At 44.0% G+C, this 72,089-nt stretch overlaps 1 protein-coding gene and 1 pseudogene across 1 annotated transcript; both read left to right on the forward strand.

Moving 5' to 3' along the window:
- The first annotated feature begins 15,709 nt into the window (after positions 1 to 15,709).
- LOC136466892 (ADP,ATP carrier protein ER-ANT1-like) lies at positions 15,710 to 18,930 on the forward strand. The gene is made up of 4 exons (XM_066465409.1): positions 15,710 to 15,846; positions 16,144 to 16,520; positions 17,773 to 18,141; positions 18,236 to 18,930. The coding sequence occupies exons 2-4, from the start codon at positions 16,257 to 16,259 to the stop codon at positions 18,548 to 18,550; spliced, it is 948 nt and encodes a 315-aa protein (XP_066321506.1). The 5' UTR covers positions 15,710 to 15,846; positions 16,144 to 16,256; the 3' UTR covers positions 18,551 to 18,930.
- Positions 18,931 to 19,067: 137 nt separating this feature from the next.
- On the forward strand, positions 19,068 to 32,636 carry LOC136466893 (uncharacterized; annotated as a pseudogene).
- The last annotated feature ends 39,453 nt before the right edge of the window (positions 32,637 to 72,089 follow it).

A 72,089-nucleotide genomic window follows, 5' to 3' on the forward strand; every position in this document is an offset into this window, starting at 1 on the left:
GGAAGTGGAGGTCCATTCGATTTCCTCCGACGATACCTCCCGGCCAAAGGAGGTGGTCGATGCTGAGGCAGTCGGCACTATGGAGCAGCCGGCTCTAACCTCTAGCATGGGAAGCTCGGCCCTCATGTGGGTACGACCCGAGCCCCATGGGTGGGATCACCCGCATGTCCTATGGCAGAGCCGGGACAACCCTGAGGTGGAGCCTCTGTTCGCCCTCAAGGACGTGGCCGAGGGGGGTGCTGGGACACCTTCGAGCAATACCGCTAGCTAGCAAAGCGGTCATTGTGGACAGCGTTGTCCATCATGGCCGATGATCTGCTCAGGGTTGCCCAGGTTCGTGCCTTCTTTTCTCATGTGGTGTCGTCTTTTTCCGAGTTTTCTCGTAGTGAATGACCCCTGTTTTGCCTATCTAGGAGCTCGAGACCCGGTCCCTCGGGAAGTCATTGTTCCTTCGATGGGAGAGAGACATCTAGGACTAGCTCCAGCGGCAGAAGGGCTTGCTCACTGATGCCAATGAGCTTCTATCGACGCAGAGCGTGGAGGTGGAGGACCTCCGCCTTCGCTGTGCTGATATGAAGGCCGAGGTGGCCACGGGTCAAGGAGCTAGAGGAGGAGCTGACCTAGGTGGCCGGTGATTAGGACGCCTTTAGGTCTTAGGCTGAAGAAGCAACAGCCTCTGCCAAGGCCCTCGCTAGGCAGCTGGGGATGGAGCAGGGTGTGCACCTGTTGATGAAGGGTGCCCTGGCAGAGGCCCTCAAGGTGGCCGAGGCCTCCTAGACCGAGGCTGTGGTCTATAAGGGAAAGGTCGAGGGTGAGTCCCATTCCCCATGTTTTATTTGTTTTTCTTGTGTTTGACCCATAACTCCCTGGTGTGATGCAGAGCTGGAGAAAGAGGCTTCCAGTGCGGCCGAGGCCTCTCGGGTTGAGGTCTAGGGCTGGAAGGGGAAAACTGAGGCCTCTCGGGTCTAGGCCCAGGGCTGGAAAGAGAAAGCCGAGGCCTCTCAGGTCAAGGCCCAGTGCTAGGAAGAGAAAGCCAAGGGTGAGTCCCATAGGCCTCTGCCCCTATTTGGCTCATTTTCCTTTGCGCTTAACCCCATTCTATTTGTTTTGGTGCAGAGTTGGAGAAGGAGGTCACCCAGGTAGCCGAGGCCTCTGTCGTAGTGCAGGCGGTGCTCGAGGCCGAGATCGGGGAGCACAACGCACTGCAGAGTGCCGCCCATACCATGTGCGAGGCCCTAGAGGTTGAGGGGGCCTAGTCGGGTAGCTCCCTTAAGAGCCGCTTGGTCGCGTTGAGTGGCCAAGTGCACGAGCGACTTCGGGGGGAGCTGCACGCGGGCGTCAAGCGCGCCCTGGCCGTCATCTCCTCGCACTATGCTAGCATCAACCTTGAGGCCATCAGTGATGGCTACATCTAGCCAGAGGACGACGAGGAGGCCGATGAGGAGGTCGTGAAGCTAATGGAGGCAGCTAAGGGCCCCGGCACGATGCTGGCCAAGCTGTTTGAAGAGGAGGTGGTCCCTCCCCCACCATCCATCAATGTTGGAGACCCTAAGCCCTGACCTGGGCCCAAGAGGCCATGCAAATAAATTAGGGATTACGTTACTATATCATAACGCTGGTGGCCGTCGAGGCCTTTTTAAAGTACTTATGCGTCTACGCTTCTTAATCGTTTTTTATTGTATTTCTGAGCCTCTGCCCTCTGTCTTGTTTCTGAGCATATCACTTGCAAACAACTTCCTCAGAGCCTAAGCTGTCCCTAGGGCGAAAAGGTGGTGAGGGAGTGCCATAGCCCAGAGGCGTAGGCCGTCTCGCGACTTGGCCATCCTTTTGGCCCTGAGACAGACTTTCGGTCCTTAGGTCTTTTACAATTGATTTGTCAAAGCATGATAGAGAGTTTGGTGTAGAAATTTTTTCAAAAAATGACTAAAAATGGTGCGTGGGACCTAGGGGGAGTCCCCCCTTCTAGCCCCTAAGGGAGGCTCAGTTCTGTAGAGGCAGAGCCATGTCTCCCTAATGGAGTTATCGTATCGCTGAGGCCCTTGATGGGCCCGAGGGTTTCTCGAAAGATTAGAACAACTAAAGAATATTTCTTAATTGTATTTCGAGAAACAATATATACAATGCTTGGAAATTTAAGGGTAAAAGCGATGTAGTTGTTCTATGTTCCAAGCGTTGGTGAGGATTTTGCCCTTCTCGTTGGCTAGCTTGTAGGTCTCGGGCTTCAGCACTTGGACGACGATGTACGGTCCTTCCCATGGCAGGGTCAGCTTGTGGCGGCCCTTGTTGCTCTGCCTTAGCCTCAGCACCAAGTCACCCACTTTTAGGTCTTGGCTTTGAATGCGCCAGGCTTGATAGCATCATAGGGCTTGCTGGTACTTGGCTGAATGTAGCAGCGCAACATCTCGGGCTTCCTCCAGTTGGTCGAGGGCGTCCTCGCGGGCGGTGCGGTTACTTTGCTTGTTGTAGGCCTGTAGCCTCGGGGAACCGTATTCCAAGTCAGTGGGGAGGATGGCCTCAGCTCCATAGACCAGGAAGAACGGTGTGAACCCCGTGGCTCGGCTAGGGGTGTTCCTCATGCTCCAGATGACCGATGGGAGTTCGGCAAGCCATTTCTTGCGAAATTTCTTCAACCGGTTGTATATTCTTGGCTTAAGGCCTTGTAGGATCTTGCCATTGGCACGCTCTACTTGGCCATTTGTCCTAGGATGTCCTACGGCCGACCAGGCAACACGAATGTAGTGGTCGCCGCAGAATGTCAGGAACTTGTGGCTAGTGAACTGCGTCCCGTTGTCGGTGATGATGGTGTTTGGAACCTCGAACCTATGGATGATATCGGTGAAGAACAGCACCGCTTGCTCAGACTTGATTTGATTGATTGGACGATCCTCGATCCACTTGGAGAACTTATCGATTGCTACTAGCAGATGGGTGAAGCCCCTGGGGGCCTTCTGTAGAGGCCCAACCATGTCGAGCCTCCACACGGCAAACGGCCATGTGATGGGGATGGTTTGGAGAGCTTGGGCCAGGAGATGCGTCTGCCGCGCGTAGTACTGGCATCCCTCGCAGGAGCATACTAGCTTGATGGCGTTAGCAATAGCCGTTGGCCAGTAGAACCCTTAGTGAAAAGCGTTTCCAATGAGCATCCAAGGCGCTACATGGTGCCCGCAGGCTCCCGCGTGCAAGCCCCAAAGTAGGGCTCGACCTGCCTCGGTAGTGATGCATCATTGGAGGACGCCAGATGGGCTTCGCCTGTACAATTCATCGTCATTGAGAACGTAAGTCTTGGCTCACCGAGCAAGCCATTGGGCTTCGGTCCTATCAGTGGGAAGCTCTCCTCAGACGAGGCAGTCAAGGAATGGGACTCACCAGTCCGTGCCCTGGTTGGCCTCGGGAGGCTCCGTGTTGACTTCCATGACCTCGGGCTCGGCCGAAGGAGTCTCAACGATAGAGGGGGCCACGAGCCCTGCGGGGGGCTCGACCGCTGGGCCCTCTTCTGCCACCGAGACACAGTTGACGTAAGGTTTGTGGAGGTCTCTGGCGAAGACGTTCGAGGGGACCAGGGCCCATGCCAACGCCATCTTTGCCAGTTCGTCTGCGGCCTCGTTGAATTTACGCGCGATGTGGTTGAGTTCGAGACCGTCGAACTTGACTTCAAGGCAACGTACCAGCTTGCAGTACGCCTCCATTTTGGGGTCATGGCAGTTCGACTCCTTCATCACTTGATCGACAACGAGCTGTGAATCGCCCTGTACGTCGAGACGCCGTACTCCAAGTTCGATGGCGATCTACAAGCCATTAACGAGGGCTTCGTACTTGACTGCGTTGTTGGAGGCGACAAAGTGGAGCCAAATCATGTAGCGCATGTGTACTCCGAGGGGTGAGATGAAGAGAAGACCCGTGCCCGCCCCGGTCTTCATCAGGGACCCGTCGAAGTACATGGTCTAGCATTCCGCCTGGACTTGAGCAGGTGGCAGTTGGGTGTCAGTCCACTCTGCCACGAAATCGGCCAAGACATGAGATTTAATTGCTTTTCGAGGCGCAAAGGACAGAGCCTCCCCCATGAGTTCGACGGCCCACTTGGCTATCCTACCCGAGGCCTCCCGATTATGGATTATCTCTCCCAGGGGGAAAGACAATACCACGGTCACCTGGTGGGACTCAAAGTAGCGACGTATCTTGCGTCGAGCCAAGACCACGGCGTAGATCAGTTTCTGGATGTGGGGGTAGCGTGTTTTGATCTCGGAAAGCATTTCGCTGATGAAGTAAACAGGTTGTTGGATGGGTAGAGCGTGCCCCTCTTCCTGCCTTTCGACCACCACGGCCACGCTGACCACTTGGGTCGTTGCGGCGACGTAGAGTAAGAGGGCCACGCCCTTGGTTGGCGGTACCAGGATGGGAGGATTGGTGAGCAATGCCTTGAGTTTGGCGAGGGCTTCTTCGGCCTCGAGGGTCCAAGAAAAGCGTTCTGATTTTCTCAAGAGGCGGTATAGAGGCAAGCCTTTTTTGCCAAGGCGCGAGATGAAGTGGCTCAGGGCCACAAGGCATCCCATAACCCTCTATACTCTCTTAAGGTCTCAGATCAGCCCCATGTTGGTCACGGCCAAGACCTTCTCCGGGTTGGCTTTGATGCCACGTTCTGAGACTATAAATCCTAAAAGCATGCCTCGGGGGACCTCGAAGACACACTTTTTGGGGTTGAGCTTGATGCCCTTTTCCCTGAGGCATTTGAAGGCTATTTCTAAGTCGCTGATGAGATCACTGGCCTTCCTAGACTTGACCATGATGTCGTCCACATAGGCCTCGACGGTCCACCCAATGTGCTCGCCAAAGACATGGGTCATGCACCGCTGGTATGTGGCCCCTGCATTTCTAAGGCCGAATGGCATAGTCACATAGCAGTACATGCCAAATGGTGTGATGAAAGAAGTCATGAGCCAGTCGGACTCTTTCATCTTGATCTGATGGTAACCAGAATACGCATCAAGGAAGGATAGGGTTTCACATCTCGCAGTGGACTCGATGATTTGGTCGATTCAGGGTAATGGGAAAGGGACTTTTGGACATGCTTTGTTTAGACCAGTGTAGTCTACACACATTCTCCACTTCCCATTTTTCTTCTTAACTAATACAGGATTAGCTAACCACTCCGGATGGGACACTTCTTTGATGAATCCAGCCACCAAAAGCTTCTGTATCTTCTCACCGATGGCTCTACGCTTTTCCTCGTCGAACCGGCGCAGGCACTGCTTCACCGGCCTAGAGCTGGCCCAAATGTCCAAGGCATGCTCGGTGACCTCCCTCGGTATGACCGGCATGTTTGAGGGACTCCATGCGAACATATCAGCATTCACGCGAAGAAAGTCGATGAGCACGGTTTCTTATTTGATGTCGAGGGTGGCACTAATCCTCAGCGCCTGGTCATCGAGGTAGGTGGGGTCGACCAGGATGAGCTTGACGGCCTCTGCGGGCTCGAAAGTCCCGACGTGATGCTTGGAGTCGGGCACCTCGCTACCGAGTCGGTTGAGGTTGACGATGAGGGTCTCGACCTCTATGATAGCCTTGGCATACTCGATGCACTCGATGTCATAGTCGTATGCATGCTCGTACGTGGACTCGATAGTGATGATGCCGTTGGGGCCTGGCATCTTGAGCTTGAGGTACATGTAGTTGGGGACCGCCATGAACTTGACGTAGCATGGCCGCCCCAGGATGGCATGGTAGGTTCCCTTGAACCCAACCACCTCGAAGGTGAGGACCTTCTTGCGGTAGTTGGAGGGAGTACCGAAGCAGATGGGTAGGTCGATGTGCCCGAGGGGGCGCGTGCGTTTCCCCGGCACAATGTCGTGGAAAGGCGCGGCGTCACCCCGGAGCTGCGACTGGTCAAGCTCTAGGAGCTCTAGGGTGTTGGCATAGAGGATGTTGAGGCCACTGTCTCCGTCCATCAATACCTTAGTGAGCCAGATGTTGCTGATGATGGGGTTGACGACAAGTGGGTACCGCCCGGGGTTCGGGACATAATTAGGATGGTCATCCCGATCGAAGGTGATTGCCTCCTGAGACCAGTTAAGGTACCAGGGAGCGGCCACCTTCACCGAGAAGACCTCCTGGCACTCCCTCTTCTGTTGGCGTGCTGTGAGGCACGCTAAAGGCCCGCCGAAGATCATGAAGGTGTTGTGCACCTCGGGGAACCCATCGTCCTTATCGTCGTCCCTATCGCCGGCACCCCTCCTCTTGGCATCATCATTGGGGAGCCTAAGCTTGGCGTAGTAACACCGGAGCATGGTGCACTCCTCGAGGGCATGCTTCACCAGGCCCTAGAGGTAAGGGCAGGGTTTCTTAAGCATGTTGTCGAAGAGCCCAGGGCCTCTAGGGCCTTGGGGATTCTTGCGTTCTATGGACGTGACTAGGCCGACCTCGAGGACCTCTTGCTTTCCCTGGCGACCCTTCTTCTTTTTCTTGGGGAGGTAGGGAGCTGAGGCCCTGAGGGCCTCGTCCCTCTGCTTCCCCTTGGCGTCGTTGTCGGGGAAGATGACCCCAACGGCCTCTTTGCCCAAGGCGAAGTTGGTGGCGATGTCGAGGAGTGCGGCCACTGAGGTTGGCATGTTTCGACCCAACTCTTGGACCAGGTCTCAGTAGGTAGTGCCAGAGAGGAAAGCCTGGACGATTTCTGAGTCGCCAACGCTTGGCAACTCAGTGCATTTCTTGGAGAAGCGCCGGATGAAGTCTCGGAGAGACTCGTTCGGGCCTTGGCGACAACTTTTGAGGTCCTAGCAGTTCCTAGGGCGCACGTATGTGCCCTAAAAGTTTCCGATGAAGATCCTTACCAAGTCGCGCCAGTCGTGGATCTATGAGGGAGGGAGATGTTCAAGCCAGGCTCGCGCCGAGTCTGACAGGAACAACGGGAGGTTGCGAATGATGAGCAGGTCATCGTCCACGCCACCTAGCTGACAAGCCAGGCGATAATCGGCCAGCCAAAGTTTAGGATTGGTTTCACCGTTGTACTTTGTGAGGTTGGCCGATTGCCGAAACCGGGCCAGAAAATGAGCAGTGCGGATGGCTCTGCTAAAGACTCAAGGACCAGGCGGCTCAGGGGAAGGACTACAGTCTTCCCCACTATCGTAGCAGCCACCTCGGTGCGAATGGTAGCCCCGGGTGGGCCCCTCATTGTCGTGGCGCCATCGCCTGCTGACCACCTCGTGCTCGCCCTACGCCTCGCGTCGGTTGCCAAGGCGGTCATGCAGCAAGGGGACCCTATTGATTGTCGGTGCCCGAGTGGGCTTGGGACGAACCGAGGCCTCCCTATCCTACCAAGGCAGTGCCATGGGAAGGTCCGAGGCACCTTCGCGCTGTCGAGAGGTGGAACTCTCAGCCTGCTGCACCACGGTAGTCTCGAGGAGATCTCGGAGCTCGCCGTGGACCCGTCGCCCCTCTATGGTAGATGGCTCGGGCATCATTTGGACTAGCATCGCCATAGCCGTGATGTTCTGGCTAGCACGATTGAAGATTGGGGGTTGCTCACCCCCTTCGTCGTCATTGATGTGGTGGTGGATGTCGCAGGCCCTCCGTTGGGCTCCTCCGCCATCACCGCGACCTTGCTGCTCTTGCTCGAGAGTGTCTCGAAGCTATTGTAGGAGAAGTCGGTCTTGTTCAACCTTGGCCTGAAGCTCTCAGAGCTATTCTAGGTCTAGGCGTCAAAGTTGTCCAGGGGTAGGGTTCCCATTCCACGCTGCCGGTGGGACAACGCGTGGAGGTGTGGCGTCACCTGCCCCCTGGCAAAGCGGGGAATGGTTGCCTACCCCCTCATCCTCATCGCCTGTGCTTGGCATCCTGAGTCCGACGTGGAAGCACTCACGAGTGGGATCATAAGTGCCTTCGTCCTCAGAGTCAGAGTAGCCAAAGCAGTAGTCGCTCACGGCTAGGAAGCGGCGCATGGCTTCAGGGTCGCGAAGTCCAGAGAAGTCCGCTCCGGCCCATGCCTCATCCTCCTCTAAGGAGTCAGCGTGGGTGTGGGTCGAAGTCATGGTGTTGAAGTCAAGGGCGAAGCGTTGGTGGCGTCCTGAGGGCTCCGTGTGAGTGGAAGCATAGGTGGAAGCATAGGTGGCGGCGGTATTTCTCAACCCGAAGGGGTATGGGGATGGTGCCATCGTCAGGCTTTGCTCCACCGAAGTCGACTCCTCAGGAGGTGGCGGGGCAGAGCTTGATGACGGGGCGTCGCCGTGCGCCACCGGCGTTTTTCCCTTGTCTAGGCTCAGGCTAGACAGGTCCCCTACCAGGGACCTTATGCCAACAGCTGGGCATGGGATACCGGTGGAGCGCGGTGTGTCGCCCTGAGCTTGCGCGATGTCGGGGTGGTCTTGCCCATGCCATGCTTGGCGAGCGTGATGAGAGCGGCGGCCTAGGCGCCGCCTACGCCCAGGCTGCTGGGGCACGACGTCGTCGACGGTCAGTGGGATTCTGGGTGAGAGGAGTACCATATCGTACTCATGTCCTAGAGATATGAACTCTAGGCTCCCGAACCAGATTATCGTGCCTAGACGTAGTGGTCGCACGGGGGTCTACCATCCGGAACTTGTTGGGATGACGAAGATGACACGCAGTAGTGCCCCTACTTGGCACGCCAACTGTCGATGTTTTGGACCGGCGGGCCCTCAACCAACTAGTAAAAATGTGTTGTGTGCCCCTAATCCTGGATGGTGATGCAAAGAGGCACAAGGTTTATACTGGTTCGGGCAATAGGTGCCCTATGTCCAGTCTGAGAGATCGATCTTGTATTCCTTGCACCGAAATGCTCATAGCAGGGGGTTACAAGCAGGGCGAGAGAGGGAGCTAGTCCTAGGTCTCTGCATGGAGCGGCGTGGATTGCTTGAGATGTTGATCTCAGGCGGCGGGGAAGCGTGCACATTACAGAGTGTCAAGCATGTGTTCGTCTACCTCGTGAACCCATCTATGCCTGGGTGTGTGCGAGCGTGAGAGTAAGTCTATCCTCCTATACGTGTTCGTCTATCTCGTGCGCTTGGGTCTCTCTCAGAAATGGCCCCGGTCCCTCCCTTTTATAGTTTAAGGGGGGGACAGAGGTGATACATGTGTTAGCTACGTGGTGTCGTGCGAACAGAGGCAGCATGCCCGAGCCTTGTAGCCTATTACTATGGCGGCATGGTTGATGGAGTGGTCCTGCCCTTGAAGTGCTGGAGCAACGTGTCGGTCACATCCGATCCTGTGCGACGTGGGAGCTCTAGTGATAGCTTGACGCAGGGCCTGGCAGACGACGTGTTGGTCGCTGTGTGTTGACCACGTGAAGAACCAAGGCTTAGTTGGTGCCGAGGCCGAGCCATCGTGGGGGGGGCTCGGCGGGCGTGAATCCCGAGGTTGCCGAGACCCTGAAGTAGATTACCGAGGCATGGAGGGAGCAGTTGGTCCTGTACATTGATTCCAAGGCTATAGTAACCTGGACTTGACTCCACACGCCGCGTTATTCCTAGAGCAGGGGTTAGGTAGCATAGTGCAGTACGGGCGCCAGTCGTAGGCACAGTACCAAGCACAGCGGCCGGTAACCCCTGCCCTGTCCTGTCCTGTCTCGGACGGTATGGTGCTGATGCGACTTCCTATCTCATTGGCTGCTCTGCTATGTTGAGCCGTCGTCCGTCTGATGTTGCGAGAGTGGTTGGTCGCATTAATTAGACACGACGCTCTGTTGTGGAGATTGGTCGAGGCAGAGGCGATGGGGTTATTGCCGAGCCAGCTTCGAACGAGACGGAGAATCGACATCTCGTCCGAGGCTGTACGCGTGGGGCCTCGGGCGAGACGGAGAATCGGTTCCCTGTCTAAGGCCTTTCGTGCGAGGCCTCGAGCGAGGCGAAAAATCGGTAGACCGTCCAAGGCCCCTCGTGCGAGGCCTCAAGCGAGGCGGAGATTCGGTAGGCCGTTCGAGGCCTTTCGTGCGAGGCCTCGAGCAAGGCGGAGAGTTGGTGGCCTCGGACAAGGCCGGGGGTTAGCCAATAGTTGTCTCTCGGCTTTGATTCTGACGAGGTCTAAGCGATTTTTTAGGTTTTTGCTTAGGGGACACCTTTCTGTGGTACCCGACAAAGACCCAGCGACCTGAACTCGTACTCATGGGCTCGGCAAACGCAATAAAACCCCTCGCATGACGTAAGAAAAGCCCCTGGAGGAATAAATCCACTCCTCCAGGGCCTCGGGGGCTACACCCGGCGGATGCGCTCACACGCACCCACCGAGGCCTCGAGTACGAAACACCATCCCGCTAGAAGCTGCCACGAGCCGAGTCTTGTCAAAACCTCAGGGAGAGCACTCACACTCTCCCTGAGGCTCGGGGGCTACTGTCGGGTACCATAAAAAGGGGTCCCCTAAGCAAAAACCGAAAAAATCGCTTAGACCCTGTCAAAATCAAAGCCAAGAGACAACTATTGGCTAACCCCCGGCCTTGTCCGAGGCTACCGAATCTCCGCCTTATTCGAGGCCACGCACGAAAGGCCTCAGATGGCCTACCGAATCTTCGCCTTGCTCGAGACCTCGCATGAAAGGCCTCGGACGGCGTACCGAATCTCCGCCTCACTCGAGACCCCGCACGAAAGGCCTCGAACGGCCTACCGAATCTCCGCCTCGCTCAAGGCCCCGCACGAAAGGCCTCGGACGGCCTACTGAATCTCCGCCTCGCTCGAGGCCCCGTACAAAAGGCCTCGGATGGCCTACCGAATCTCCAACTCGCTCGAGGCCGGCTCGGCAACAACCCCGTCGCCTCCGCCTCGACCGATCTCCCTGACAGAACGTCATGTCCAATTAATGCGACCAACCACTCCCGCGACATCAGCCGAACGATGGCTCGACATAGCAGAGTGGCCGATGAGACGAGAAGTCGCATCAACACCATGTCGTCCAGGACAGGACGGGGCAGGGGTTACCGGCCGCTGTGCACGGTACTGTGCCCATGACTGACGCCCGCACCGCACTATGCTACCTAACCCCTGCTCCAGGAACTACGCGGCGTGGGGAGTCAAGTCCGGGTCACTATAGCCTCGGAATCAGTGTACAGGACCAACTGTTCCCTCCAAGCCTCGGCAATCCACTTTAGGGTCTCGGCAGCCTCGGGATTCGCGCCCGCTGAGCCCCCCACGATGGCTCAGCCTCGGCACCAACTGAGCCTCGACTTTTTACACTACTAGCACACAGCGACCGGCACATCGTCCGCCATGCCCTGCGTCAAGCTATCACTGGAGCTCCCACGTCGCATAGGATCAGATGTGACCGGCGCGTTGCTCCAGCACATCAAGGACAGGGCCGCTCCATCGACCATACCACCATAGTAGCAAGCTACAGGGCTCGGACACGCCACCTCCGCTTACAGGACGCTGCGTAGCGAACACATGTATCACCCCGGTCCCCCCTTCGACTATAAAAGGGAGTGACCGGGGCCATTTCTAGACACGGGCACACGCACAGACGGATAGACAAACTCACTCACTCACGCGCAAGCAACACTCAGTAACATGCACGCTTCCCCGCCGCCTGAGATCAACATCTCAAGCAATCCACACCGCTCCACGCAGAGACCTGGGACAAGCTCCCTCTCTCGTCCTGCTTGTAACTCCCTACTACAAGCACTTCGGTGCAAGGAATACAAGATCAATCTCCCAGACTAGACGTAGGGCATCTATCGCCTGAACTAGTATAAATCTTGTGTCTCTTTACATCACCATCGGGATTAGGGGCACGCAGTACATTTTCACTAGTGGGTTGAGGACTCGCCGGTCCAAAACACCGACAGGGGCCTTAATCAGTTTTTTAGTTATCAAATGTACCATGATTAAATTAGCCGTTTGCTCGAAACTGTAATTAGGAGAATTTCAAGCTAAGCACTTGGAAAATACTAGTCACAACCAGACAAAGTGAAAAATAGCTAATAATCCAAAATCTTTGAATGTTGTCAACCATGCTTCACTTATATATTACTACTGCATGCTCCCTCCATTAAAAAAATGCAATTCTCATTTTTCGAGGAATTAAACAGTTTAAACTTGACTAAATTTATATAAAAAAGTATTAGCATTCATGATACAAACAACATGTTCGCTTATTGGTTTCAGCCAGGACTTATCAGCCAGCCAACGGTGTTTTTCTCTCACAACAAACCAGCATAAGCCGGGCTTATCAGCCTAGAAACCAACCAGCGAACGGGCTGAAAATAAGTACCATTGGAATAGTTTTAGAATATATTTTTATAATAAATTTATTTGAACACATAAATGCTAAGTCTATTGCTATAAACTTGATCAAACTTGAGTCAGTTTGACTGACACGGATCCTATAATTGTATTTTTTTTTACGGACGGAGGAAGTACTATTTATAACTAGTGGTCCAAATTGCGTTTTACCATATATAGGTAACTCGTTCAAAACCACGAACCCGCCTGTTTAGTTGGCTGGTTCGTATCGCTGTTGGTTCGTTTACGTAAGAGAGAAGTACTGCTGGTTGGTTCGCGTGAATAGTATCCATGTGAGCCAGCCCCAGCCGATCACGCTGATATACAATCCAAGAGTTTATTCCTTTTTTAAGATAAAGACGACAGAGTTTATTCCTAAAGTGATGAAATGGTTCTTCATCAAATTAAACAACATTCGATCATTGTATAGCTGGTGGCTAGCAATTAGCAACCACGTTGACACTTAGTTTTGCAGCTTTAACCCAGCTAGCTGCTGCTTGCTCCATATCCATATGTGCTTCATAGCTTCATACTCCGTACAAGCTAGCAGCCGCATCAGCTTGCTATTGCTGTCTTCATGCACGTACGTTGAAGGCCCATCGTCTCCTCTCCACAGCAATGGTTGCAGTTTGCATACGATCCGCTCACCCTTTGCCTTTTGGCCTTTTCCCACCGAAGCGGCGCTGCGAGCTAGGCTCACACCACATTTCGCACTTACAGCTAGCATGCAGTCCTTGTCGTCAGACATGCCTTTTCCACTGCGGCTCCGAGCAACGCCCTCTTCAGTTTTGCTGCAACGCACACTGCAGCGTTCACTGTTGCGAAATGATTTTCACGACGGTCAAAAACGGTTTATATGGATGATGATTTTCAAAACTGACGCTACACCATCAATTATAAAGACGTGGGCCATGTTCGCTTGAACTTATCAGCCGTACTTTTTCAGCGGAGTAACAGTGTTTTCTCTCATAACAAATTAGCATCAACATCAGCATCAGCCAAATTTCAACGAGCCAAGGCCGTGGCCTTTTAATTTATAGAGGCGGGCTTCCAACCGTTCTTTTGAAATTGATTTTCAGATATGGTTATCTTAAACCAACCACCCATGTATATGCATTTTTAGAGACCCTGCAAATGTCAATGGTCATCTTTGTTTAAAATAAACCGTTTCTTAAAATACATTTGAAATTATAAAAATTTCAACCATATTTTATTTTATATTATCCCACCAGTTTTATGTAAACACACTATCAAATTTTACATAACATGGTCCAATATTTCACCATTTTGAAGTCATCAAATGGTTAGTAATAATGTTATATGCATTAAAACTAAAGTATTAAACACGCACATTACATGTTGTTTACATTATATTTATAATGATTAGAGTGTCGATAGCACCAATTACAAAATGGTGTGCATAAGCATCGAGTTACAAGAGGTATGCAAACATCACTAAACACTAAGCCTGAGCCTTGAGTAGAGCGTCAACTGGGTGGTCTAACTAGCCTAAGCACTTCATAAAAGCGCTACGCTAATCATCTAATATTTTTCTTAAGCAATTTTGGTAGCTAGAGCACTAGAGATGATCCTCGACTCACTAGAAATGTCCCTCAGTTCCAACAACAACCAAATGACCTGTTGGTGTATATATAGCCTCCATCTTTAATAATTATGCAGATAGCATCTACAAGTGGAGCACATGATGAAGTCAAGTAAGAGTAGTCTTCGTTGGATTTCATCCAAAACCTTAAGAAATCTTTCATGCTCTGCTCCTTATACTCATGAAATCTTTATTCCTTTTCAATAAGGCTAAATATGGTTTTGATTCAGACTTCACATAATTCATGTGATGAATGTGTCAATTACAAAAATATAATGAAAGGAATTTATTGTTTCTGCCCCTACTCCAGAGTCTAATTGTGATTTTACCTCTACTTTTTAAATTTTGTGATTCTATCCTCATAGTTTTGTAGTCTGTTCACTTGGTCGTATTTGGCTTATAAGTCATGGCTTATCAGTCAACGAACAGTATTTTTCTCTCACACCAAACCAGCCAACAATACTTTCAGTCATGGCTTATAAGTCAAACCAGCTCAAACGAGCCGGGCGTTGGACTGAAGAGTCTCTAGAATGAAATGCACCATGGGTCTTTAATTTTTTTCCCTATACACTCATCTACCGAGTATTTCACTCATTATAATATCGGCAGTGCTAGCGCCCGGACACCCGCGCTGCACTCCGTTTTCCACGCTCGGGCCAGCACATCCCCGCCCAAGCCTACATTTCGCGCCCCACGCGGGGCCCGCACCGCCAGACCGCATGCAGGGACCACCCGCGCCCTCTTCCCTTCTCACACGCATTGCAACATGTGCAACACCCGATCTACTTTTGCAACATCCAGATGAAACACTTGAAACATACGTTCAAAACAGCTAAAGCACTTGTAACATATGTCTGAAGAACTTGCAAAACACCAAAAAAAAACTTGAAAACACGTGTATAGCCATTGCAAACATATGTAAACATCAAGATGAAACACTTGCAACATATGTATAGAAACACCTGAAACACTTGCATATATATGCAACATCCCAATCTAGTTTTGCAACATCCGAATAAAACACATACAATATACGTCTGAAATAAATAAAACATTTAGAACATACACTTGAAACATATGTGTATAGCCCATTGCAATATGTGCAACATCCTTATGAAACACTTGCAACATACCTCTAAAACATCTGAAAATATTTGAAATGTACGCTTGCAACATGCATCGTATATCAGTGTGGCCTCCTCCGCCGTCTGCATCAGGGCGCCACAGCCGTAGCAGGAGACGAGGCCAGAGGGCTTCCACGGCAGGGCCTGATGCCTCTCCTTGCGCAGCGGCCTTAGTGGCTAGCTGGCGGCCGAGGGAGCGGTCGCCATCGGGCAAAGCGGGCCGCAGAGCGGAAGAAGTGGTAGGAAGTAGTGGGACGGCGTGATGGAGCAGGAGAAGGAGCATCGCGGGGTGACCGTGGACTGCAGAGCGAGCCGTAGAGTAGGAGCAGCGGGGCGACCAACGGAGCAGGAACAGGCGGCACGGTGACTGTCGACTCGCGGAGCGGGTCTCTCATGGGACGGGTTTCTCCCCATCTCTCCCAAGCCGCGACGAACGCGACCTCCGACCCCGACTCTTTCCGGTTCCAGTGCGACTGCGGGGGTCTGCGCAAGGTGGGAACGACCGCCGCCCCCGGTTAGGCCTTGAGGCCCAAACACCAGCGGCAGCGGTTCCCGCGCTGGCCGTCGCCTCGTCGAGCGGCACCCCCGCGGCCCCGCCGCGATACCGGCCCGCGTGGCCACGCGCAGCACTCAACCAGTCGGTCGGCACCGGGTGTGCCAAGCAGCTGGCCGGCCGCCCAGCTCGCCACTGAAAATATTTTTCGAAGATATATTTTTGGAATATATAATGAAGAAAAGCACTCCATCCTCTGTCCCCCAGTGTTGCAGCGCCACTAGCTGTGCGCCTCGGCCCACCTCTCCACTGGAGTCCCCGCCAAGCCGCCACACGCTGCCTGCCGCCCGCCGCCGCTCTCTTTATGCGGTCTTTGGCAAGCTCCTCCCGTGTATTGGTTCATTCATTATGGCAATTTCTTAGCGTAAGATTAGCACCTTTAGTATTTTATCCCCATAAGGCCTTGATTGATGTGCATGTATTCGTCTCAATTATGTGTTGAAGTGAATTAGAGTGAAATTAAACTCAGTTTCATTCCAATTCACTCTAATCCATATGGATTAAAGTACATGCATCAAGGCTTAATTCGTAATTTATGCCCGTGACACTTCATGTCGTGCTTCTCGAGATGCATTACGGAAGTTCGTTTTTTTAGAGGTGCGTCTGATTGATTTGTTGCGTCCGACAATCCGTCTCTTTCCACGTCAGATTGATCTTGATCGAGGCGGAAAACAAATCCGTCTCTTCCCACCAAGGCACCAAAGCCACCAACCGCCGCCATCGAGTCCGCCGCGCCCGACGAGCGAAAGCAGGACAGGCCGATGAGGCCCGCGACGTCACCGGCGAGCGTGGCGGCGGACTTCGCCATGGGCGGCGCGGCCGCCGTGGTGGCCAAGACGGGGGCCGCGCCGGTCGAGCGCGTCAAGCTGCTGCTCCAGAACCAGGCCGAGATGCTGCGCCGGGGCACCCTCACGCGCCCCTACAAGGGCATCGCCGACGCCTTCGCCCGCGTCCTCCGCGAGGAGGGCCCCGCCGCGCTCTGGCGCGGCAACCAGGCCAACGTCATCCGCTACTTCCCCACCCAGGTCCGTCTCCGTTTTTTTCTCCTTTTCCCTTTTATACAATTGCTTGATGCGCCTCCATTGCATATGTGCATTGCTTTCTCTTACTGCCAAGCTGCTTATGAATTTGACACCGACTCCTAATCGAATGCCCTACTCACAAAATTAATTAGCAATCAATGCTATGCGTGGATTATCCGTTCCTGAGTGCAGAAATTACAGAGCCAGAAATCCAAAATTCTTTTTTTTCTTCGGGGACTCAGAGTTCCTGAACCCACATGTTTGTTACGGCCTCCATTGTTCACAATTCCTTTCCACCACAGAGAAGAGAAAAACAAACAATTCTAAAGGTGTTGTCTCGCCTCCATTGTTCACATTTCCTTTCCATCACAGAAAAAAGAAAAACAAACAATTCTAAATGTGTTGTCTCGCCGATATCCTCCATCCTTTCGTCGCAAAGAAAGCTGTGTGCATTTTGCTAAAACAGTTTTGGAAAGAGAAATGGCTTGGTAATATGACCACTTATGTGAACAAGGAGTGCTTTCTCTATAAATACAATTCAGTGATTCACATTTGCACTGAACTTTTATATAGTGAATCTTCATAAATGAAAATACACTAGGCCTGTGTAAGGAGAGTGTGGGGGGTGTGTTTGTAAGGGCTCTTTCCCTTTATTTTCTTTCTCAATTCTTAATATAATGATACACAGCTCTTGTGCATGTTCAGAAAAAGAAAGTAGGCCAAATTTTAAGTCATACTTAGTTTTAGTGATGACAGAGAAAACATCCAGACTCAGCATTTGCATCTGTATGTTTTTATGTATTTTACTACAACGGCTTTAATTTCTGTGCAAAGAGCAATCCTCCAACCTTATGCAGGTCATGCGGTTCAACTATATGGCAGCTATCTTTACAGTCAATTATTCTAGCTGTGTTGTCAGACAGTTAAATGAGCATGTGCTGCTGTTTCCTGTAGTCTGTCTAACTGTGCTTAATGTTGCATTATCTATGTGTGTCGCACCGCACCCTGGAGGCGGTGGTGTTATGGTTCTTTGTGTCCTATGGGTGGCCATTCATATTTATGCTTTGTCAATAAATTTGAACTTGTGTCACTTATATGTGTTTTGCACGTAGAGTTGAGTGTGAGGTAGCGCAAGCTAAACTCTTTATTAAGTGTGAACTGAGGCCTCTTCTTTAAAGATGATGAGGCCGAAAAATGAATCTGTTTTTCCCTTCATGACAAAAAATCAAACCTAAATGAAACTTCCATTGTGCAGGCTTTTAACTTTGCATTCAGGGGCTACTTCAAAAGCTTCTTTGGCTATGACAGGGATAAAGACGGAAAGTGGAAGTGGTTAGCTGGAAATGTAGCCTCTGGCAGTGCTGCAGGAGCTACAACATCATTGCTGCTATACCATCTAGATTATGCAAGAACAAGGCTAGCTACTGATGCAATTGAATCACGGGGAACCAAACGCCAGTTCAGGGGGTTGCTGGATGTTTACAAGAAGACACTTACAACCGATGGCATGTCTGGACTATATCGAGGTTTCAGTGTGTCTATTATGGGAATCACCTTGTACCGGGGTCTATATTTTGGTATCTATGATAGCATGAAGCCTCTAGTTCTAGTAGGCCCATTGGAGGTACTGACAGTCTCGTGAAGTAGTATGACTAACACAGGAGTTTCCTGCTAAGTTCTATATGGCACCCTTAACTTCTGTTTTTGTTGCTATTCAGGGGAATTTCTTCGCCAGTTTTGCCTTGGGCTGGGCAATAACTACATTCTCTGGGGCCTGTGCCTATCCATTCGACACGGTCCGTCGTAGAATGATGTTGACTTCAGGACAACCATTTAAATACAAGAACGGTTTCCATGCAGTAAAACTGATAGTTTCAACCGAAGGGTTCTTCACATTATTTAGAGGTATTGGTGCAAATATTCTCTCAGGGATGGCAGGAGCTGGAGTTCTTTCTGGGTACGATCAACTCCAACGGTTGGCGAGCAGGCATGGCCACAATTTTGAGCGCAAGATGAAAGGGGCATTGAAATGATGTGCATATGGATATGAATATATTCATCCTTGGTTGAAGTCCAGATCATTCAAATGGGATGCACAAGCAAGAACCCCTGAGCCTGAAGAAGTTCACAAAAATTATTGGGGAAAGACAAAGGAAAAAATTTCCTGGAGATTAATCTCACAAGGAAGGAGATGGATTCATTGCAACAAAAGATAACTCTTTTAAACAGAGAGTGCTGAATACTATATTTAATGTGTAGATCTAATCCTTCAAGTATGAATACATGTACATGTTGGTGTTTCGATCATTTGGGGGCAACAGTGCCCTATCAATGTGAAATGTAAATCCAAATACTTCAGTTGGTCATGACCAAACTATTTTTCTAAGGAAAAAGAGATGGATCTCTTGACTCTTGAGGAAGGTTCTTCAGTTCCAGATTTGGATTTCTGCTAACACCATATGAGCATGTCATGCACATGGCATTTTTGCAGGGGCGACAGACCTTTTTCGAAGAGACAGGATTCAAGTGGATTTCGCATCCAATAATCTGTCCATCACTCAAAAGAGGAGTAAAGGAGCCTCTGATCCCCATCTGTCTCCGATTCTGATCATCGCTGGGGAGCTGAGTAATTGCCACCGTGCTGGCAGCACTGAACAACTGAAAGGAGGGGAGGCTGATGAGCCGTGTGAGCTCACTGTCAAGTCTGGTGATGGACTTCTCCATGTGAGGTGCCAGCAGAATGTGTGAAGCTGCTGCTCCTGAAGACCAGAACTAGGATGAGATATTGTGGCTGGTCTCCCTCATGTATTCATACAATGGCATCACGACACATTCGCCCACATCCTCCGCAAGGAGGGTGCACCTTCAACCAGGCCAGCATCATCCGCTACTTCCCACCCAGGTACAGTCTCCTTTTCTTTTCCCCGTGTAGAGTCATTGCTTGGTTCGCCTTTGATGCATTGTCTTCTCTTCCTGCCAACCTCCTTATGAATTTGATGCCAAGTGTTAATCGAATGCTCTGCTCATAAAATTGCATAGATATTGCAGCACCGGAATGTTTCCTTCGAGAACTTCTACTTCCTGCACCCACATGCTTGTTATGGCCCGGTTTCATTCCATTACATCACAGAAAAGAAAAACAATGTCACAACTCTTGAGGTATTGTCTGGCTGGTTCCTCCATCCTCTCATTTCCATGAATGTTATGTGCATCTTGAAAGCAAATTTCTTAGAACTAATACTTGAAATTTGGAAATTGCAATAGCTTGGGATGGTAATCTGACTGGTCATATACTCACGTGTTCATGGAGTGGTCCTCTTTATATAGTTATAGTTATATATACACTTCACATCCAGTGGCGGACCTAGGATTTCAGAGTAGGGTATGCCCATGGCCAAGAAATCAAATCGAGGTCGCAGCAAAGGACTCGAGAAGTCGGTGCCACGGGCGCCGCGTGGGCCGCACCATCGTCGAGCCGGAGCCCTCGAGCAGGCGGCGACCGAGCGCGCTGCGCCACCTGCGTGCGGGGTCGTGTGGTCACGCCGAACCCCAGGATGAGCAGCGAGTGGGAGGCAAGTCGGGCGGTGGGTTGGAGGCCAGCGGCCAGCGACGTTCCGGTGCGGGGTGGGGCGGCGGGCTGTGGCACCGCGACGGCCGCAAGGGCGGGGGCACGGGCGGATGGGGATTGGGGAGTGGGAAGGCTCGATGGGCCATTGGGCCGTCCGGTCGAGTGTGGCCTTTGGGCTTTTTTGTGTTTGATGCGAATCAGAGCCTAAAGATAGCAAAGAATAGCCATTTGAGACCTTAACTATATAATACATGTATATACCTCTACAAACAACTAAATTTTTTCCCAAAAATATACCCAGGCACAACTATGGGTCCGCCCATGTTCACATCTGCATTGCACTACCGTGCTGTTTGGTTCGTTTCTCAGTAACGTAAATGGAAACAAAATCAATTCAAATGGTATGTGTAGCGGTAACATCGGCATCTTTAATTTATTTACATTTGCGTTACAGTGCTGCAACCAAACAGCACGTACAATATAGTGAATCTTCATAGATGAAACTAAACTATGCCCAAGTTTTTAAGGCATACTTATTTTTATTGATGACATAAGAAAGACCAGACTTTGTATCCATATGTTTGTATGCACCTTACTTGAAAGGCACAAAATTTCTGTGAAAAGAGCAATCCTCCAGCTTATTCAGGTTATGCAGTTGAACTATATGGCAGCTATCTTTACAGACAATTGTTCTAGTTGTGTTATCGGACACAATTAAATAAATACGTGCTTCTGTTTCCTGCAGTTGGGGTGCCTATGGTGTTCTAGCATAGCAGGTCCCAAGCCCTAATAAAGGAGGAGGGTTGTGTTAGGCTTGGCGAGCCAATGTAAAAACTTAGCCACTAGTATGGAGATGAAATCCAAAAGAATCCCGTTGGGACGTAACCCTCTTAGCGACGCGCCATGTCGGAACCTGGGTATGGTGTTAAATGAGCAAGGGTCGGGTCATCACCCCCGTGACGCGCCGTGTCATGATCTGGGCACGGTGTCAAGTGAGCAAGGATCGGGTCGTCGCACCCTCAGTGGCATGCCACATCGGCGTCCAAGTGTGGTGGAAAATGAGCTAGGATCTTCACACCTAACTCGGCGGGTGTGAAGGGTAAGGAAGCTAGTCGAGCCAATTAGGATTCGTTTAGGTAGTTAGAATGTAGGGTCCCTTACGGGTAAGTTAAGAGAGTTAATTGACACAGCGGTTAGGAGGCGTGTAAATATCTTGTGCATCCAAGAGACTAAATGGAAGGGACAGAAGACAAAGGAGGTGGACAATACCGGTTTCAAGCTTCGGTACACAAGGACAATTTCAAATAGAAATGGAGTAGGAGTTTTGATTGATAAGAGCCTCAAGGATGGTGTGGTGGAGGTGAGAAGGTAAGGGGATAGGATCATCTTAGTTAAACTTGTCATTAGTGATATGGTCTTACACGTAATTAGTGCGTATGCCCCACAAGTAGGCCATGATGAGAATGCTAGGGAATACTTAGATGGCTTGGTTAGAGCTGTTCCTAATAGCGAGAAACTCTTTGTAGGAGGTGATCTTAATGGCCATGTAGGTACTTTAAATGCAGGTTTCGAGGTGGCTCATGGGGGTTTTGGTTATGGTAGTAGGAACCAGGAGGGAGAGGAAGTCTTAGACTTTGCTATACCTTTTGATCTAATGATAGCTAACACTTTCTTTAGTAAGAGACAGTCCCATTTAGTGACCTTTAGTAGCAGCCAATACTCTAGTCAAATCGACTTTGTCCTTACAATGAGGGATAAACGACCATGCGTGGACTGTAAGGTGATACCTGGATAATGTATGGTCTCTCAACACAAGCCGCTGGTGGCTGACTTCCGCTTTCTGGTGCAAGCTTGTAGGAACAAACAAGCTAGTGTTGCTAGAACGAAGTGGTGAAAATTATAAGGGGAGGCATCAAAGGTCTTTAAGGAAAGGGTTATTGATGAGGGCCCTTGGAAGGGTGAAGGCGATGCAAATAACATGTGGGAGAAGATGGCAACATGCGTTTGGAAGGTTGCTTCAGAGGTGCTTGGAGTGACCAAAGAGAGCGGATACGACTCGAAAGACGCTTGGTGGTAGAATGAAGATGTGCAAAAGGCTATTAGGGAAAAGGAGTGCTATAAGCGCTTGTACCAAGACAGGTGTGTAGACAACATAGAGAAGTACAAGGTGGCAAAGAAGACTGCAAAGCGAGTGACGAGTGAGGCAAATGAGCGTGCATATGAGGACCTTTACCAACGTTTGAGTATGAAGGAAGGGAAGAAGGACATTTATAGGATGGCTAGGGCTCGCAATAGGAAGACAAGGGACTTCAACCAAGTTAAGTGCATAACGGATGAGAGGGAGCATCTCTTAAGGAAGGAGGATGAGATTAGGCATAGATAGCAAGAGTATTTTGATAAATTGTTCAATGGTGAGAACGAGAACACCAACGTTCAGCTGGATGACTCGTTTGATGACACTACTAGGCGCTTTGTGCGGAGGATTCAAGAATCGAAGGTCAGAGAAGCCCTGAAAATGATGAAAGGGGGTAAAGCGATGGGCCCTGATGGTATCCCAATCAAGGTGTGGAGATGTCTCGGGATATAGCTATAGTATGGCTAACCAAGATGTTCAATAATGTCTTTTGATCGAACAAGATGCCTGAGGAGTAGAGAAGAAGCATATTGGTACCAATCTACAAGAACAAGTGAGACATCCAAAGTTGTACTAATTATCGGGAAATTAAGTTGATGAGCCACACTATGAAGCTACGGGAGAGAGTCATCGAGCAGCACCTGCGAGGAATGACGCAGATATCTACGAACCAATTTGGTTTCATACCCGAAAGGTCAACCACAGAAGCAATCTTCCTAATAAGACAAGTTATGGATGCACATGGTTTTCATTGACTTGGAGAAGACTTATGACAAGATACCAAGAAATGTTATATGGTGGGCATTGGACAAACACAAAGTCCCATCAAAGTACGTGACCCTCATCAAGGACATGTACAACAATGCTGTGACTAGTGTTCGAACAAATGATGGTAACACATCTTACTTCCCGATTAAAATAGTACTTTATCAAGGGTCAGACTTGAGCCCGTACCTCTTTGCTTTGATAATGGATGAGGTTAACAGGAACATTTAAGGGGATATCCCTTGGTGTATGTTGTTCGCTGATGATGTAGTGTTAGTGGACGAAAGTCAGGCGGGAGTAAATAGAAAACTAGAGTTGTGGCGGCAGACCCTTGAGTCTAAAGGTTTTAGATTAAGCAGAACTAAAACCAAATACATGAGATGTGACTTTAGCGGAGTTGCATATGAGGAGGGAGATGTGAGTTTAGAAGGTCAAGTAGTGTCTAAGAAGAATACCTTTCATTATCTAGGATCGATGCTACAGAGGGATAGAGATATTGATGCGGACGTTAGCCGTAGAATCAAAGCAGGGTGAATCAAGTGGCGACAAGCTTCTGGCATTATTTGTGACAAGAGGGTGCCATAAAAGCTAAAATGCAAGTTTTATAAAACGACGATTAGACCGGCTATGTTGTATGGAGCAGAATGTTGGCCTACAAAGTTTCGACATGTTTAACAACTGAGTGTTGCAGAAATGCGTATGTTGCGATGGATTTGTGGTCACACAAGAATAGACCGAGTTAAGAACGATGATATACGTGACCGCCTACGGGTAGCACCAATTGAAGAAAAGCTTGTCCAACATCGGTTGAGGTGGTTTGGCCATGTCCAAAGGAGACCTTCAGAGGCACCAGTGCATTGTGTAGTCCTAAGCCAAGCTGATAATGTGAGGAGAGGTAGAGGTGGACCGAAATTGACATGGAGAAGGCAATAAAAAGATATTTGAAAGCTTGGGATATACCTAGAGATCTATGTTTCAATAGGAGTGCTTGGAAAGCAGCTATTGAAGTGTTTGAACCGTGACTAGGGGCTCTCGGTGGGTTTCAACTCTAGCTTACCCCAAATTGCTTGGGACGACAAGCTTTGTTGTTGTTGTTGTTGTTCTGTTTCCTGCAGTTGTGTAACTCTATTCAATGTCAGCATTATCAAACATGGACCTCGAAACATGTATACACAGTCAATTCTTTGAGTGATGGATGAATATTTTTTTGTGAGAAAGATTCAAGATCTGATTCATGAGGCGTGACTACATGTTGATGCTAATGTTGGTGTCTCTTTGGTCATTGGGGCAAACCCTATCAATGTGAAATTTAATTATAGTTAAGAGAAAAAGGTGGGGATGTGAATAGTACACTTGGAATTTCTTTGTTGAATCGTATTCTTCTCTGCAGTGAACTAGATATAATAAGTACTTGTATATTATCATGACATTTGGTGGGAAGGCAGTTGGCCGCTCATGACATAAGAGGTGTGTGTGCAATTGAAGATTGTTAGCTGATTCCTTCATGAGTCACGACGATCAGCATAAGAGAGCCTTAAAATTTATATTCAACATTGTTAATTATTGCATCCCTCTTTCTACATCCATCTTTCATAGTCCTCAGTCAGCAGCATTGCTCCTCACCAGCTACCCCTAGGATTTGACTGCTTGACCCGAGTACACGGTTGCCACAACATCATGCATATGTACAAACGAATTTGTGTTGATTGTTGTCCCACAGCGGTTTTATTATACAGTCTGAAAAGTCTTCTTTGCAGAACAATCCTTTTCACTCAACACACCTCTTAGTGTTTGTTTCCTATGCATTTTGATAGTAATGGATCTTTTAATAGCATGTATCATATGTTCCTGCTTCGTGTCATGTTCTTTGAAGAACAATCCCTGTCACTGTTATACCTCTTAAATGTTTCTTTCCTTATGCTTTTTATCAATAATGGATATTACAGTAACATTTAAGGTTTCCCCTGCAGTGAGGAGTTAAATACATCTAAGTTTCCTTCCTACTTCTGGCCTGGATCACGACTAATATACCTGAATGTTGCTTCTAGGTGGTGCACAGGCACCTTGTAAATCAAACTTTCTATGGTCAATTGGTGATAGTCTTGCTTTGACAATATATTTTCCCTTTAGACAAAAAATATTTACTATAGTGCGCCACCATTGTTTTTTGGCTAGCTCCACCCCCGCTGGTGTCCTTAGTTGTGAGCTTTCATGTAATTTTAGAGATGATACAGATAACCTTGAGTGTTGCTTTTAGGTTGTAATCGTATCAATGGTAAGGAACTCCTGTCATTATTTCATTCTGCAATCATTACTTGTATGCCTGTTACTTCATACTGTTGTTACTGTTGCTGTCCTGATGGTTCAGTACCAGTACTGTTAATTGTTTCATGGCAGATGACAGTGAAACAAAATGAAGATGCATTCAAAGAGTTTAGTGCTTGGGCCTTGGGAGGATATTTATTGTGCTCATCAGCCAGTATGCAAGTGAACCATCACATGCGCATGCATATCTTTTGTGTATTGGTTCATTGTTAGATCAGAAACAGAAAGGAGGGGAATTTTTTTCCTTTTGTTTTTTATTTATGGTGGTGGTGGTGCTGCTGCTGCTTGGATGTAATTGTGGCTGAGCCTTTTGGAACCTAAAATTAAAAGGTCCTCTTCAAGTCTTGAAGTTATGGTTTTTCTTGCATATTAAGAATAATATAATGTAGGCTAGGCTTTTTAAACCCCTGCCAGATTGTCATGCATCAGTATATACCTATCATTTCAGTTAAGAAAATCGGCTTAAAGACTTGACTTAAACCCCAGTTTTGTTGTCAGTCTTATCGTTTGCTACTTTGATCTCCCTGTACTATTATTAATACCATTCTCTTTGCTGGTGGTGGCTCCTGTTGATCCTTTGTTAAATATACTTCCAGCTTAATTTACTAAAAGTCTTAAACCTATGTTCCAGCGCTTTTAATATTTAAATCAAACTATAATTGATTACGGTGCGTGTTCATTAGTGCCAAATGCTGGGCAATTTACTGTTGGATACTCCCACTGTTATGCGGGGGCGTTAATCAATATCAGAAAGGAGAAAGGAAATCTAAAGCATTGTGGAAACCATTAGTACTTGATAGCTAATGTAGAAGAAACCTCCATCCTAAGTTGTTCCCCTGCAGATGTGCATAGAACTAGCATTAAGAACATCCAGGTGCTGATGCCTAATCTGTTGTGTGTGAGTTCCGTGGGGTGACAGATTGCAAACATAATAAGATTTCTGGTGGATAGCTACAACATGCCAGTCCCTGCTATTCTGGAGATCCCATCCATATGATCCAGAGCGCGAATCGGTGCCAGGTATTCTGGAGATCCCATCCATATGATCCAGAGCGTGAATCGGTGCTCTCTCAGCATCTGATAGGCGCATTTGTGCAATCTGCTACTCTGATATACCAATTTTTGTTTTCAGATTTTTGCATTTGTGCTAATCTGAACTTGGCATGTTGCGGGTGTAGGTGTGGCTCGCCTTCACTTTTCTCAGTTTCACAATAGATACATACAATAGTCAATTATTTAAGCCGAGCTAATCTACAATCAATTTCTCTTCAGTTAATCTTTTATTACACTTAACATTTAGTATAGGCCTTATGATTTATTTGAAATAAGGTTGGCTCAAGCCCAATAAATAAATTCAACAAAGATATGAGCTATAAATGACTGTACAACAAACTATATGTTCTGTTGCAAGTTGCAACACGAGGACATGCTTGTTATTAGTAATACTTAATGTATCTTTTAGAATATGTGTTTCTCTTAAAATTATTAGGTGTGTAACTGATGGGCTAGTATTTTTAGTTCTCACATTTGTGCGTATTTCCCATTTATAGATATAGAAATCAGAAAACATGACAATTTTTTTGTCTACTCCCTCCGTCCTACAATACAGTGCATTATGACTTCTAAAATTTTTACGGAAATATTTTTTGGACTGATGCTTCTTTTTCGAAGAAGTCTGAAGTCGGAAAAAATTCCATTATCTAATAAAAATGTTTAAATTTAGAAAAAATTTGTTAAAAAGAAAACCACAATTTAAGGAGAAAAAATTTTAACTGGTTTTAATCCATGATACATACACAATTCAATTATTTACTTAATTTACTTAAATTTTTTTAAATGTATTGTATTGCAAGACGAAGTAAGTACGAGCATATGATTTTTTTTTAAAGAAAAAAGTGATTTATATCTATGTCACTCGCTCCTCCTGCCCCAAAGGCCCAACCCTTTTGGTTGTTCAGAAAAGTTGGGCTTTGTGGACCTTTTTTGGCCCATTGAAGTCTTCTAGATGCCTGAAACGTTCACCTAATCGATAGACTCCTCTAAAAAAAACTAATCGATAGACACAAATATAATGTCCAATAGAAATTATTTCTATTCTGTCATATAAGTTCTTCACCGGATTCTTTTTATCATTATAAATTTACCGTAGAGAATTAAGAAAATATGATTTCTAGTTTTAGAGCATCTTCTCAATGGGGACGAGCTCCGACATCTTTCGAATTTCGCACTGATAATTATTTCAGTATTATTTGCCTTCAGTTCAGCTGGCCCTGTATTGGTGAGATAACTTGCTAAACCACCAAAGAAAAACCCCAGCAAGGCCAAACTAATGATTCTGAAGTTTGCTCGTCCTGCTCTTAGAAATGTCGTACCCGAGTCCAGATCCAGCAGAGGCCCAACTGATTTGGATTTTTGCTCATTGTGGCCTAAGTCGTTGATCATACGTTACCGCAGCTGCTGATATTTGTGCTTTTGTTCTGTCTCTTGCTCACTATTTTGGCAGATGGCCACGTGGGGGTATCGCTGCAATTTGAGAGCGGCTACTTTGTAGAGACACTTGTTGAGGGTGACAAGCTTGGTGTCACGCCGCACACCATCAGAGTGTCTCCTGTTGAGGGCGGGGAGCTCCTTGCAGTCGACTCGGCACATAGCAACATTGTGCGGATAACCCCACCACTTTCTGAGTGTATGTCCTCTTCCTGCCACCTCGGTTATGTGCTTGCTTGGTTCTTTTTTGGCATGACACACAGTTAACATGATTATGGGTTAAGAACAAACTATAGCATTTTGAGCCAGCTTTCTTTCACATACTAGTAGTAATATCCATGCATACAATTTTTTTTTTATTGTGTTCTTCTCAAGTACTAGGGCTACACTCTTACTAGCAAATGTTGAATAACTGATCTTTCCAATGTAATATCACTCTGTCCTTAAAAGATTCCCTGCACTTTCATTCTCCCTGAACTTGGGTCATGGGTACAGCAATGGGTTATAATCGATTCATATAGTAATAGATGAAGCTCTGGTCTCCTTTTTATTAATAGTATGCATATTTAGGGAAGTGCCATGGACAGATAAATGAATGCTGTAAACATCAGTCCAGCAGTGTGGATTGATAATAGGCAGATAGCAGGGGAAGACTCGTCGCTGGTTCTTGTCAGGGGCATTCTGGCCATATAGATGGTAAACCAAGTGATGCCCGATTCAAGCGCCCCACAGGCGTTGCCGTGGATGATATGGGCAATGTTTATGTTGCTGATACAGCAAACTTGGCGATTCGGAAGATTGGAGAATCAGGTGATCGGTAGTTAAATAGATATACACCATGCAATAGTTGTGTTAAGTGTTAACAGTTGGTGAATGAAAATTATGTTCAGGAGTGACCACCATTGCGGGTGGGAAATCAAATATCCCTGGCTACAGGGATGGCCCCAGTGAAGATGCGAAGTTCTCTACAGATTTTGACGTGGTGTATGTGAACAAAATGTGCTCTCTTCTGGTTATTGACCGTGGAAATGCAGCCCTTAGGAAGATTTCTCTTCCACAAGAAGACTGTACTTACCAGGATTCTGCACTCCTATCTTCAGGTTCATTCTCTTTCACTTGTTTCTGTTTCCTGTACAGTACATATAGACGTGTCTGATAAGGAAAGGTAACGATCCAACTCATCAATTGTCACGTTCTTGAGGTGATGAGGTCCTAGAGGAAAGGCTTATGCCGATATGGTTAGTTGTAGAACAGAAGTAAAAATCTATCAAGTGTTGTGCTTAAACCTTTTCATGGTCCTGTACTGGATTATTATCCATGATACTAAACATAGGGGTTGAACAGGTAGAATAGTAATCCTTCGGTACTTTGTATTTACAATTACATCTTTCCCTTTTGGGATCATTTTTTTTCAAGTCCACTGGATTATACTTTCTCAGCCTCAGTAGCTGGTCACAGTGTCGCACACTAAGACCTCCCATATGGAAGTAACAGACATTCAGACTATGAATGTCTTCTAAAACTGAGGTGGCATGATTGGAGTTAAATTAGAAGGTTGAACAAATCAAGAAATGCAAAAGTCAGATTGTGACTTATAAACCATGTCTAGTATGCTATACATAATACTATATGATCCATGGTAGAAATGATACACTTTATTCTTTATATGCCAGAAGTATAACTCTCCATGCTATATGCTCTGCCATAAAGCTAACTATCACTTGTATGCTGTCGCCATAATTTTGTTGCGAGTCTAGGGTTCAAGTAGATGTGAGAAGAACATTTTGCACCATGTAATATTCTTGAAAGGCAAAGTAAAAGAAGAATTCTGGTAGTGTTTATGTGTCGTTTAGTATATGAGGTACAAGAACTGGTAGTACTGCCGTGTTGGTCCCCTTCTCCTTTTCCTTTTGTTTCTGATGCTGTAAAGCTATCTTTCCATGCCCTACTTGATGGCTAAACTAATGGTCCTGATAGATCAGTTTAGGAATACTGGGATGACATCTGTGCTAATGTGTCTCTTGGTTGTGAAATGTCTTATTTGAAGTTCTTTTATACATATAGATATTCACCTTTTAAAATTCTTCTGGCCCTCTTTAATTAGTCATGATGTAGATGCAATATCCCTCTCACACCCTTTTAGAAGAACATAGATGAGAAGACCACTTTCTCCCTTTCAGAATAGCATTGATGGCATCAATGGCATGCTTACTTTCTCATCCTTTTAGAAGAACATGTTAAACCATTCTTTCCATTCACGTCTGTTTTGAATAGTATCAAAGAGGTCATAGGTGCACATGCTATATTTTGATTTTAACCTGAAAGTATTAGTGGACTGTAACATGGGATAATTGGATCTACCATATCCCTGTATCTTACATGGTGAGATTTATCTGCAAAAATCCTGTCTTCTTTGTCTGAGTTCTTAGTTCTGTTTGTCTACCATAAATTTTGTTATCGCTGGATACCATACATGTAGTTATCTGAATATCGATCTTTTTCATTACTCCTTCAAATTGTCCATGTACTTGATTCGTGATTAATTTCATGCTGATTATGTCCGGCAAATGTATCAGTATTGATGGGTAGTAATTCACTTGTCCGTGTGCTTGGGGCATGTTTGGTTTTCTCTCCACCCTGGCCCAGGCAGCGCTCCCATGCGTCTGATTTCGGTCGCCTGGCAGGGCGCAATCCAAACACGCGCTTGATCTACTATTTGCGAAATTCAGTTCCATGCTTTATCATCAGTATTGTTTTGTTCGTTTACACAGATCTCATATTGGTCATTGGTGGTGTTGTGGCTGGATATATCTTTTCTGGTTTCCAACATGGGTTTGGATTCTCAGGCTCCGAGAAGGTAGTTATCTGTGTATGATGTCCCTGTATTGTCCATTTTTACATAGATTTTTCCACTTGATATGCATATTTGTAATCTCCTTGAAGCTTGGCATCACAGTATTCCTAGTCATACTGCTTAAATAGCACCTCGTTCTTTCTCAATTTTATTATGGACTGAAAATGAAAAAATATATATATCTGTTAATCTAGCAGTTTGTATGTGTTGATGCCAATGCAGGTAGAGGCACCTGAAAATGAGCAGCACGAGAGCAGCACAATTGGGAAGCCACCTCTGGTTGTGGAGAGCCTGAAAGAGGAACCAGGAGCTGGATGGCCATCCCTCGGGACGCTTATTGCTGATCTCCTGAAACTTGCTGTTGAGGGAGTGGGGAAACTACTTCTCAGTGTCGTCCCTCAACGCATGCATGCAACATGGGAAGAGGAAAACAGATCTCACTCCGCTCAGGGACAGGCTGGTGATGCCCGAGGACAGAGAGGAGACTCCAGCAGCGCAGAAGCTCAGCAGCACGCCAATGAGGCCCGAGACAGTTCACGCTCCTAATGCTGTAACTGAGACAGCAGCAAAGGCCCAGAAGAGCATCAAGTCATCCAAGTTCAGGGATTCGACCCTGTCAAGCAAGCACAGGTCCTCTAAGAGGCAGGAATACGCAGACTTCTATGGCATCCGTGCCTGCCTGCCTGTGGGTTGCTTGAGCCCGAGACCAGCGGTGCGTGTCGGCACCTGACAGGAGGTGACACCTCGTGTGTGTGACAGGTAAATAACCCTTTGCCGAATCAGTGAACCCCAGGTGCTCTGCTCAGCTGCCTGGACCTGGACGCCAACTTCTAGTCTAGTTGCTGCGTTGTACCCTTGCTGTCCCTGAAAGCGAGGCCTCGTTTCCGTTTCGGTCTGGTCCAGTTCTGCCAAAGCTGTAACCATCCAAGGCCGACCTGGCTTGGCTGTGTGTAGTCTCCGTTGTAGTACGTTCCATGGCGTGCCCAGCTTTGGTGGCATCGATCGGCATGGCAAGTGGACGGGAGAAGAATTCCGAGGTCGCGAGTGGTGGGCAGGCAAAGGGGTCTCTTTGGGACGGGGGCTCCAGGTCCAAAGGTAGGCCGGACCGGTGAGCTGGACCTGGACGCGATGTGTAGGCCGTTACGTAGACCCGTCTGTCTATCGCGACCTTTGTTTGGCATCAATCATGTAGCTGGACGCCCACTCTCTTGGTTGGGAGTCGTGTGATTGGAACCTTCCCACCCAAAACCCAAATTGGCGGTGGTGGTCCTCTCCAGCTCCTCGGATCCTCTCTTCTCTTCAGACAGCCATGCATGAACACAAGATGAATAGATAGGTCTCATCCAAATGTTGGTATGCACGACGTCTAGCCCTGTTTTTTTAGAAGAGACGAAGGAGCTGTCGCTAGCGAGTTGGAAAGGTGTAGCGGGCATTCAAAAAAAAAACAGTTTCCCCTTCGTTGTTGTGGTGAAAAAATTGGCCGGCCACCACTGCGCGACAAGGATAGGAGGAAAACCTGGGTTCCAAAGTGCGCTGGCTGCTGTCAGCCGGGCATGAAACCTGCAACGCAGGATGGCTTGGAGGAATCTGTTAGAGGAAAACACTGTTCTGGATGAAAAAAGAAGCAGATCAAGCCGAGTTTAATGACACGCGAATGAGACCAATAAAACTGAGTTTAAGGACACGCGAACAGGACCAATAAATCCATCAACCTATTGTCGCTTGGGCTAAGCTCCAGTGCTCAAGTCAAGCGGGTTGGTGGCATGGCAGGGCTGCACGACGCGAATTGGCTGCACCTCGGCATGTGCCTCAGGCAACGCTCGGATGCAAGTAAGCAATGATAGATGATGCATGCATCCAACCAAGGGGGATTTGGAAATTTGCTGCCGTGACGCGTGACGGCGGCGCATTTCACACCGCACATGGCTGCTGCGCGCGCTGTCCGTCAGTCAGAACACGACGAGCTTGCGTCTCGCCCGTCTCCCGTGTAAAAATTAGTGTGTGTTTAGTTGGTATGTTAAAATTTTTGGGTGTCACGTCAGATGTGTCGGAAGGATATCGAAAGAGGTTTTTGGATAATAATAAAAAAACAAATTACAGAACCTATCATGAAACTACTAGACGAATATAATGATACTAATTAACCGGCCATTAGCACATGTTGGTTACTGTAGCACTTAAGGCTTTTCATGGACTAATTAGGCTTAAAAGATTCGTCTCGCGATTTTGCCGAGAACTGTGCAATTAGTTTTTTTCGTCTACATTTAGTACTCTATGCATGTGTCAAACATGCTCTTTTACTGTAGATGATAAAATTTTTTGAAAACTAAACGGGACCTTAGCTGACCATTGTGACAAAGGACTGCGTGCTACTTTGGCTTCATCCTTGTTCACAGCTGATCTCATGGCTTCGTACGTCCTCTCGACGAATTTTTGTCGGTTGGTCCTAGGTTCTGCTCGCTCCGGTAATCTGTCCTTGGCAATGACGACCGGTTGTTGCGGTTCGTCCATCCTGGAGAAACCGTGTTCACATCATCGTACTAATCGAGCCGTCCCTGATTCGCTAATGAATGGTCATTCAGACGTAAGTTTATCATCACCGTGTAACTGTTGACGTTGAATGTGATCCAAAGCCAACACACCAGCGAGAGCCGACGGCCAAAAAAGTTTGTAAACAACCTGCAATGCAACAAGAAAGCAGCGTAATCGATCAAACCAATCTAAAAACGTGTAATGCCAATGTAGAGCCTGTTCTTAACCGAAAAAGCTCTCAAACTTCTTTCGGGAAGACCCTTCGGAGAAGAACACGTGGAGAATCTCCTAGAACCAACAAGGCCGCCTAGGATGCCGACAAATCTCGCTAGGAGACGTGCCGTCGTGCCGAACAGCAGGAGGGGGTGAGAGAGAAGTAAAGGGGCAAAAGGAGTTGATAGATTGATTTTTTGACGATCGGATAGATGGGAACTCAATTGCTCATGATCCTCTCATATAGGCCTTGTTTAGTTTCTCCCCCTAAAGTTTAGTTCCTATCACATCGGATGTATGACACATGCATGGAGTATTAAATATAGACTAAAAAATAACTAATTGCACAAATTGCGACTACTTTACGAAACGACGGATAAACATGTGCTAATTAGTCCATGATTTGATAATGTGGTGCTACATTAAAGCTACAGTAAACATGTGCTAACGATGGATTAATTAGACTTAATAAATTTGTCTCGTGGATTCCTGAGGACTTCTATAATTTATTTTATTATTACTATCCGAACACTCACATGTGACACCCGATATGACACCCCTAAACTTTAGCCCCTAAATTTAAACACCACCATAGAGGGGGTGGTCTTATCCTAATAGTAAACCTCTCCAAACCTTATTTTTCAAGTTTTCCACGAGTTTGGAATAGTTCGGATCGGAATCCAAACTTCGAGCAGTGGAGCATCTTTTTGGGGGCATAACTCCTTCATCCAGACTCCGAATTGAACGTTCAATATATGTTTCTTTTACCATCTTGGCGAGAGGAACGTAATGGTGAGGTCTGCTTCTCATTTTGACAACTTCACAAAATGGACAATTTTGGTTGTCAATAGTAACTTTTAGCCCATTTACAATTCTACGTGTGTTTTATTCTCCAGTCTCTTGTTTTGTGCAGTATATGTTGGTGAGTGTTAACCGCACCCAAAACCTTTGGTGCGCGACAGCCTCTACCCAGTGTGAATGTGTCGGTGTTTTGTCAATCGGCAAGTGAATTTATACGTGTGTCGTGCTGCACTAGGAAGACGATTGTAGCATTCAAAGACACAAGGAATTATATTGGTTCAGGCCGGGGCCCTACGTCCAGTCTCAGAGATAGTTCGAGTGCGTGTTCCTCGGTTGAATGCTCTGAAGTTCTTACGATGGGGTATGCAAGAAGAAAGATAGAGAAGAGTAGAGAGATACTCCTCGAATGAAGTCTCGAGAGTCCGTCCCCTTGGAAGGGTGTCCTAGCTGCCCTTATATAGAGTCCGGGGCCAGGTTACATACAGAAAAGATAGGTTCTCCCGACCGAGTGGTCGTGAGCCTGAGGGAGGATAAACTAGTTATCTTGGCTTGCAAGGAAGGCCGTCTTGTCTTGGCGTCAGCGTACGCCCGGACGTGATTGTCGTCATGGTCTTGTGCCCACATCGCAGCATGGTGTGGCGTGATGCGACAGTACCGATGGTGTCGGCGTTGTTGGCATAGTGGAGGTTCGCCAGCTGTCCTGTGCGACGTGGTCTCGCCGTGGCTGTCTTCATTGTCTCCTGTTCTCCCCGGGGCATCATGGCGACAGTGAGGGAGTAGGTAGCTGTCACCGGGTCGTTGGTCACCATTGCAGGTCGTAGAGCCGGTGGCCTCGATCTCAAGCTGTGGGGTCGAGGCCCTCGTTGGCTTGGTTGGCCTTGAAAGTTAAGGCCATAGCTATGAGTCCCATCCCGTAGTGGTTGGGGCCATACACCCGTCCCATCGGTCCCTATTTGGACAATAGGTCACCGTATCAGTCGTCGCCGTCTGGCGGTGCTGTCTTGTCTGCGCAGCGTGGCGCAGGGATGGCGTCTGTCCGGACCGAGGTGATAGGGCGTGCCTGTTCTTGTGAGAGCAGGCGTACCTAGTGGAGCTCGACCTCTCCCCGTTCCTTCCGGGGGTTGGGACGGAGGAGAGGTCGTGCGGCGCTAGGTTGTGTGTAGTGAAAGAAGAAGCGAGAGGTCGTGGTCGACCCCTCGCCTTAGTGCTTGGCCCAGGTCCGTGCGGCTCAGATGGGCCACGGTTGCTAGGCCTGTGCTAGCTTAGTTGTCATGGGTCGTCCGAGCGGCTAACCAATCGGTGTCTTGAGATACCTGGGGTATCATAACCTCGACAGAATGAATATTGAATAGAGCGTAGAATGGCATGGAAACCACTATGTGGGCGATAATCAAATTCACCGTCCATCAACTATTACAGCGTACAGTATTTGTAGTACATACAGGTAATCGTCATTCACAAATTACACAATCCCTGCTCTCCCTGAATCATTTTCGAGTCACATTAAGGACGGTTTGGGCCAAGAAACCGGAGCCACAAAAAGTGACTCCTAAGTGCTCCGGCTTCTTTGGAGAAGCATTTGAGGAGCCGTGCCAAACGGGCCTAAAACAACTCGTATTTTGGAATAGAGGGAGTAGTTACGAGGATTTGAAACAACTATATTATTCTCAACAGTTTGATGCACACGAAGACTAATACGCAGAAATGAGGAATTGCGAAGACTAGACAAGCAGAGTAGTCGTACACCATTGGCACGACAAAACAAACACTTACAACAGGTAGATGCTCGCCAGATGATTTGAAACCCCCCCAAAAGGACAACAGGCGGGAGGCGCGGCCATGCATGATCCATCTCAATAGGCATGCATAAGTAAGGTGGACCATGGTAGTACCCAGGCCGTTGGTCCCTAAAGACTTTGGTTTAGAATGATACTAAATCTGTTTTAAATTATAGTTCGTTTGATTTTTTTCACCACAAGTTTGACCACTCATCTTATTAAAAAAATTGTGCTAAATGTTTTTTTTTTGTCGTGGCTTGCTTTATTAACAAAAGTTATTTAAGAATAACTTAAATTTGACTATGTTTGCACAGATTTTTTAAATAAGACGAGCAATCAAATTTGAGGTAAAAAGAAGCCAAATGAATTATAATTCGGAACGGGAGTACTCCATTGAGCAAAATCCGGTGGCTCGATAGGCGAGGAAACGGCAATGGGCAACGGCTGCCAAGCACTTGATGACAGGAGCAGCCTGAGGAGCACAAAACCCGTGTCGTCCAGCCTCCATCTCTCGAATGATATCATTCATCGCCACTGCTTACGTAATGACACGGCGTTTTCTCCTGAACTATACATACGTTATGTATCCACTGTCCACCACAGGAAACAAAAGCATGCAGAGTTTGTTAGCGTTTCCGCTGGGAATCATCGGCGCAGCGGCCGGGCCAAGGAAACAAGCTTTAGAGCTGATAGAAAAGCTTGCTGGTATGTTCGCTCTCACTCTCTTAGAGTACCTCCATCATATCTCTTATATTGCATCTCCTATAAGTTGTTTTAAGAGGTACACTATAATAAGTTTAGAATACAGGAGAGTACCATGGCAGCAGATTGCCTAAGAGGTCCACATCCTTTATGTAGAAGAGATGATGCTTCTTTTAGGAGATCTTTTAAATATAGATATAAAAGATGAGAAAGGAGATCTGCTGCAGCATGTTCATCTCCTAAGCTACTACTTTTTAAGTACAGGGTTTGTTGTGGTACCTCCAAATAACTATGAGCCGTTTATATAATGAGATTGGATGGTTAGGATGATATATTACTTCCTAGGTAATATGTGAAATATTAATTAATTTATTTATTAATTTGGTAAAATACGATAAACAAAGAAAGTTTAGATATGAGAATCTTTTTTGTATATCTATTTGATATGGTAAATCATTTTATTTTGCAACTTTGATCATTGCATAATTCGGTTAGTATATAATACCATAACAGCTAATGTACGCAACATAATTTGATTATTTGATTAGCATGTAACTTTTTGTTCCCCTGTACGTGATAGTTACTCCCCCGTTCCAAAATAAGTGAGGTTTTTTACTTTCAATTATCTTATTTGACCGCTTGTTTTATTCAAAATTTTTGTATAAATTATAAAATAAATAAATCATTATTAAAGTATATTTAATAATAAAATAAGTCATAACAAAATAGATAATATTTATAAAAAACGAACAGTCAAATAAGATGTCTGAAAGTAAAAAACATCATTTATTTTGGGACGGAGGGAGTACATGTTTTAGCGTGTTTGGTTCCCAATGTTCATTAGTTGACATGCAACATGTTTTAATTTAGAAGATCCTGTTAATTATATAATATAATTTTATTAATCGAGTTAGCATAACGCATACCCTTTGACTACATATATAACATGTTAATGTTTGTCGGTGCGAAAAGTAATCAACAAGTAAATATTTGTCGTTTTGTCGTACGTTGTGATCGGATATGGCCTAACACTCAATGACACAGGGTTTATACTGGTTCAGCCAACGTACCCTACGTCCAGTTTGAGTCGGTCAGTGACTTTATTCCTGAGCCCAGGTGCTCGAAGTTTGCTATAGAGTTATAAACGAGTGGAAATAAGATGGGGGTGTTAGAGGTCCGGTCGGACTATGAACTGAAGGGCTGAGAGTGACGGGAGGTCCTACGTGCGCTAAGTATTGGAACGTATGCTCCGTGTAGCTTTAGAGTTCTAGAGCCGTGGAGCTGTTCGGGTGCTCAGAATGTCTAAAGCTAGCAGAGAGTGGGTCGGAATGAACTGTTTTTCTTTGGGAGAGAGCGCATCTCCTTTTAAAGATGAAGGAGACGGCCTTACAAGTTTTAGAGAGAGAGAGAGCCCTAGTTTTGTTGTCCACGCCGTCGGGTACAAGACAGTTTATCGGCGCCCACAATACTGTTGACGCCCAGATGCATGTGGTAGGCTCCATCATGCTCTTATGGTATGGCAAATGTCGGCGTCTATCATACTGTAGGACAAATATTGACGCATACCATACTGTAGGACAAATGTCGACTGTGGCAGAACCTCCAAAGAAATTGGGCCCACGTGCACCTATCGTTGTCATAACAGACCTCGGATAGAGTACACGAGTTCCCAACAACTTAACAGGTCCGTCGGGTGTCCTCGGGAAACCCGAATCATCCATGAATCTTTTCGAACAGGATCCCAATCACAGACATTGCAGATTACAATAGTTTATTCAAATATATATATCAGAGTAAAAGATAGCAGAAGTCTTAACTTAACATAGTTTACAAACCAGTTGTTTCAAACTTACAATACCATAAGTGTCATACAACCATAGTAGCGGGATAATATTACATTAACATTATTTATATCACACAAACTAGTGCCTTGTCCAAAGGTCATTCATCATTCCTCATCGTCATTGACTTCAAACACAGATATGCAGCAGGGACCAAAACAAGCCTGCGCATGTGACTCACCTGCAACAAGGGTTAACAAACCCTAAGTACGAAAGTACTCAACAAGACTGACCCGACGTAAAAGGGGGTGAAGGACTTTAGAGATGTAGGTGTTAGGTCAAGATAAGGATGTAGCAAGATTCAAAAGTTCTTTGCTAAAAGCTTACTATTCTTGATTCTATTTTCAAGTTTTACCCCTAAGTACTTTAGTTCATGATCTCAAACTAAGTGTTCATATTCTATATTCCAATCCTTCTCATTCCATTCCTTTTTTCTCATGTTTTAGTAATTCACCAGTCCTGCATTGCTTCTGCAATGAATTGAGTCTCCATATCCGTGGAGCACCGGCAATTCAAATTGATTCAAGTCCCGGCTGGGGATTCTTTATCACACGACATATGTAGAACTTAATCTTTCATATATCAACCTCGCTACCGGATCCTCCTATACTAAACCATCTCCACGCCACCCGAGAGCACAGCACACCTCAAATCCGGCCACATTCCAGCCACGAGGGTACACGCTACTCCCACCATCTCTCCACTCCCAGTACGTGGGCATTCGTCTTAGTATCAGATTAGCCGAAGTAGGCTTACCGGAGTATGTGACCAGTACAACAAAGTGTCTCGTTCAGAAGATCCATAATGAGTGGCCTTTAAGCGACATAGTCGGCAACATTACCCAACATTCAAAATAAGTCACCCGACTAGTCTCTAGTTCATTCTACCTTCTATCTTTCTTTGGCCAGTATGCCATCTTTGATTGTATCGAAACTTTTATTTTGAAAGCCTACCATAAAGCATACTAAGCATTCTACGCCTTTGTAAATAAAAACATCTTCAAAGATGGTAAACAATTAACAAGGTAGGCAATGCATCAAGTAGGTAACATTTGAATTAATCAACTTAATGCAATAAGTAACATAGGTGATAAACTTTTCAAAGTAAACAAGGTAATGGTTTAATGCATAAACCGGGGCTTGCCTTCGTTGATGATCTCGGGTTCCGGATCAGTACCACAATTATCGAATCCCGTGACAACCGGGGATTCTTCCACAACTTGTTCAACTAGAATCATTTCACTCTTAGATCCTACACGAAATAATAGCATATTCTTCAACATGATGATAATGTAAACATGATGCTTTCATGGTACATGAAATATAAAAACACTTTGAATGCGACTTTCCTTCACGGTACAGTTGCAAGCCAACAAAACCAACTTGCAATTCTACCATCAAGGACCATACAAGTGACTTGACCAAATTGATCTTGAAACCCTATTAGTCATAAAACATGACCAAAACAAGATCAAACACTAATCTAACACTTAGGGTTTGCTTTTATTTATTTTTGAATTAATTTGAAAATAAGCCCAAAAATGAACTTGTTCCAAATGACCTCAAAATTTTATGTAAGCTTCCTCATGACAAATTAGTGTACCAAAACAAATTTTATAAATTTTGGAATTATACAGTGGCCTACAAAAATCATGGAAATAGCATTTATCAATTAATTGACTGAATTTTTGAACATTAAAAATTTATTCAAATTTCAAGTTTCATAATTTTAAATCATACTAGAACATGTACAGAAGCTACACACAAATTCTCAGAATTTTTGGAGCTATGATTATTTTTCTAGAAATTTCCAAAGTTGCTATACTATTCATAATTCAGAAAATATCAAAACCTTACTGTTCTCTCTCTCTCACTAACAGCTAGGCCCCACTCGTCAGTGGCACAGAACAGTGATACGCGCGGCACTGCCATCACTAGTTGGCCAAAACGCGTCGACGGCGATGCTCCGGTGAGGCAGACCGCACCTGCATGATCTACACCATCCCACGAATCCATCCCAACCCTTAGAACGGCAACAGACGCACCGGAGGGAGCTTCACGCCGGCCATGGCGGCGCGGGCACGACGACGCACGGTGTAACCATGGCCACGATACAGTAGAGGCTAAAGCGAAGCGAGCATCACGCTTAGGAGCTCCCACAATCACGCCGGTGTGCTTGGTGAAGACGGAGATGGGCTGGAACGACGTGGCCACGGTGAGGTCGATGGTGGCGGTACTTCGGCCGGCTCCGAGGAAGAAGGCGTTGCGCCGGGCGATTCTGGCCAACCCAAGCAACACGAGCAAGCCGAAGAGGAGCATAAGGTTGAGGCGATCACGTTGGTGTAGCTGGGCACGACAGACATAGTTCAACGACGGCTACGGTGAGCGGCGGAGCTGCGCGGGTGGCGGAGCAGAGCAAAGGTGGAAAACGGAGGACGACGGCAGTGGTGCTCCTATTTATAGCCGGGGAGAACGCGCCCGGCGTCGACAGCTCACGCACGAGCTCGCCACGGAGCTTGCTGCGTGTCAACGCACGAGAAAGCGGCGCAAAATAATTGGCGGCGGTAGCTGCGTGGCGCCGGCGGCAAGTAGGGAGGTGGCGATTTTGATTTTGAAATATTTACAGAATTGCCACTGCGTTTAATTTGCAAATTACTCACAAATATTCTAAAGAAGTTGAAAATCTCCAAAAATGAAAGTTGCTCAACTTTTCAAACTCTACAACTTTGCTTCAAGGAATATTTTCAAATTCTGCCTCCATTTTGAAATTTGAATTTGGGATGCATTTGAATCATTTCAAAATTACTCCAAATTTTATATGTAAACTTGAAAAACTTTGAATACGAAAGTTGATCATTATTAAATAAGCTTGAACTTTGCTTTTTGTCACAACCCCAAATTCCAAATGGATTTTGAATTAGGCAAAAGGGGCAAAAAGGACTTTTATGGTTTGAATTTGAATTCAAATTTGATTTATATACCTTTTTACTTAACTTTGATTTTTGACCAGTAACATGGCCCATTAGGGTTATTTGAGTCAATTGACACATGGTCTCACATGATCACATGAAATTTGACCCTTGTGGTCATGATCTTTATTTAGGGTTTTAAATCACATCACATAAAATAACAACATTATGAAATAAAGCTTATTTAGTGAATGCATTCAAATTTTCTACTTTATGAATGATTTGCAATGCATATGATGACATGTCAAGTTTTAATGCTAGGTCAAAACACTAGAGGTGTTACAACCCTTCCCCCTTAAAGAAATCTCGTCCCAAGATTTAAAACCTAAGGCTAAGTAATGGAAAATGAAATGTGTCAAGTTAACACATCATAACTTTATTCAAAAGGCTAGTGAGGGGGTTTTCCATTCTGTTGACAAACGAGACAAGTTACAATATAGACAAGATATTGCAACTAGATAGAAGCGAAGAAGTCAGGAAAGTTTTCTTCTAAGTAATCCTCGGACTCCCAAGTAGCTTCATCTTCAGTGTGTTGATTCCATTGTACTTTATAGAACTTGATTGTATGTTTTCAAGTGACTCGATCTTTCTGATCTAAGACTCTAATGGGGTACTCGGCATAAGTCAAGTCAGGTTCTAGTTCTACATCACCAAAGTCGATCACTTGGTCAGGTACATGAAGACACTTCTTTAACTGAGATACATGGAAGATATCATGCACAGCTGACATGTGATCTGGTAGCTTGACGCGATATGCGACTGGTCCACATCGTTGTTGGATTTGAAAAGGACCAACATAACGGGGCGCCAACTTTCCCCGAATCCCAAATTGATGAACTCCTTTCATCGGCGACACCTTGAGGTAGACATGATCCCCCACTTTGAATTCTAGCGGTCGTCTCCTCTTATCAGCATAGCTTTTCTGTCTGGATTGAGCTACCTTCATATTAGCTTGTATGAGTTTAACTTTCTCTTCAGCTTCCTTGACCACATCCGGTCCAAAGAACCAACGTTCTCCAGCTTCTGACCAATTTAAAGGTGTCTGGCATCTACGGCCATACAATGCTTCGAATGGTGCCATTTTAATGCTCTCTTGATGGCTATTATTATATGAGAATTCAGCTAAGGGAAGGCATTCATCCCATTTAGCACCATAGGAAAGGACACATGCTCTTAACATATCTTCAAGAATTTGATTTACCCTCTCAGTCTATCCATCTGTTTACGGATGATAAGCAGAACTGCGGATAAGTTTAGTTCCTAAAGACCCATGTAGACTTTTTCAAAACTTAGATACGAACAATGATCCTCTGTCAGAGACAATGGTCTTGGGTGCCCCATGCAAACTGAAGATTCTATCAAGATAAAGATTTGCATGTTCCGCTCGATATTTATCTCTGACTGGTAAGAAATGAGCTATCTTGGTTAGGCGATCAACAATAACCCATATTGAATTATGGCCTACAGATGTCCTAGGCAATCCCACGATGAAGTCCATACAGATATCTTCCCACTTCCAAGATGGAACTAGCAATGAATGTAATGGACCTGCAGTCTTCATATGAACTGCTTTGACTCTCTGACAAGTATCACATTTGGCCATATATTGAGCTATTTCTATTTTCATTTTGGTCCACCAATATCTCTTTCTCAGATCATGATACATTTTGTTGCTACCTGGATGAATGGAGCATCTTGTAGAATGAGCTTTATCAAGAATCTGCTTTCGTAGCTCTAGATTTTTGGGTACTACCAATCTATCCTTGAACCATACAACATCCGATTCATCAATCTTGAAACATGTTGGTTTTCCAGATCTGACTTTATCCTTGATATGGGCTATGCCCATACTTTTCCGTTGAGCATCAATGATCTGACCTTTGATAGTGGACTCGATTGCAATATTGGACAGGGAACCTTGTTCTATGATTTGTAAATTCAGATGCTCCATCTCTTGACACAATGTTTGTTGCATAGGTTCTACAGTCAGACAATGGCAATGACTCTTGCAACTCAGGGCATCGGCAACCACATTAGCCTTGTCCCCGGATGATAATGCACTTCTAAGTCATAATCTTTGACAAGTTCTAACCATCTTCTTTGCCTCATATTCAACTCTAACTAAGTGAAAATATATTTCAAACTTTTGTGATCCGTATAGATATGATAGATATTACCCAATAAATAATGTTGCCAAACCTTGAGTGCATGAACAACAGCGGCTAATTCAAGATCATGGGTGGGATAATGTTCTTCATGCTTCTTGAGTTGTCTAGAAGCGTACGCTATGACTCTACCTTCTTGCATAAGAACACAGTCAATACCAATTCCAGATGCATCATAATAGATATCAAACGGCCTCTCGATATCAGGTTGTGCTAATACTGGTGCAGTTGTCAGCAACTTCTTCAATGTCTAAAAGGCCTTCTCACATTCTGTTGACCATACAAACTTAGTTTGATTTTTCAACAGTCTAGTAATCGGCTTCGCAATTCTAGAGAAGTCAGGGATGAACCGACGATAATACCCTGCCAACCCCAGAAAACTACGAACTTGATGAATAGTGGTAGGTGCTTTCTAGTTAAGGACTTCTTCTACCTTGCTTGGATCAACAGCTATACCTTCAGCAGACAACACATGACCCAAAAATTATACTTCCTCTAACCAGAATGCACATTTACTGAATTTGGCGTATAATTGATGGTCTCTTAATCTTTGTAGAACAATGCGGAGATGTTCCGCGTGTTCCTCTTTGCTCTTAGAATAGATAAGAATATCATCAATGAACACCACGACAAACTTATCCAACTCGGGCATGAAAACTGAGTTCATCAGGTACATAAAATGAGCCAGGGCATTGGTCATCCCAAAAGACATGACTAGATACTCATATAGACCATATCAGGTAGTAAACGCTGTCTTCGGCACATCTTCTCGTTTGATCTTAATCTGGTGATAGCCTGATCTCAAGTCTATCTTTGAGAACACCTTAGCTCCCGCAAGTTGATCAAAAAGCAAAATCAATTCGGGGTAAGGGGTATTTGTTCTTTATGGTGACTTCATTTAATGGCCGATAGTCAACAATAACCTTAAGATTTGGTCCTTCTTCTTCACGAAGATAGCAGGGTATCTCCAAGGTGATGAACTGGGTTGAATGAAACCCTTGTCTAACAACTCTTGTAGTTGCATTTTCAATTCTGCTAGTTCTTTGGGTGGCATCCTATATGCTCTTCTGGACACAGGTGCCGTTTCTGGTTTCAGATCAATTCTAAACTCTACATCTTGGTCTGGTGGCAGACCAGGCAGATCATCGGGAAAGACATCCGTAAATTCACATACCACTAGAATTTCTCGGCTTCTTCAACAGTGATTGCACAGACTATTTCCACTATACTCTTCGAAAAGGGAAGTTGGATGAGAAGTTGGGTTTTGCTATCAGGTGCATTTACCCTTATGGTTCTATGCAGGACATCTATGATAGCCCCATGTTGGGTTAACCAGTTCATATCAAGGATCACATCTATATCTTGATCCTTTAATATCAGCATATTGGTAGGGAACTCATATCCTCCTAAATCAATAGGTACATGCTGAACTACCTCCCTTGTATAGATTCGTCCCCCGAGAGACTGTATATGATATGGTTCTTTTGTTTCCCCAATAGCTATCCCATGCTTCACAACAAATGTACGATTGATGAATGTATGGGATGCACCAGAATCAAATAAGGTAATTGCAGGATGCTTAGCAATGGGAAACATACCCATCATTACTGGTTCTCCTTCTGGAATAGACTCCACCTGAGTATAGAAGACCCTTCCAGTTTTCTTCTCAGCCTGACCCTTCTGACTATTCTGAGCATTGCCCTTGTACTGATTCTGAGCTTGAGTAACAGGGGCTTTGGGTGCATCAGGATTATTCTTCCTGGGATACGGACATTCTCGAGAAAAGTGTCTGGGTTTACCACAATTATAGCATGGATAATTGTGATTCTGGGGAGTAGCATTGCGGTTTGCATTATTTGTATTATTTTGCTGCTGCGGTGCCTGATGAGGATAAGGTGTATTAGTTGTAGGGCGAATAAAGATTTGCTGCCTGCCTTGGCCTTGTTGTGGGCGGAATGGTGCACGGCCATGATTCTGAGGATGGTAGACTATCTTTTGATGCTTTCCACTCGATGATCTAGAAGCAGATATTTTCTTTTCTTCGCCTCCTTGTGTCGGCGGTAATTCTCCTCTGAAGCGATAGCAATATTGACTATCTCATGATAAGTTGCGTTGCCACAAGTTGCCATCATGGTCTAAAGTTTAGTGTTCAGGCCTCTAAGGAAATGATTCTTCTTCCTATCAGTATTTACATACTCTATAGCATACTGTGACAGGTGATTGAAGCGCCCAACATAGTGCATCACCGGGTGCTCCCCTTGCTTAAGGGCTAAAAACTCTTCTAACTTTATGGTCATCACACCATCTGGAACATAGTGTGCCCTGAAGGCATCCTTAAACTCCCTCTAGGTGATTTGGTGACCAGCGGGCTATACCGCTACCAAATTTGCCCACCAGGCACCAGCAGCTCCTCGGAGTTGCTATGTCGCAAACCTTGGTTTCTGAATCTCGGTACAGTGAATCAGCTCAAACTTTTGCTCTATTGTCCTAAGCCAATCGTCAGCTTCTAAAGGCTCTTCTACCTTAGAAAACATAGGCGGACGTGTGTCAGTAAAATCAACATAGGTTGACTCATCATTTCCATTATTACGGCGGCCACGATTAAGGTATGGTGCCTGTTGGTTCTGCGCCAATTCCCTTAATAACCTAGCATTCTCTGTCGTTGCATTGATGAGTGCGGCTATGGCATCTGCCATAGTCGAAGGCATTGGTGGAGGATTTGGGTAATCATCATCGTCATGCGAGCCACTAGCACCAGCTCGGGTGATAGAACGAGGCATCTATTAGAGAAATACGTTTACTTACATTATTATTTATTGAAAGCAGTTAAAAGGTTTCATGCTACAAAGGGTTACTTATTTAAATTACATGTCTTGTATCCCACAAGACAACCCTGGTTTACTAGGAAAGCAGTAAATGAACTATTACTACTCTGAGCTCTCAGTCATCGACGTCCGTGCCTATACCGAACGAAACCTCATCATCATCTGAGAAGTACACTAACTCCTCAGGATCCTCTTCCTCTTCTTCATTCTCGACTTCTCTTGGAGCTACAATCATTTCTTTATCTGTAACTTCACCATCCCCATGAGGAGGATGAAGTTGAGCATATAGCATGTGGACATTCTCATGAAGAATGGCATTGTCCATCTCCAGGTCTTCTACGTAGAACTCCAACTCATGGACACATTCATTAGCTGCATCCTCTCGTGTCCAGGCTTCATTCCACAGCTCCATGGTCATGGTGATGCCCCTTTGCATTTTTGCCAGCTCCTCTTGATCTTTAGCATGAGCTCGACGAAGAGTGTTGAGCTCCTTGGTAAGGTTCTCGATGTTGGCGGGATTGCTTGAAGATCCTTCATCTCCTAGGGTCTTTGCACTTCCTTCACCAAGCTCATGGTTTCACGGTGCCAACTGGTGACGAGGGACTCTATGAGGTCCGATGGACTTGCGTGCGGTTACCTTGGTCTTTGCCATAGCCTATAGAATTTAGGGTAGGATTATAAGAATAGCTTGAGGATAATGGAGGTTAGCAAGAATGGGATTGACATTACTTACCCAACCACTTCTTAAGGGGAATTATTATGCAAGGTGTTCAAGCATGATGCATGAATCGATCTTACGAATCTAGGTACAAAAGATTTATATAATCAGAAGTACTAGATTTTTTAATACATAGGACAAACCTAATCATATTATCCGCCACGAACTTTCAAATAAGATAGGATTGAGTCTAGATCAAAAGGTAAGAAGAAAGAAATTTGAACTTTCAAATATCAAGTTTACTTTCTTTGATCCAAATCAATTTGAAGGTTTTCCAAAGTAACCTACAATAATCTTATATGGGAACTGCTCTGATACCAGCTGTGGCAGAACCTCCTAAGAAATTGGGCCCACGTGCACCTATCGTTGTCATAATAGACCTCGGATAGCGTACACGAGTTCCCAACAACTTAACAGGTCTGTCGGGTGTCCTCGGGAAACCCGAATCATCCACGAATCTTTTCGAACAGGATCCCAATCACAGACATTACAGATTACAATAGTTTATTCAAATATATATATCAGAGTAAAAGATAGCGGAAGTCTTAGCTTAACATAGTTTACAAACCAGTTGTTTTAAACTTACAATACCATAAGTGTCATACAACCATAGTAGCGGGATAATATTACATTAACATTATTTATATCACACAAACTAGTGCCTTGTCCAAAGGCCATTCATCATTCCTCATCGTCATTGACTTCAAACACAGATATGCAGCAGGGACCAAAACAAGCCTGCGCATGTGACTCACCTGCAACAAGGGTTAACAAACCCTAAGTACGAAAGTACTCAACAAGACTGACCCGACGTAAAAGGGGGTGAAGGACTTTAGAGATGCAGGTGTTAGGTCAAGATAAGGATGTAGCAAGATTCAAAAGTTCTTTGCTAAAAGCTTACTATTCTTGATTCTATTTTCAAGTTTTACCCCTAAGTACTTTAGTTCATGACCTCAAACTAAGTGTTCATATTCTATATTCCAATCCTTCTTATTCCATTCCTTTTTTTCTCATGTTTTAGTAATTCACCAGTCCTATATTGCTTCTGTAATGAATCGAGTCTCCATATCCGTGGAGCACCAGCAATTCAAATTGATTCAAGTCCTAGCTGGGGATTCCTTATCACACGACATATGTAGAACTTAATCTTGCATATATCAACCTCGCTACCGGATCCTCCTATACTAAACCGTATCCACGCCACCTGAGAGCACAGCACACCTCAAATTCGGCCACATTCTACGCCTTTGTAAATGAAAACATCTTGAAAGATGGTAAACAATTAACAAGGTAGGCAATGCATCAAGTAGGTAACATTTGAATTAATCAACTTAATGCAATAAGTAACATAGGTGATTAAACTTTTCAAAGTAAACAAGGTAATGGTTTAATACATAAACCGGGGCTTGCCTTCGTTGATGATCTCGGGTTCTGGATCAGTACCACAATTATCGAATCCCGTGACAACCGGGGATTCTTCCACAACTTGTTCAACTAGAATCGTTTCACTCTCGGATTCTACACGAAATAATAGCATATGTTTCAACATGATGATAATGTAAACATGATGCTTTCATGGTACATGAAATGTAAAAACACTTTGAATGCGACTTTCCTTCATGGTACAGTTGCAAGCCAACAAAACCAACTTGCAATTCTACCATCAAGGACCATACAAGTGACTTGACCAAATTGATCTTGAAACCCTATTAGTCACAAAACATGACCAAAACAAGATCAAACACTAATCTAACACTTAGGGTTTGCTTTTATTTATTTTTGAATTAATTTGGAAATAAGCCCAAAAATGAACTTGTTCCAAATGACCTCAAAATTTTATGTAAGCTTCCTCATGACAAATTAGTGTACCAAAACAAATTTCGTAATTTTTGGAATTATACAGTGGCCTACAAAAATCATGGAAATAGCATTTATCAATTAATTGACTGAATTTTTGAATATTAAAAATTTATTCAAATTTCAAGTTTCATAATTTTAAATCATACTAGAACATGTACAGAAGCTACACACAAATTCTTAGAATTTTTGGAGCTATGATTATTTTTCTAGAAATTTCCAAAGTTGTTGCACTATTCATAATTCAGAAAATATCAAAACCTCACTGTTCTCTCTCTCACTGACAGCCAGGCCCCACTCGTCAGTGGCACAGAACAGTGATACGGCGGCGCTGCCATCACTGGTCGGCCAAAACTCACCGACGACGACGCTCCGACGAGGCAGACCACACCTGCATGATCTACACCATCCAACGAATCCATCCCAACCCTCAGAACGGCAGCAGACGCACCGGAGGGAGCTTCACGCCGACCATGGCGGCGCGGGCACGACGACGCACGGCGTAACCACGGCCACGATATAGTAGAGGCTAAAGCGAAGCGAGCATCATGCTCAGGAGCTCACCACAACCACGCCGGTGTGCTTGGTGAAGATGGAGATGGGCTGGAACGACGTGGCCACGGTGAGGTCGATGGTGGTGGTACTTCGGCTGGCTCCGAGGAAGAGAAGAAGAAGGCGTTGCGTCGGGCGATTCCGGCCAACCCAAGCAACGTGAGCAAACCGAAGAGGAGCGCAAGGTTGAGGCGATCATGTTGGTGTAGCTGGGCACGGCGGACGCAGTTCGACGACGGCTACGGCGAGCGGCGGAGCTGCGCGGTGGTGGAGCAGAGCAAAGGGGAAAAAACGGAGGACGACGGCGGCGGTGCTCCTATTTATAGCCGGGGAGAACGCGCCCGGCGTCGACAGCTCATGCACGAGCTCGCCATGAAGCTTGCTGCATGTCAACGCACGAGAAAGCGGCGCAAAATGATCGGCGGCGGCAGCTGCGTGGCGCCGGCGGCAAGTAGGGAGGTGGCGATTTTGATTTTTGAAATATTTACAAAATTGCCACTGCGTTTAATTTGCAAATTACTCACAAATATTCTAAAGAAGTTGAAAATCTCCAAAAATTAAAGTTGCTCAACTTTTCAAACTCTACAACTTTGCTTCAAGGAATATTTTCAAATTCTGCCTCCATTTTGAAATTTGAATTTGGGGTGCATTTGAATCATTTCAAAATTACTCCAAATTTATAAGTAAACTTGAAAAACTTTGAATACCAAAGTTGATCATTATTAAATAAGCTTCAACTTTGCTTTTTGTCATAACCCCAAATTCCAAATGGATTTTGAATTAGGCAAAAGGGGCAAAAATGACTTTATGGTTTGAATTTGAATTCAAATTTGATTTGTATACCTTTTTACTTAACTTTGATTTTTGACTAGTAACATGGCCCATTAGGGTTATTTGAGTCAATTGACACATGGTCTCACATGATCACATGAAATTTGACCCTTGTGGTCATGATCTTTATTTAGGGTTTTGAATCACATCACATAAAATAACAACATTATGAAATAAAGCTTATTTAGTGAATGCATTCAAAATTTTCTACTTTATGAATACTTTGCAATGCATATGATGACATGTCAAGTTTTAATGCTAGGTCAAAACACCAGAGGTGTTACATCGACGCCTACAACACTGTTTGTGTTCTGACATATCTGGAAGGCTGCAAAGCACCCTTCTGCCATGGCCTGACAGTGCTGTCCTACAGGTGTGCATGGTACGGTCCTCAGTATTGCGGTTGACTTGAGCGCCTTACCTTATCTGCTCCGCCTGATTTCTTGGGTCCTCACCGAGCGGGCGTCCCTGGCCGGTCATTCCTAGTCAGCTCCGACCGTGCGGGTAGGAGAAGAGCCGTAAGCAGAGGTTCGGTGTATTCCTGGTCGGAGAAGCGGGTCGGAGTCAGAAGCGAGCGTCGTTCCCTCCTTGGCCAGGCCTTCCGGTTGGAGAGGTGGGTCGAAGTCGGAAGTGAGCGTCGTCCCCTTCTTGGCCAGGCCTTTCGGTCGGAGAGGCGGATCGGAGTCGGAAGCGAGCGTCGTCCCCTTCTTGCTAGGCCTTTCGGTCGGAGACTGGATCGCTCTTCCGGCCTGTCGTTAGGTATCTGGGCCGGCCAGAAGTTGTGCGTCGTTTGTAATACTGTCTGCCGGGTCGAGCTTTTGCTGGGGAAGCGGTCCCTTTAGAGACCCCGGGTTTTATGAACCCGACAATGTCTAACCTATTGCCAAAATTATTTAAGACTCAATTAACACGTTTGGCTACCATTTTTTTTGTAGGTAACATTTTTTTAAGTAATTACTTACGTAACATGGTGGCGTGCGCACGGAAAAAAACGCCACCTCGCTGCCTTGTGCCGGTACACTGCACCGATGGGAATAGGCGGGGACCGCTTTTTTTTTTCTAATTACGGAGGCAAGTGTACCCCTTCCGTGGTGATTACTGGATTTTAGAGATTTATCACTCATTTATTAGGTTATTTATTTATTAATTTATTTATAAAATCTAATAAATCAATGGATCATATTGCTTCGACTATTACCTCCTAGTAGGTAATAATTGTATTGTAGCATTGCCCTTAAGTACAGGAGATTGAATATGATATCCAGTGGAGATGCTCTTAGTCCTTGTTTGGACCAAGTAACAGGTAGTACTTCCTCAGTGACAAAAAAATGATCCTCACTTTTTAAAAAGTCAATTAATTTTAAATTTGATAAAACTATAAGAACTATTGATATTTATAAGTATCATTAGATTAATTATAGAATATATATTTTCATAGTAAACATGTTTAGAGACATAGTGTTGATATTATTTTCTATAAGCTTAGTGAAACTTGAGAAAATTTAACTTGGTTCATATATAGGATTGCATTAATTTTTGGAACGGAGGAGTAATAGTAAGCTAAAAGGTCACAACTGATATTAGCTAGTTAACTATTAACTGATTAACTATTAGCCAGATGTAAATCCATCAACGCTATATACTATTATTGGAGAGGCAAATAGATAGAATTAGGTGGGAGGACAAAAGTTTATTTTACAAATGATTAGTTGTGCTGAGATAATAATTAATAGATGGCTAGTGTGATAGTTATTACCTAGATGCCACGTCAATATTAGCGGGGTCCATTTAGATCCACCTAAACTAATTTTTAGCACCTAACTATTAGAGCATCTACAAGAGTCTTTGTTAAACGCACTTTCTAAGTCCTCATTTCGAGAGTCATTTGGAATATGTTTTTCTCACCTTCCAATATCTTCTCAGTATCTTGCGCGCATTTTGAAGAATATACCCGCTCTTCATCTTTGACTAGCGAGGAACCAGAAATATAAGATGGTATTATTTGGAGACTAAATTGAACAAGTTCTTGGTGGGCTTTTTTAACCAAAATATCTATTCATATCAATATAAAAGAATATAGAGAAGCTCTTGGAGTTGCTCTTAGTTGGATGGATCAAACATACCCCGTATCATAGAAGGACCATTTTGCTCTCCTGCTTAGCCAAGTCCCGTCAATAAGTTCAAATTATTTCAATGGAATGGAAAAGAGATTTCGAAATAAAACGGAAACTGGTCAAAGTCGTCCAAGTCATTTTGGTGGTCTCGTAAATTCTGGCTCCCAATTGTCTGCTCCGTAGAAGCATTTACAAAGAGTATTAGGTTCCAGAGTACCCGCTAATAATTTTCGCCGCCGTCGTCATGCACCTGCAGTCTAATAAGAGACGAGATTTTGTGGTGCGCCGCCTGCATAATTGACCACGGAAGAAGTTACGGAACTGTTCAACATATATCACGTCACGCCATCAATCAACTCTCAACATGGATCCTTGAATTTAACTTGTGTGTGCCACTGGCCTTGTTTAGTTTCTTCCCTAAAGTTTAGTCCCTATCTCATCGAATGTTTGATACATGCATATAGTATTAAATATAGACTAAAATAACTAATTGTACAGAATACAACTAATTTACGAGATGATTTTTAAGCATAATTAGTCCATGATTTGATAATGTGGTGCTACAACAAGTTACAGTAAATATATGATAACGACAAATTAATTAGGTTTAATAAATTCATCTCGCGGAGTATTAAGAACTTATGTAATTTATTTTATTATGAACACTCCCATGTAGGCAAATACGTTGAACAATTAAACACACACGCGAGCAAGTACATACGGTACAGCCTTTAATTTATCTCCCGGTCCCAGACTCAGACCCAGACCCCGAGTAGGAGCATCATATCATATGTACTGCTCCCTGCACTAGCCTCAGCTTATAAGGAGAGTGAGTTTTTTTAATAAAAAAAAAGCTTATTGGAAAAGGTCACGGAAACGGCAATTGATTAAGCCACGTAACTGATCAGTGCACCCTCATCAGAATATAAAGTATGGTAACTACCCGGTCGACGAAAAGGATGCGACGAAAGCGACGGAGATGGAGATATCAAAAACCCTTACAGCGCTGGTTGATTAAGAAAAAAAAACACGTGAATTGAATAGAAGATATTAATTCCCCTGCAAAATTTGGGAAGAAGGGGAGTCAAATCGTGTAGTAGTAGCACATAAGCCATAAAACAAGTATAGTATCTATTATTATTAAATACTCTGTCCGGTCACAATAGTAAATGGACGTTCTGCAGTTATGTCTAATATAAAGTGCAAACTTTGATTACATTACTCTTCTTGTATTTTTATTCTGAACATTTCAAAGTAATATAGTACGAGTACGTTTGCATCGAGAACTCTGGTTACAATACATTACACAAAGTAGTAGTAGTTTAGATCATATATATTGTGTGGTAAAAATGTGGAAAAATGTCGCTTATTTGTGGACGATGAATGCTCTGAGACACGACGAGATGAATCAATCAACTAACAAACGTTACCCTACTCTCTGCTCGACAGTGACGTAGCTAGTAGATGGATCCCAAATAACAAAAAGTGGGGTATGTGTGTTCAAAACATAGCAACCCCCGTCTCTTACCATTCCCAAAAAAAGAAGTCATCGTTGTTCATCAATCAATTTAGAAAAAGAAAAATCAGCCTCAAAGTTTTTTTTTTAAGAAAACAAATTAGCCTGGCTTATGCAAATGCACATGGGTTGCATTGTGTACTCGCGTCCCGTCCCATAAAAAGAATCACTATGTGACGTATACGGATCATTTTTTAAGTTTAACTAAAATTATAGGAAATATTAACATTATTTGTAATCTTCAAATAAATTTATATTATGAAAATATATTCAAAGAATCTATTCAATAAGATTAGTTATGCACATAAATATTAATATTTTGTTATATATATAATAGAATCAAACTTAAAGAGAAGTTCTGACTTCTTCTGCAACAGCTTATTGATACATATACGCACAGGCAGCAGACAAATCACAAATCCCTAGCAGCGCAACATGCAGGGTCTGACTGAAACGCCAATGGGAAACCAAGCCCTACAACCTCTTCATTTTGTGAGTTGAGTCCTTCGGACCCTTTATTACCCTTTTGCAATGCCGGGCGGACCATGGCTATATGGGAGAGGCAGCAGGGAAGGGAGCCATCGGCTGGAACTGCACAGTGCGATTTGGATGGAACGAATCCGGTGCGTTCTGCCCTGCAGCGTGTTATCTGCTTGCTTTGGTCTGCGGTCCATTCAAAAATCATTTCAGTTTCAGATTGCAGCCGACCGGATCACGAGTGTAGCACTAGTAGGGTGGTGTTTGATCTGTGACTAAAATTTAGGAGGTCTGTCGGGCGGATGTTGTATGGGGTGTTTAGATATTAATAAAAAACAAATTACATAATCCGTCAGTACTCCATGGACGAATTTTTTAAGGCTAATTAATCCGTCAGTAGCACATGTTTACTGTAGCAAAACATTGTCATAATTTGGACCTAATTAGGCTTACGGCTCGTTCTGCTGGTTGGTTTCTGGGCTCGCTGGTGCTGGTTTATTGTGAGAGAAAAACACTGTTGGTTGGCTGGTTTGGCTGGCTGAAACCAACAAGCGAACAGGGCTGTTAAAAGATTCGTCTCTCACAAATTAGTCGCAAACTACTACAATTAGTTTCGTAATAGTCTATATTAATACTCCATATATGTGTCCAAACATGTCGATGGACACAACGATAAAAATTTAGGAGGGATCAAACACCACCTAGCTCTTCACTTCCTCGGAAAAGGAACTCCCATCTCAAGAAAGGTAATAAGAATAATAATAATATGGGTCACTTAAGACTTTATTATATTCCCGGAGTACAGTATGTTGTTATGTAATAACATTAAAAAAGGTGCTGAAATTATTTCTTGTTTGAAATAAAAGGAGTAAAAACACAATCCCTAGCAGGAGTACGGTCGTCGAGAAATCGACCGTTGTTTCTGTCGCCGCTGCACCGATGATCCCAGCAAAAAAAAAAAAAAAATACTATTTCAACTAAAGAATTAGATTTATAATAAACTATAGCAAACGAACAGGAGAGGGTAGCAGCCCCCTGGTACAGCCGGTCACCAGCAGCACAGCCCAGGCAGACTGCACCCGTTGATTGCGAGTTGCGAGGCCCGAAGCAACGCACGCATCCCTACATTTCCAACTTTTGAATGCCTATACGTACGCCGAGCGGACCCTACACTCGTACGCCTGGTTTTAGAAAGGAACACACGTTTTTTACCACTTTGCCCTGTACAAGCACGTACTCCCTCGGTTCCACTTTTTCCCCTTCTTTTTACATTGATTTGCTATATGAGATTCTCTCTCATTTATTAGGTTATATTTATTAATTTATTTATAAAATCTAATAAATCAATGGATCATATTGCTTCGACTATTACCTCCTAGTAGAAATAATTGTATTGTAGCATTGCCCTTAAGTACACGAGATTGAATATGATATCGGGTGGAGATGCTCTTAGTCCTGTTTGGACCAATTAACAGGTAGTACTTCCTCAGTGACAAAAAAAAAATGATCCTCACTTTTTAAAAAGTCAATTAATTTTAAATTTGATAAAACTATAAGAACTGTTGATATTTATAAGTATCATAGATTAATATAGAATATATATTTTCATAGTAAACATGTTAGAGACATAATGTTGATATTATTTTCTATAAGCTTAGTCAAACTTGAGAAAATTTAACTTGGTTCATATAGGATTGCATTAATTTTTGGAATGGAGGAGTAATAGTAAGCTAAAAGGTCACAACTGATATTAGCTAGTTAACTATTAACTGATTAACTATTAGCCAGATGTAAATCCATCAACGTTATATACTAGTTGGAGAGGCAAATGATAGAATAGGTGGGAGGACAAAAGGGTATTTTACAATGTAGAATTGTGGAGATAATAATATGATAGCTAGTGTGATAGTTGTTACTTAGATGCCACGTCAATATTAGCGGGGTCCATTTAGATCCACCTAAACTAATTTTTAGCACCTAACTATTAGAGCATCTACAAGAGTCTTTGTTAAACGCACTTTCTAAGTCCTCGTTTCGAGAGTCATTTGGAATATGTTTTTCTCATCTTCCAATATCTTCTCAGTATCTTGCGCGCATTTTGAAGAATATACCCGCTCTTCATCTTGACTAGCGAGGAACCAGAAATATAAGATGGTATTATTTGGAGACCAAATTGAACAAGTTGTTGGTGGGCTTTTTTAACCAAAATATCTATTCATATCAATATAAAAGAATATAGAGAAGCTCTTGGAGTTGCTCTTAGTTGGATGGATCCAAACATACCCCGTATCATAGAAAGACCATTTTGCTCTGCTGCTTAGCCAAGTCCCGTGGGGGAAACCGACATGGTCTTCTGCCCGTCCCATATAGAGTTGAGGGTACAATAAGTTCAAATTATTTCAATGGAATGGAAAAGAGATTCGAAATAAGACGGAAACTGGTCAAAGTCCAAGTCATTTTGGTGGTCTCGTAAATTCTGGCTCCCAATTGTCTGCTCCGTAGAAGCATTTACAAAGAGTATTAGGTTCCAGAGTACCCGCTAATAATTTTCGCCGCCGTCGTCATGCACCTGCAGTCTAATAAGAGACGAGATTTTGTGGTGCGCCGCCTGCATAATTGACCACGGAAGAAGTTACGGAACTGTTCAACATGTATCACGTCACGCCATCAATCAACTCTCAACATCGATCCTTGCTTTAATTTGTGTGTGCCACTAGCCTTGTTTAGTTTCTCCTCTAAAGTTTAGTCCATATCCCATCAAATATTTAATACATGCATAGAGTATTAAATATAGATTAAAAATAACTAATTACACGGAATGCAACTAATTTACGGGATGATTTTTTTAAGCATAATTAGTCCATGATTTGATAATGTGGTGCTACAACAAAGTTACCGTAAACATGTGCTAATGACGAATTAATTAGATTTAATAAATTTTAAAGACTTATGTAATTTATTTTATTATGAACACTCCCATGTGACCTAAACTTTAGCCAAATACGTTGAACAATTAAACACACACGCGAGCAAAGTACATACGGTACAGCCTTTAATTTATCTCCCGGTCCCAGACCCAGACCCAGACCCAGACCCAGACCCAGACCCCGAGTAGAGCATCATATCATATGTACCGCTCCCTGCACTAGCCTCAGCTTATAAGGAGAGTGAGTTTTTTTTATAAAAGAAAAGCTTATTGGAAAAGGTCACGGGAACGGCAATTGATTAAGCCACGTAACTGATCAGTGCACCTCATCAGAAATAACGTATGGTACTACCAGCTCGACGAAAAGGATGCGACGAAAGCGACGGAGATGGAGATATAAAAACCCTTACAACGCTGGTTGATTAAGAAAAAAAACACGTGAATTGAATAGAAGATATTAATTCCCTGCAAAATTTGGAAGAAGGGAGTCAAATCGTGTAGTAGTAGCACATAAGCCATAAAAAGTATATGTATCTACTATTATTAAATATCTGTCCGGTCACAAATAGTAAATGACGTTCTGCAGTTATGTCTAATATAAAGTGCAAACTTTGATTACATACTCTTCTTGTATTTTAGTCTGAACATTTCAAAGTAATAGTACGAGTACGTTTGCATCGATCGAGAACTCTGGTTACAAATACATTCCACAAAAGTAGTGGTTTAGATCATATATATTTGTGTGGTAAAAAATGTGAAAAATGTCGCTTATTTGTGGACAGATGAATGCTCTTAGACACGACGAGATGAATCAATCAACTAACAACCGTTACCTACTTCTCTGCTCGACAGTGACGTAGCTAGTAGATGGATCCAAATAACAAAAATGTGGGGTATGTGTTCAAACATAGAAACCCCGTATCTTACACTTCCAAAAAAAAAAGAAGTCATCGTGCTCATCAATCAATTTTAAAAAAGAAAAATCAGCCTCAAAGTTTTTTTTTTGAAGAAACAAATTAGCCTGCTTATGCAAATGCACATGGGTTGCATTGTGTACTCGCGTCCCGTCCCATAAAAAGAATCACTACGTGACTTATATGGATCATTTTTAAGTTTAACTAAACTTATATGAAATATTAGCATCATTTGTATCCCAAATAAATTTATATTATGAAAATATATTCAAAGATCTATTCAATAATATAGTTATGCAAATAAATATTAATATTTGTTATATATAAAATAGATCAAACTTAAAGGTTGTTCTGACTCTTCTGCAACAGCTTGATAACATATAACGCACAGGCTGCAGACAATCACAAATCCCAGCAGCGCAACATGCAGGGTCTGATGAAATGCCAATGGGAACCAAGCCCTACAACCTCTTCATTTTGTTGAGTCGAGTGCTTCGGACCCTTTATTACCCTTTGCAATGCCGGGCGGACCATGGCTACGGGAGAGGCACCAGGGAAGGGAGCCAGCGGCTGGGACTGCACGTGCGATTGGATGGAACGAATCCGGTGCGTTCTGCCCCTGCCGCGTGTGTATCTGCTTGCTTTGGTCTGCTGGTCCATTCAAAATCATTTCAGTTTCAGATTGCACCACCGGATCCGGATGTTAGTAGTAGTAGCAGGGTGTTGGGTCATTAAAATTTAGGAGGTGTGTTGAAAGGATATTATATGGGATGTTCAGATACTAATAAAAAATAAATTATAAATCCGTCGGTACTTCACGAGACAAATTTTTAAGCTAATTAATCCGTCATTAGCACATGTTTACTGTAGCACCACATTGTCAAATTACGACTAATTAGGCTTTAAAAGATTCGTCTCTCGCAAAGTAGTCGCAAACTATACAATTAGTTTCGTAATTATTCTGTATTTAATATTCTATGCATATGTCAAACATTCGATGGGACACATTTAGGAGGGGCAACCAGTGTTTTCCTAAACGCTAAACGGTAAACAGTCGGTCACCTACTGTTTAGCCATTATTCGGGCAAAACGTCCCATTAAACGGGCTAAACGGCCAATTAAACGGGGTAAGCGAGTGATTAAACGGAAACGGCGCACCACCGTATAGCGTTTACACGGTATTTAAACGGACTAAACGACCGTTTAGACGAATAGTGAGGCAACCAAACACCACCTAGCTCTTCACTTCCTCGAAAAAGGAACTCCCATCTCAAGAAAGGTAATAAGAATAATAATAATATGGGTCACTTAAGACTTTATTATATTCCCGGAGTACAGTATGTTGTTATATAAATAACATTAAAAAAGGTGCTGAAATTATTTCTTTGTTTGAAAATAAAAGGAGTAAAAACACAGTCCCTAGCAGGAGGAGTACGGTCGCCGAGAAATCCTTTTGGACCGTTTGTTCTTGTGGCCACTGCACCGATGATCCCCAGCCGAAACAAGAGTTGCAGATTGGCAGTAGCAGCCCCCGGTCACCAGCAGCACAGGCCCAGGCAGACTGCACCCGTTGACGTGCGAGTTGCGAGGCCCGAAGCATCCCTACATTTCCAACTTTTGAATGCCTATACGTACGCCGAGCGGACCCTACACTCGTACGCCTGGTTTTTGAAAGGAACACACGTTTTTTTACCACTTTGCCCCTGTACAAGCACGTACTCCCTCGGTTCCACTTTTTTTTCCCCCCTTCTTTTTACATTGATTTTGCTAGATTTAACGTGTCGAAACTTAGTGGCCGCTATAGCGATCAACAATTCTTCGTAGCAACCGCAATAGCATGGTAGCGATGAGGTTACTGCTTCTGACAATGTTAACCAATTTTGGTCCTATGAAATTTGGCTATCATAATCTATTGCTTTAAAACTCTATATGTGATGGTGATGTGTATATAATATGTGGAATGCCATATTCCCATTTTTTTCATTTCAAGTATACGAGACATCAGTTCTCTAATAAGTATAATTAAATGTCTATTTATATTTTATTACCCATGATATATATACACATTAATTTATATGTGGTTATCGGATGTCACTATTGAGACTTGTGTCCGTGGTAGCATCCACGATCTGCTGCTACCTTCACGTCAATCCGCTATACGCATTTGATATCTTGATTGTGATCTCGACGAAGGACAAACTGCATTGACATATATTGTTGCGCGGAGAAACGAAGCTCAGCTATCTCTTTCAGTGTCACTTGTCAGTTGTCACATTTTCTTTTCTAATACTACAAAAAAGGAGTAGGAAAAATTGTCTTCTAAAAAAAAGAGCATAGCAAAGAAAATGTCATCCTCACAAATCCCGTGTGATGGCAAGCAATATCTCTGAGTTCTATAGAAACACAGCCTGTTCGGTTGGCTGGTTCGTATCGTTGCTGGTTCGTGAAGAAGTACTGCTGGCTGTTTTGTGTGAGAGAAAAATACTGTTCCGGCTGGAAATTTACGATCGTTTACGACAAGCCACAGCCAAACGAACAAGCTGACAATCCCCATCCACAAATAAAAAGACACGACACACTCGTCCGGTTTTTAGATAATTTTTCATCTGATATTTTAATATATACCGTAGTAGTAGATATGAGAATCTTTTTTGTATATCTATTTGATATGGTAAATCCTTTTATTTTGCAACTTTGATCATTGCATAATTCGATTAGTATATACTACCATAACAGCTAATGTACGCAACATAATTTGATTATTTGATTAGCATGTAACTTTTTGTTCCCCTGTACGTGATAGCTACTCCCTCCGTCCCAAAATAAGTGAGGTTTTTTATTTTCAGTTATCTTGTTTGACCGCTCGTTTTATTCAAAAATTTTGTATAAATTATAAAATAAATAAATCATTATTAAAGTATCTTTAATGATAAAATAAGTCATAACAAAATAGATAATATTTTAAAAAACGAACAGTCAAACAAGATGTCTAAAAATAAAAAACATCACTTATTTTGGGACGGAGGGAGTACATGTTTTAGCGTGTTTGGTTCTCAATGTTCATTAGTTGACATGCAACATGTTTTTATTTAGAAGATCCTGTTAATTATATAATATAATTTTATTAATCGAGTTAGCATAACACATACCCTTTGACTACATATATAACACGTTAATATCTGTCGGTGCGAAAAGTAATTAACAAGTAAATATTTGTCATTTTGTCGTACGTTGTGATCGGATGTGGCCTAACACTCAATGACACAGAGTTTATACTAGTTCAGCCAACGTGTCCTACGTCCAATTTAAGTCGGTCAGTGACTTTATTCCTGAGTCCAGATACTCAAAGTTTGCTGTGGGATTACAAACGAGTGAAAATAAGATGGGGGTGTTAGAGGTCCGGTCGGACTCTGGACTGAAGGGCTAAGAGTGATGGAAGCTCCTATGTACGCTAAGTATTGAAACGTATGCTCTGTGTAGCTTTAGAGTTCTAGAGCCGTGGAGCTGTTTGAGTCTCAGAATGTCTAAAGCTAGCAGAGAGTGAGTCAGAATGAACTGTTTTTCTTTGAGAGAGAGCACATCTCCTTTTATAGATGAAGGGAACGACCTTACAAGTTTAAGAGAGAGAAAGTGCTCTAGTTTTGTTGCCCACGCCGTCGGGTACAAGACAGTTTATCAGCGCCTACAATACTGTTGACGCTCAGATGCACGTGGCAGGCTCCATCGTGCTCTTCTGGTATGGCAAATGTCGGCGCCCTATCATACTGTAGGATAAATATCGGCGCCTACCATACTGTAGGATAAATATCGACGCCTACAACGCTGTTTGTGTTCTGACATATCTGGAAGGCTGCAAAGCACCCTTCTGGCATGGCCTGACAGTGTTTGTCCTGCAGGTGTGCATGGTACGGTCCTCAGTATTGCGGTTGACTTGAGCGCCTTACCTTATCTACTCCGCCTGATTTCTTGGGTCCTCATCGAGCGGGCGTCCCTGGCTGGTCGTTCCCAGTCAGCTCCGATCGTGCTGGCAGGAGAAGAGCCGTAAGCAAAGGTTCGGTGTATTCCTGGTCAGAGAAGCGGATCGGAGTCGGAAGCGAGCGTCATTCCCTCCTTGGTCAGGCCTTTCGGTTGGAGAGGTAGGTCGGAGTCGGAAGTGAGCGTCGTCTCCTCTTTGGTCAGGCCTTCCGGTCGGAGAGATAGGTCGGAGTCGGAAGCGAGCGTCATCCTCTTCTTACCAGGCCTTCCGGTCGGAGACTGGATCGCTCTTCCGGCATGTTGTTAGGTATCTGGACCAACCCAGAAGTCGTGCGTCGTTTGTAATACTGTATGCCGGGTCAAGCTTTTGCTAGGAAGCGGTCCCATTAGAGACCCCGAGTTTATGAACCCGACAATGTCTAACCTATTGCCAAAATTATTTAAGACTCAATTAACACGTTTGGCTACCATTTTTTTTTTTGTAGGTAACATTTTTTTAAGTAATTACTTACCTAACATGGTGGCGTGCGCACGGAAAAAAAACGCCTCCTCGCTGCCTTGTGCCGGTACACTGTGCACCGATGGGAATAGGCGGGGACCGCTTTTTTTCCTAATCACGGAGGCAAGTGTACCCCTCCCGTGGTGATTACTGGATTTTAGGCATTTATCTCTCATTTATTAGGTTATTATTTATTTATTTATTTAAAATCTAATAAATCAATGGATCATATTGCTTCGACTATTACCTCCTAGTAGGTAATAATTGTATTGTAGCATTGCCCTTAAGTACAGGAGATTGAATATGATATCCAGTGGAGATGCTCTTAATCCTTGTTTGGACCAATTAACAGGTAGTACTTCCTCAGTGACAAAAAAAATGATCCTCACTTTTTAAAAAGTCAATTAATTTTAAAATTGATAAAACTATAAGAACTATTGATATTTATAAGTATCTTTAGATTAATTATAGAATATATATTTTCATAGTAAACATGTTTAGAGACATAATGTTGATATTATTTTCTATAAGCTTAGTCAAACTTAAGAAAATTTAACTTGGTTCATATATAGGATTGCATTAATTTTTAGAATGGAGGAGTAATAGTAAGCTAAAAGGTCACAACTGATATTAGCTAGTTAACTATTAACTGATTAACTATTAGCCAGATGTAAATCCATCAACGTTATATACTATTATTGGAGAGGCCAATAGATAGAATTAGGTGGGAGGACAAAAGTGTATTTTACAAATGATTAATTGTGCTGAGATAATAATTAATAGATAGCTAGTGTGATAGTTGTTACCTAGATGCCACGTCAATATTAGCGGGGTCCATTTAGATCCACCTAAACTAATTTTTAGCACCTAACTATTAGAGCATCTACAAGAGTCTTTGTTAAACGCACTTTCTAAGTCCTCATTTCGAGAGTCATTTGGAATATGTTTTTCTCACCTTCCAATATCTTCTCAGTATCTTGCGCGCATTTTGAAGAATATACCCGCTCTTCATCTTTGACTAGCGAGGAACCAAAAATATAAGATGGTATTATTTGGAGACCAAATTGAACAAGTTGTTGGTGGGCTTTTTTAACCAAAATATCTATTCATATCAATATAACAGAATATAGAGAAGCTCTTGGAGTTGCTCTTAGTTGGATGGATCCAAACATACCCCATATCATAGAAAGACCATTTTGCTCTCCTGCTTAGCCAAGTCCCATGGGGGAAACCAACATGGTCTTCTGCCCGTCCCATATATAGAGTTGAGGGTACAATAAGTTTAAATTATTTCAATGGAATGGAAAAGAGGTTTCGAAATAAGACGGAAACTGGTCAAAGTCCAAGTCATTTTGGTGGTATCGTAAATTCTGGCTCCCAATTGTCTGCTCCGTAGAAGCATTTACAAAGAGTATTAGGTTCCAGAGTACCCGCTAATAATTTTCGCCGCCGTCGTCATGCACCTGCAGTCTAATAAGAGACGAGATTTTGTGGTGCGCCGCCTGCATAATTGACCACGGAAGAAGTTACGGAACTGTTCAACATATATCACGTCACGCCATCAATCAACTCTCAACATCGATCCTTGAATTTAACTTGTGTGTGCCACTAGCCTTGTTAGTTTCTCCTCTAAAGTTTAGTCCCTATCCCATCAAATATTTGATATACATACATAGAGTACTAAATATAGACTAAAAATAACTAATTACATAGAATGCAACTAATTTAATTACGAGATGATTTTTAAGTATAATTAGTTCATGATTTGACAATGTGGTGCGACAGCAAAGTTACAGTAAATATATGTTAATGACGGATTAATTAGGTTTAATAAATTCATCTCATGGAGTATTAAGGACTTATATAATTTATTTTATCATGAACACTCCCATGTGACCTAAACTTTAGCCAAGGCCACGTTTAGTTCAGCCTATTCGGCGCCGATAGATGCACTGTAGCTACAATGCAACTACAGTGTCGTTTTGTTTTTATTTGATAATAATTGTTCAATCGTTGACTAATTAGGCTTAAAACGTTCGTCTCGTAAAGTACAACCAAACTGTGTAATTAGTTTTTGATTTCGTCAACATATAGTACTCCATGCATGTACCGTAAGTTTGATGTGACGGGAATTTTTTTTGCATAGTATCAAAGATGGGAATGTGGTGGAACTAAGGCCCCGTTTAGATCCAAAAATTTTTGGATATTGGCTCACTGTAGCATTTTGTTTGTATTTAGTAATTAGTGTCTAATTATGGACTAATTAGGTTCAAAAGTTTTGTCTCACGATTTCTCGACCAACTGTGTAATTAGTTTTTTTCGTCTATATTTAGTACTCCATGCATGTGCCACAAGATTCGATGTGACAGTTACTGCGTAAAATTTTTTGAAATCTAAACAGGCCCTAAACAGGGCACAAATACGTTGAACAATTAAACACACACGCGAGCAAAGTACATACGGTACAGCCTTTAATTTATCTCCCGGTCCCAGACCCAGACCCAGACCCAGACCCCGAGTAGGAGCATCATATCATATGTACCGCTCCCTGCACTAGCCTCAGCTTGTAAGGAGAGTGAGTTTTTTTTTTTATAAAAGAAAAGCTTATTGGAAAAGGTCACGGAAACGGCAATTGATTAAGCCACGTAACTGATCAGTGCACCTCATCATAATATAACGTATGGTACTACCCGGTCGACGAAAAGGATGCGACGAAAGCGACGGAGATGGAGATATCAAAAACCCTTACAGCGCTGGTTGATTAAGAAAAAAAACACGTGAACTGAATAGAAGATATTAATTCCCTGCAAATTTGGAAGAAGGGAGTCAAATCGTGTAGTAGTAGCACATAAGCCATAAACAAGTATATGTATCTATTATTATTAAATACTCTGTCCGGTCACAAATAGTAAATGACGTTCTGCAATTATGTCTAATATAAAGTGCAAACTTTGATTACATTACTCTTCTTGTATTTTTAGTCTGAACATTTCAAAGTAATATAGTACGAGTACGTTTGCATCGAGAACTCTGGTTACAAATACATTACACAAAAGTAGTAGTTTAGATCATATATATTTGTGTGGTAAAAAATGTGGAAAATGTCGCTTATTTGTGGACAGATGAATGCTCTTAGACACGACGAGATGAATCAATCAACTAACAACCGTTACCTACTTCTCTGCTCGACAGTGACGTAGCTAGTAGATGGATCCCAAATAACAAAAATGTGGGGTATGTGTGTTCAAACATAGCAACCCCGTCTCTTACCACTTCCAAAAAAAAAAAGAAGTCATCGTTGCTCATCAATCAATTTTAAAAAAGAAAAATCAGCCTCAAAGTTTTTTTTTTGAAGAAACAAATTAGCCTGCTTATGCAAATGCACATGGGTTGCATTGTGTACTCGCGTCCCGTCCCATAAAAAGAATCACTACGTGACTTATACGGATTATTTTTTTTAAGTTTAACTAAACTTATATGAAATATTAGCATCATTTGTATCTCCAAATAAATTTATATTATGAAAATATATTCAAAGATCTATTTAATAATATTAGTTATGCACATAAATATTAATATTTTGTTATATTTATATTATAATAGATCAAACTTAAAGGTAGTTCCGACTTCTTCTGCAACAGCATGATTGATACATATAACGCACAGGCAGCAGACAAATCACAAATCCCAGCAGCGCAACATGCAGGGCCTGACTGAAATGCCAATGGGAACCAAGCCCTACAACCTCTTCATTTTGTTGAGTCGAGTGCTTCGGACCCTTTATTACCCTTTGCAATGCCGGGCGGACCAAGGCTACGGGAGAGGCACCAGGGAAGGGAGCCAGCGGCTGGAACTGCACAGTGCGATTTGGATGGAACGAATCCGGTGCGTTCTGCCCCATCACTAGTTGGCCAAAACGCGTCGACGGCGATGCTCCGGTGAGGCAGACCGCACCTGCATGATCTACACCATCCCACGAATCCATCCCAACCCTTAGAACGGCAACAGACGCACCGGAGGGAGCTTCACGCCGGCCATGGCGGCGCGGGCACGACGACGCACGGTGTAACCATGGCCACGATACAGTAGAGGCTAAAGCGAAGCGAGCATCACGCTTAGGAGCTCACCACAATCACGCCGGTGTGCTTGGTGAAGACGGAGATGGGCTGGAACGACGTGGCCACGGTGAGGTCGATGGTGGCGGTACTTCGGCCGGCTCCGAGGAAGAAGGCGTTGCGCCGGGCGATTCTGGCCAACCCAAGCAACACGAGCAAGCCGAAGAGGAGCATAAGGTTGAGGCGATCACGTTGGTGTAGCTGGGCACGACAGACATAGTTCAACGACGGCTACGGTGAGCGGCGGAGCTGCGCGGTGGCGGAGCAGAGCAAAGGTGGAAAACGGAGGACGACGGCAGTGGTGCTCCTATTTATAGCCGGGGAGAACGCGCCCGGCGTCGACAGCTCACGCACGAGCTCGCCACGGAGCTTGCTGCGTGTCAACGCACGAGAAAGCGGCGCAAAATAATTGGCGGCGGTAGCTGCGTGGCGCCGGCGGCAAGTAGGGAGGTGGCGATTTTGATTTTTGAAATATTTACAGAATTGCCACTGCGTTTAATTTGCAAATTACTCACAAATATTCTAAAGAAGTTGAAAATCTCCAAAAATGAAAGTTGCTCAACTTTTCAAACTCTACAACTTTGCTTCAAGGAATATTTTCAAATTCTGCCTCCATTTTGAAATTTGAATTTGGGATGCATTTGAATCATTTCAAAATTACTCCAAATTTTATATGTAAACTTGAAAAACTTTGAATACGAAAGTTGATCATTATTAAATAAGCTTGAACTTTGCTTTTTGTCACAACCCCAAATTCCAAATGGATTTTGAATTAGGCAAAAGGGGCAAAAAGGACTTTTATGGTTTGAATTTGAATTCAAATTTGATTTATATACCTTTTTACTTAACTTTGATTTTTGACCAGTAACATGGCCCATTAGGGTTATTTGAGTCAATTGACACATGGTCTCACATGATCACATGAAATTTGACCCTTGTGGTCATGATCTTTATTTAGGGTTTTAAATCACATCACATAAAATAACAACATTATGAAATAAAGCTTATTTAGTGAATGCATTCAAATTTTCTACTTTATGAATGATTTGCAATGCATATGATGACATGTCAAGTTTTAATGCTAGGTCAAAACACTAGAGGTGTTACAACCCTTCCCCCTTAAAGAAATCTCGTCCCAAGATTTAAAACCTAAGGCTAAGTAATGGAAAATGAAATGTGTCAAGTTAACACATCATAACTTTATTCAAAAGGCTAGTGAGGGGGTTTTCCATTCTGTTGACAAACGAGACAAGTTACAATATAGACAAGATATTGCAACTAGATAGAAGCGAAGAAGTCAGGAAAGTTTTCTTCTAAGTAATCCTCGGACTCCCAAGTAGCTTCATCTTCAGTGTGTTGATTCCATTGTACTTTATAGAACTTGATTGTATGTTTTCAAGTGACTCGATCTTTCTGATCTAAGACTCTAATGGGGTACTCGGCATAAGTCAAGTCAGGTTCTAGTTCTACATCACCAAAGTCGATCACTTGGTCAGGTACATGAAGACACTTCTTTAACTGAGATACATGGAAGATATCATGCACAGCTGACATGTGATCTGGTAGCTTGACGCGATATGCGACTGGTCCACATCGTTGTTGGATTTGAAAAGGACCAACATAACGGGGCGCCAACTTTCCCCGAATCCCAAATTGATGAACTCCTTTCATCGGCGACACCTTGAGGTAGACATGATCCCCCACTTTGAATTCTAGCGGTCGTCTCCTCTTATCAGCATAGCTTTTCTGTCTGGATTGAGCTACCTTCATATTAGCTTGTATGAGTTTAACTTTCTCTTCAGCTTCCTTGACCACATCCGGTCCAAAGAACCAACGTTCTCCAGCTTCTGACCAATTTAAAGGTGTCTGGCATCTACGGCCATACAATGCTTCGAATGGTGCCATTTTAATGCTCTCTTGATGGCTATTATTATATGAGAATTCAGCTAAGGGAAGGCATTCATCCCATTTAGCACCATAGGAAAGGACACATGCTCTTAACATATCTTCAAGAATTTGATTTACCCTCTCAGTCTATCCATCTGTTTACGGATGATAAGCAGAACTGCGGATAAGTTTAGTTCCTAAAGACCCATGTAGACTTTTTCAAAACTTAGATACGAACAATGATCCTCTGTCAGAGACAATGGTCTTGGGTGCCCCATGCAAACTGAAGATTCTATCAAGATAAAGATTTGCATGTTCCGCTCGATATTTATCTCTGACTGGTAAGAAATGAGCTATCTTGGTTAGGCGATCAACAATAACCCATATTGAATTATGGCCTACAGATGTCCTAGGCAATCCCACGATGAAGTCCATACAGATATCTTCCCACTTCCAAGATGGAACTAGCAATGAATGTAATGGACCTGCAGTCTTCATATGAACTGCTTTGACTCTCTGACAAGTATCACATTTGGCCATATATTGAGCTATTTCTATTTTCATTTTGGTCCACCAATATCTCTTTCTCAGATCATGATACATTTTGTTGCTACCTGGATGAATGGAGCATCTTGTAGAATGAGCTTTATCAAGAATCTGCTTTCGTAGCTCTAGATTTTTGGGTACTACCAATCTATCCTTGAACCATACAACATCCGATTCATCAATCTTGAAACATGTTGGTTTTCCAGATCTGACTTTATCCTTGATATGGGCTATGCCCATACTTTTCCGTTGAGCATCAATGATCTGACCTTTGATAGTGGACTCGATTGCAATATTGGACAGGGAACCTTGTTCTATGATTTGTAAATTCAGATGCTCCATCTCTTGACACAATGTTTGTTGCATAGGTTCTACAGTCAGACAATGGCAATGACTCTTGCAACTCAGGGCATCGGCAACCACATTAGCCTTGTCCCCGGATGATAATGCACTTCTAAGTCATAATCTTTGACAAGTTCTAACCATCTTCTTTGCCTCATATTCAACTCTAACTAAGTGAAAATATATTTCAAACTTTTGTGATCCGTATAGATATGATAGATATTACCCAATAAATAATGTTGCCAAACCTTGAGTGCATGAACAACAGCGGCTAATTCAAGATCATGGGTGGGATAATGTTCTTCATGCTTCTTGAGTTGTCTAGAAGCGTACGCTATGACTCTACCTTCTTGCATAAGAACACAGTCAATACCAATTCCAGATGCATCATAATAGATATCAAACGGCCTCTCGATATCAGGTTGTGCTAATACTGGTGCAGTTGTCAGCAACTTCTTCAATGTCTAAAAGGCCTTCTCACATTCTGTTGACCATACAAACTTAGTTTGATTTTTCAACAGTCTAGTAATCGGCTTCGCAATTCTAGAGAAGTCAGGGATGAACCGACGATAATACCCTGCCAACCCCAGAAAACTACGAACTTGATGAATAGTGGTAGGTGCTTTCTAGTTAAGGACTTCTTCTACCTTGCTTGGATCAACAGCTATACCTTCAGCAGACAACACATGACCCAAAAATTATACTTCCTCTAACCAGAATGCACATTTACTGAATTTGGCGTATAATTGATGGTCTCTTAATCTTTGTAGAACAATGCGGAGATGTTCCGCGTGTTCCTCTTTGCTCTTAGAATAGATAAGAATATCATCAATGAACACCACGACAAACTTATCCAACTCGGGCATGAAAACTGAGTTCATCAGGTACATAAAATGAGCCAGGGCATTGGTCATCCCAAAAGACATGACTAGATACTCATATAGACCATATCAGGTAGTAAACGCTGTCTTCGGCACATCTTCTCGTTTGATCTTAATCTGGTGATAGCCTGATCTCAAGTCTATCTTTGAGAACACCTTAGCTCCCGCAAGTTGATCAAAAAGCAAAATCAATTCGGGGTAAGGGGTATTTGTTCTTTATGGTGACTTCATTTAATGGCCGATAGTCAACAATAACCTTAAGATTTGGTCCTTCTTCTTCACGAAGATAGCAGGGTATCTCCAAGGTGATGAACTGGGTTGAATGAAACCCTTGTCTAACAACTCTTGTAGTTGCATTTTCAATTCTGCTAGTTCTTTGGGTGGCATCCTATATGCTCTTCTGGACACAGGTGCCGTTTCTGGTTTCAGATCAATTCTAAACTCTACATCTTGGTCTGGTGGCAGACCAGGCAGATCATCGGGAAAGACATCCGTAAATTCACATACCACTAGAATTTTCTCGGCTTCTTCAACAGTGATTGCACAGACTATTTCCACTATACTCTTCGAAAAGGGAAGTTGGATGAGAAGTTGGGTTTTGCTATCAGGTGCATTTACCCTTATGGTTCTATGCAGGACATCTATGATAGCCCCATGTTGGGTTAACCAGTTCATATCAAGGATCACATCTATATCTTGATCCTTTAATATCAGCATATTGGTAGGGAACTCATATCCTCCTAAATCAATAGGTACATGCTGAACTACCTCCCTTGTATAGATTCGTCCCCCGAGAGACTGTATATGATATGGTTCTTTTGTTTCCCCAATAGCTATCCCATGCTTCACAACAAATGTACGATTGATGAATGTATGGGATGCACCAGAATCAAATAAGGTAATTGCAGGATGCTTAGCAATGGGAAACATACCCATCATTACTGGTTCTCCTTCTGGAATAGACTCCACCTGAGTATAGAAGACCCTTCCAGTTTTCTTCTCAGCCTGACCCTTCTGACTATTCTGAGCATTGCCCTTGTACTGATTCTGAGCTTGAGTAACAGGGGCTTTGGGTGCATCAGGATTATTCTTCCTGGGATACGGACATTCTCGAGAAAAGTGTCTGGGTTTACCACAATTATAGCATGGATAATTGTGATTCTGGGGAGTAGCATTGCGGTTTGCATTATTTGTATTATTTTGCTGCTGCGGTGCCTGATGAGGATAAGGTGTATTAGTTGTAGGGCGAATAAAGATTTGCTGCCTGCCTTGGCCTTGTTGTGGGCGGAATGGTGCACGGCCATGATTCTGAGGATGGTAGACTATCTTTTGATGCTTTCCACTCGATGATCTAGAAGCAGATATTTTCTTTTTCTTCGCCTCCTTGTGTCGGCGGTAATTCTCCTCTGAAGCGATAGCAATATTGACTATCTCATGATAAGTTGCGTTGCCACAAGTTGCCAT

Source organism: Miscanthus floridulus, chromosome 7 (genome assembly GCF_019320115.1).
Source record: "Miscanthus floridulus cultivar M001 chromosome 7, ASM1932011v1, whole genome shotgun sequence".
In the NCBI taxonomy this organism is placed as follows: domain Eukaryota; kingdom Viridiplantae; phylum Streptophyta; class Magnoliopsida; order Poales; family Poaceae; genus Miscanthus; species Miscanthus floridulus.

Coding starts and splice junctions, on each gene's coding strand:
- LOC136466892 (XM_066465409.1), top strand. CDS start 16,257: ATGAGGCCCGCGACGTCACCGGCGAGCGTGGCGGCGGACTTCGCCATG. Junction 16,521..17,772: donor TCCGCTACTTCCCCACCCAG/GTCCGTCTCCGT, acceptor TCCATTGTGCAG/GCTTTTAACTTTGCATTCAG. Junction 18,142..18,235: donor TTCTAGTAGGCCCATTGGAG/GTACTGACAGTC, acceptor GTTGCTATTCAG/GGGAATTTCTTCGCCAGTTT.